The 63,976-nt window shown below is 40.4% G+C and overlaps 1 protein-coding gene across 1 annotated transcript; it reads left to right on the top strand.

Annotated features, from left to right (window-relative positions):
- Positions 1–29,671: 29,671 nt before the first annotated feature.
- COG2 (component of oligomeric golgi complex 2) lies at positions 29,672–63,684 on the top strand. Its single transcript, XM_086631555.1, has 18 exons — positions 29,672–29,758; positions 30,597–30,758; positions 31,535–31,600; positions 32,516–32,596; positions 34,604–34,707; positions 36,018–36,126; positions 38,365–38,544; positions 41,572–41,696; positions 42,995–43,121; positions 47,514–47,653; positions 50,592–50,653; positions 51,935–52,086; positions 53,455–53,655; positions 54,474–54,546; positions 55,823–55,965; positions 58,122–58,261; positions 61,460–61,640; positions 63,288–63,684. The coding sequence occupies exons 1-18, from the start codon at positions 29,687–29,689 to the stop codon at positions 63,387–63,389; spliced, it is 2,220 nt and encodes a 739-aa protein (XP_086487681.1). The 5' UTR covers positions 29,672–29,686; the 3' UTR covers positions 63,390–63,684.
- The last annotated feature ends 292 nt before the right edge of the window (positions 63,685–63,976 follow it).

Raw genomic sequence — 63,976 nt, 5'->3', positions numbered from 1 at the left:
GTCCGCCTTCTTGAAGTCTAGGGTACAGAGTTTGCTGAATGGTTTCCTTGCTGCCCCATGGATCTTGAACTCCACCGTGTCGTGGTCACTGCAGCCAAGGCTGTCCTTAAGTTTCACATCACCCACCAGTCCCTCCCTGTTGGTGAGCACAAGGTCGAGCATGGCACCCTTCCTTGTCGGCTCCTCTATCACCTGCAGGAGGAAGTTGTCATCCACGCATTCCAGGAACCTCCTGGACTGCCTGTGCCCTGCCGTATTGTCTCTCCAACAGATGTCAGGGTGGTTGAAGTCCCCCATGAGGACCAGGGCTTGTGACCGCGAGGCTGCTCCTATCTGGCTATAAAGCGCCTCATCTGCTCTGTCCTCCTGGCCAGGTGGCCTGTAACAGACCCCTACCGTAACATCCCCTATCTGTCCCCGTCCTCTAATCTTGACCCATAAGCTCTCTGTCAGCTCCTCCTCTGACCCCAGTTCTTCCATGGGCACTGCTCCTTCACTGACCAACCCCAGCAGAGGCATCCCCGGCTGACGGCAACCCCATGGCCATCACAAGGGGAACGACGGAGCTTCCTCCAGCCCGCTTTTCCCTGGTGCCGGGCCCTGGCTGGGCTGCGGTGGCTGCAGCCCCTGGGATGCCATTACTGGCCTGTCTGTCATGTTGCTATTAGTGTGACTGAGAGGAACGACTCTAGCCATTAAAAGGCATTAGCAGAGGTCATTAATGAAAGGTTCTGGGTATTCTTAGAAAATCGCACCATTAGTGGGATGACTTGAAATATTTATTAACGTGAGGAATTATGTCAGTTTGCAGATTTCTCTCACTACACTACTTTTTTTTTTTTTTCAGCTTGTTGCAAGGCTACCAAGTGGGCCGGTGAGGAATCCAGCAGCCGTCTCTTCAATCACAGAAAGTGCTTTTAGAAAACATTATGGTAATGCTCAGCACTAAATACTGTTTGTCCCCAAAAAAAGGAAAAATCACTGTGAAGAAAACAAGAAAGTGGCATAGAGGGAAGAGTGTTTGCTGCAGGAAAAGTGCTTCTTCACTCCATCTGCAAATGTGTTTCGAACACAAAATCAAGATGGCTTCAAGCAACAAAATTCAGATGGTGAACAGTCCCCAGGCCTGAATGCAGGTAATGGGCTAGTTGAACAAGAAGGCAAAATCATTGTTTTCATCAGTACATTTCCTTTTGCCTGCCAGGGATGTTTCAAAAGAAAGCATGCAAGCATGGTTAAGGAACTGATATTCTGGGCAGATTTTGAGCTAGTTCTAAAAATTAATACCTAATGTTAATTTGGAGGTCCTTTATAGGTGCTGATGAGTCTGGATACCACAAAATTTGAATTCTCTTTTTACAGCTAGTTTACTGACTTTCAAATGTCCTTCCCAACTACTTTCTTTTGCGTCATATGGAGTCATAACATCCTCTGGAGATGCTACTGATGCCTGCCTACATCCGTAGGCTGGAAAAGTAGAGAAAATGTATGTAATTAAGTTAGAGGAGGGGCTTTCAATCTATGTGCTCAAGGCCCATGTAGAATCTGACTCACGTAGAAGAACTGCTACCAGAAAAATCCCCTTTGAGACTTATACCCATTTGCATCTCCACCTAAGCACAAGCGCCTGCTCAAAGTGAGTCTCAGCACTGATGGGCAAGCATCCTCGTTTAAATTGTTGCAGTGATGGACAGGTTGTTAGAGTTACCTGATGAAAGGAAACATGGTGGTAGCCTTCAAGTTGGTGAGAAGAATTCAGATGATTGGCATAAATAGTCAAAAGAGCATTTGTCATTCATGTACAATGCCAGGCAGAAATTGCTGTGTGGGTGTATAGCTTTGCATAGGTTTGTTGTGGTTGACTTAGCTTAAGTCAATAATTCTGCTGAGATAAGTACCTGAAATGCCAGAGGCACATCAATGAAGGAAAAGACAGGTATCTAAACTTCTCCAGAACCGAAAAAAAACCCAGTGTAATTCCTCCACAGTTACAATCTAAAAAGAAATTGACAGTTAAGTTTTAACAAAATTTGACTTACACTGGAAAACTATCAAAAAGTAAGAATTTAATACATGATAAAAATAATCGAAGGATTTTGATGTTATTGTTGTTTTTAGCCATCAATGTAATGATTAATCATTCACCTTCCCTGAATCTAAAAAACCCAAGGGTAATAGTGAACAGAGATGTAATAGGTGTGAACTTTAGAAATCTTCCGTTAAACCTGCCACATCCCTTCTTCTTGTTAATGGGGGAACATCAAAGAAGGAAGTACGGTATGTAATGATAATAATAACAATAACAATAATAATATGAAAAATATAAGTGAAGGAACATAGAACCTATAAGCTATATTGACCATTTGAGTCATTAAGGGAACTCTGAGCGGCTCAAAGTCAGAGTGAAAACATAGACTCGGGATTATACCATGCAAATCTGATACTACATGGCAGTTTCTTGGTAATGCAAGGGAAAGCATTTCATTATTGATAAGCAGAGTGCATTCTATGTTAATAGCTGGAGTCAGCACAAGGGCTAAATTAACAGGCATGTTTACCATGCACACCCCAAAATTGGATCAAAAGCAACAGAAGGTGACTTTAAAATCTTCATTTCAGACATTGTTTACAAATCTGGGTATGTGACTTATAAATGTCTTGGTCAGCCATCCCCTTTGGTTGGAGAAGGGACAAAGACTGCATTGATAAGATTTCCAGATGTTCCACACTATTCTCTCATTCATTTAGGTAGGATTCCTCATGTGACCAAGTGCTCATTGCCAGCAATAAAGATTAATAAAGCCTGCCCCTGAAAGATCTTCATGCTATTGTCAGATGGATTTTATTCTTGCACAGTTTATTAAAAATATAAGATATCCAAAATGGGAGCATTCCTGCCTAGATTTATTTAGATATATATGTAACATGGCAAGCGCATGTTCCTGGACTGGAAGACTATCACTTTTGGAAGCAAACTTCTGGATAAATTATTCCTTTGTGTAAATGCAAAATGTATTTCTTCATTTTTGCCATCATTGTTATTGTTACTATTGTTGTTGTTGTTACTGAAAATGCTCTCCAGAAAGTCTTTTGCTGGAGTATTCATCCACAAGGAAACTACTACTCTTTTATCCAATTATTATTTGTTTTAATGAAACTTTTTGCTCTGTTGTCCCACCACAAATGGTAATGTTTTACAGTGTATGAGGAACTAAGTAGTTTTTTGATGCTTGACAAACTAGTCATAGAGTACCTTGTTTTCAGATTAAAAGTAGGGCTGAGAGACAAGCAGAGCGGCACATGCAGAGTAAAAGTAAAGCTCAACACTTCTTTCAGGGAGCTCTGGAAATGGCTATTATGCTCTGTGCAGCTAGAAACATGGGAGCTTTCTAATTTCTTTGGTTAAAACTTTACTTTTATTCCTTATGACAAAAAAATATTTCAGAACTGCTGTTCCTGTTGTCCTTCTGCATAATATCCTGTGGCCTTAGGAAGACCTGTCCTCTGAGTGACCTCCAGGAACAAGAGTACTCAAGTGTCTAAATGGAGTTCAATCAAAATTCATCTTAAAATGCCCATAACTTTCACTGAAAAATGATGCCTTCCCCAGAATTTTAAAATGCTACAGAAAGCACATCAACTCCTCTGAAAAATAGTGTCCTGGTTTTAGCTGGGACAGGGTTAGCTCTTCTTTTTAGCAGCTAGAAGAGCTCCGTGTTTTGGTTTTACTCAGAGGCTCGCTCTGAGAAGAATGCTGATAGCAAGTTGATGTTTGTGTTTGGACGTGAGACTCCAAGGACTTTTCAGTGTGCCGGAGTGCAGAAGCACGGCGGGATAAGGGGGGAGCATAGCTGGGACAAGGGGGCCACGATTCCCCTTGTGATTTGTGGTGGAACTTAAGATTGAGGGCCAAACTGGCCAGTTAGTATTCCATATCATGCAGCGTCATGCCCAGTATAAAAGTGAGGGACAGCCGGACAGAAGGGCTTTTGCGCTTTGGCTCTTTCGCCGCTTTGGCTCTTTTGCGCTTGCTGCGCTTTTGCTCTATTGCCTTCTTTCCTCTCTCTCCCAGTACTCCCACTCTCGGAGTACTCTCTCTCTCTCTCTGCCCCTCCCTATTTCAGGGCCTCGCGTTCGTCCGGGATTGCAGCTTCAGGACAAGACGGGCTTCGCATACGAGGGGGTGGTGAGCATCTACACTGTGTATTAAATCAGCTGTATTAAATTGTTCATATCTCAACCCACGGGTTTCCCATTTATCCTTTAATTCTCTCCCTCATTCCTGGGGGTGGGGGAGGGGGACTGACCGGCTGTGTGGGGGGGTTCGGTTGCTGGAGCGGCCTAACCCACGACAAATATTGTATTTCCACCTTAAAGCGCTAGACAGCAAGAATGAACAGTCCCCCAAATGAATAATTTCTGAAGCCCTGGCTCGCAGTAATGTCATTTGAGAACCTGTCAGCAGTTGCAAAGATGAAGTTGGACCCTGCTCAGTTTAGTTTTTATGCTGAGGAACATGCAGGGGTGCTGAAGAAGCTCTGTCTAAGGACAGCCACCGTCTGTCCTGCTTTCGATGGTCCCCGCAGCTTTCCATGTGCATCCAGTGAGATGCTGATGGCACAGCAGGTCATGGTTCCCGGAGCTCCGGTAAGAGAAAAGAGACTTACAGCTGTGCTCATGAAATGAAACTGCAGCCGAGACAAGAGGAAAAGTGCAGTGAAAAATGAAGACAAGTTGTAAGCCCTCAGAAACTAATTGGCACCACAGACAACTTCATTCTCTAACGCATGGGTATTAAACCGAATTGCTTTCTCATCATGAAAATACTGAGGGGCTTTTTAATACTTTTCTTCTAGGCTTTCATTCCTTTCATTACTTTCCCCTGCAGTTTTATTCTTTGGTTCTGTCTGAACACTGATTTTCCTTTCTCTCTTTTCTCTCTTAGTTCTAGCATTTTTTCTTTTCTCTGTCCTTTTTTTTTCAAACACTTACACTCATGTTTATTTTTTCCCCTTTAAATAGTCCTTTGATTACCCATTGTTTCAAATATCCTTTTTCTCTCCATCAGTTTGTTTTTCTCACCTTCCACCTACTCCACTAACTCACACACCCCCACCCACACCCACTCAAACACAAAGCTACTATTTTTCTCTTTTTGCCTGGAAAGTGTGAGTGAATGGGCAATGAGTGGGAGTGAAAGGATGTTTCCAGAATGGGTTTCTTCAACTTCAGCCATCTTGGATCCGAGTTCCCAATGAAAACTGATCAGCAAATATGTTGGAGTAAAGGCAGAGAAGATGGCACGAAGGTTTTCAAGGTCTTTTCACTAGACTGGAAAGTTTGGGACAAAGATGTCCTAGACAAAAGTATTGCCTGGAAATACAGCACCTTCAGCTGAAAGCATGTCTTATTATTGAAAATTTTTTTCATTGGAAATTCAGTTTTCAACCAGCCTGACTCCACATGGGAAGCAGATAAATGGGACCAGAGGACAACTAGTTCCCTGAACTTTGAGGATGATTTATTTGATCTTCAGTCAGTAAGCAGAGCAGTGCCCTGCGACAGTGAGGCATCCACAGGCTGCTCCTCCTGTCCATGCCACCAAGTCTTAGTTAGAAAGAGGTAATTTATCTTTAGAAAGTGCCTGATTGTGTCTGTTCTGCAGTACTGCTGACTGTGAACTGGGGTACCCAGCAACTGCCTGCATGAGCATCTAATTTGGGGTGACTGGAGCAGATCAGATGGGCTCCTCTGTCTACACTATACCTCAGTCAGAGGGTTTGCTTTGAACTACCAATACTGAATGGACTCTTGGACTGGATGGTCCCATTGTGTCTGAGGTTCAAAGCTGTCCCAAGGACCATTAACTGTTCCAGGCCTTTATGTTTCCCAGTAAGGATGGGTGGGCATTTGGTGCCCAGCTGGAGCAGAGCTTCCAGTTTGGTTTTATCTGAGGCAAATACAGTTTCTGTGCACAGATGCCGCTTGGTGAACCAAACCAACAGGGGATAAGTGGGGACAATCACGGATTTCTCTTAAAAAGCTCACTACTTGTCTGAATTGAAATGTTGATTTAGACACAGGCAGAGAAGACTGAGATCCATGGCTTTATGTGTCTAACTTTTCATGCTAGTAACCCTCTGGTAGTTCACAATAGCCTGAAGAGAGAGAGAGAGACACACACACACACTGTACTATCTTTGACATGGAAATTTTCTTTTTTCTTTGTTATCTGAAATTTAAATTAAAGTCATCCAGATTGAAAGAGGTTTTGGCTGTGTGCAAGGCAATAACAAAAGTCACCACTAGCACAGCACAGCAACATATGATAATGAACTCTGTCTTTTCATGCAGCAAAAGCATGTCTCCAGTGATGAACCAGGTGCATTTCTGTGATGAAACATGAGAAGACTCTACAAAGAAATGCTAGCTCTTTTCTCTGTAATTCTGTTGGTCACATAACAATACACATGGAAGGAATTTTCTGATATTTGTTAAAGCCCTGTCCCTGTGAACTAAAATATATTTTTTTTATAAACTCAAGTTCCCTGTCAGCTGTTACTTTGCTTCAAATAGATCATGTGGTATTTTTGTTTCTTTGCCTTTTTAAAGTATATATTAACACTGCAGAAGGAGCAGTTTCAGTGAATGGAAGTATGGGGAATTACAATACATTCGATTAAATACAACAATTTTATTACTGAGAAGGACAATTTGGTGGCAGCAGGCTCCATGTACCCTTACAAAGATGGATTGGACATGCAATACATCCAAAAAGCCTAGGCCAGGGAATGAAGAGGTAACTCCACATATTTTCCAAATCCAATTTTCGACCTCTCTCAAAATGATGTAATATTTATAAATCAACAAGGTCAGAGGTAAGCAGTGGCATAAAGAGAAAACAGAGTAGACTGAGTGACAGAGCTCACCAACCAAAAATTGTGTTCTTCAGTACAAGCCCATCAGAAACGGATTTGCTGGTGGGCTGGCAATGAGGTTTTTCCTCCTACCCAGTCAGTCTTTGGCTTCTCTGCTGGCACTTTTCATCACTAACAGGCTGCTGAGGAAATCAGCTTGGGGCTCTGACTCCTCAGTATTTATTGTGGGACAAACTAAGATACCCACCTCTACTACCTCTCTGAAGAGCTATTCTCCTCTCTGAATTAGTTGCCACCCAAAGAGGAACAGTTTCTAACATGGCATTTCAGGACAAAGTGTCATCCATACACACTAACAGGCTTGGTTGTGAGAAATGGCCCAGGGATGGAGCAGATATCCAGAGGAAATTCTGTGTTGTTCCATTTGAGTGTCTAGCACTCGCAAATAGGAGTTCATACTGCACTCAGATGGGCCACAAGACAGTAATTAAGTCTTAAGCAACACAGCCCTGATCTGGATTTAAACTGTCAGTCAAATAGGAACGAGACGTACAGCCTCTGTCTCAAGTCATCTAATCCTTTTTCTGTGACATGATTTTAATATAATTCTTTGCATTCACATAGCATGGCTTAATCTGAATTAGCTTTCTGAGTGAGACCTGATATGGGCTGATCTTTTAGCCTCTCCAACCTGTTTTCTCTCAGCCAGACCTAATTTTAGGTCTCCTTAACATTTTCTCCAGTTGTTTTGTCATGACCTTCAGCAGCTCTATCTCTCTCTGGCTGACCCAGATGCTTTGCTGCCGTAATCCGAATCCTCAGCTCTCAGAGGTCATCCTTGCTCCGCTGCTCCTCTCTATGCTTTCAGTAAGTTCTCACAGAAAGCTCTTAAAGGAATACAGTCATCATAACATGGAAAAGAAGTAGCTCATCATTAAAATCTGCTTATGACATAGGGGAAAGAGGATAGGAATAAATGGTCACTTTTCATAATGAAGGAAAATTACCACCAAGAATCCCAAAGGTTATGTGCTGGGACTTGTGAAACAGTTACAGGTGACAGGAAAAGAAGGTGCATGCCTAGATGACAAACTTTTTGTGATGATGAAAAATGATGTAGTAAAATCAGTTCTAAAGCTGGCTGCAAAAAGTAGCTGAGGGATTTCACAATGCTGAATAGCTGCAAGATAAAATCGCAGATGAACATAAGGTTAAGATCATAGCATTGCATGCAGGAAAAGCACTTCTAAGTATACATAAAAGTGAATAGGCTCTAAATTAGCTATTGACATTGGGAAAAAAAGAATGGGAATCACAAATAGAAACCATCATTAATGAGATAAATACGCTGTGTGCCCACATTTTTTCAGAGAAAATAATTTTTTTTTTTTTTTTCAGAAAAGAGATGGACAAAGGAAATAAGTCTGTTGAAAGCTATGGAAATAGCTTAGATCCTTTTAACTTGGAAAAGAGATGACTGAGGGAAAATATCATTAAGATTTGTGAAACGATAATGGTTTGGAAAAGGACAACAGATCATCACTGCTTCTCATAATGAAAGAACGAAAGAGCACACAAACAAAATACCAAGCAGCAAATATAAATAAAACAAAAAGAAGTGCTTTTTTGTACAGCAGGTAGTTAAACCATGGAACACTTTGCCACAGGTGTTGAGGAGACTAAAGCATCAATGGGTTAAAAAACCTGCTAGACATATTCATTAATGCAGAAGTCCACCAAGGGTTATTCAATATATGCTTCAGTTAAGTCTTCGAGGTGAAGAAAACTTCCTGGTCCTCAACAGCTGAGGCGCCAAGAAATAGAAGACATATTGCTTTATATTTGCCCTTTTTCTTACTTACTTCTTCTAAATATGTGCTATTGGCCAGTATCAGAGACACGATGCTGAGCTAGAGGAGTCTTTGTTCTGACTCCACATGGGCATCCTCCTGCAATTAAGGAAAAAAGGCTATAAAGACACTGTTGACCAAAAGCGCCTTTATACATTGAATGAAGAGAAGTAAACACTATATTCAAACACAAGTACTTCCAATATGTAATCAATACAGCCTCCAAAAAAATTACACAGATGGCAGGGATATTTGGAAGTGCAGAAAGCACATTTCCAATGCAGAATCATCCAAAGAAAATTCTGGCCAAGGAAGAGTCTTGTTCAGATCTTGCACTGCCCAGATCCTTGGACACACGGTTAACATTAGCACCTGTGTGAGCCATCCTACTCAGGGCAATTTTGTGAACCAGCTTCCACAATCAAAGACTCTGCTGCATGAGGGAAGAGCTGATGATAATTTCAAATGAGCTATAAATAAACTGAAGGACATTAAATAAACAAGTTACATGATGGATGTGATTGAGATTAGCTATTATGAGGAACAATAACAACTTATTGTGGAGGAAAAATAGAGCACACACAATGATAATTTTGCTAATAGGCCAGGCTTTGTGTCAAGTGTAGAAAGCAGACAGCAACAGAAGGAAATATGAGCTACACGTATTTGTTGCCATGGGCTTGCTCTGAACACAACAAGGCAAAACTTAAGAGATAGGCCAAAAGCTGTTTACATAACTATGAGGGGAAGATAAAGGAAGCAAGAAATGATCCAAACAGGACACTGCGTTTCAGGACATAAGGTGGGAAATGTTAGTCACAGCATCAGGCATGCATGTCTTTCATCCAACGAGAGGAACTGTCTGGGTGAAGGCATCGGCTCTACTTTCCAAAGCTATCTCGTACAGTGTGTGTTGAAAGGTTGCAGTGAAGGATTGTGAAATGAGGCTTTGAATGGTGGAGCGTGTCACATCAGATGGAAAAATTAATCTTCCCCTTTGCTTCTGAATCATGATGAACAAACTCTCTGAAGTACTGCAAAGTCTGGAAATTTCATCAACTACCCCCTTATGAAAACCACATTCAATTCACTTTCATCCACCCAAAGAGCTAGGGCCACAACTTTTTCTGGAAGTAATGCTACCAGAAGCTTGGAAATTGATGAAGTTTCTAAGTGCCTAATAATACCAAAAAAAAAAAATCTGAGAAGATGCGAAAGTAGGTGACACGTAAATTCAGATAATCAAAATAATAGATGAATGTTTTTAAGCCATCTATTTCAAAGATTTTATTTTCCAGAGTTCAGTATCAAATCAAGATTTGAAGGCAAGAGCTACAAAATTATTCAGAATCTGGCAACTCTTACCACTCCTATCGGTAATAGAAATTTAAGCTCAGGGTGTATTTATAGACCGGCATTCTGAATCCAGCTATGACGGACAGATTTTTCATCTTTACTTAGCTGATTTTGTAGAACTGGCAATGGCATGTATACAAGCAAAGTTTCACCACTCTGTGTCGTACTAAAAATGTGACTTTGACCAGGATATCAGAACTCGAAAAGGAAACGTTTTCTACATCATACGAGGACAAACCCGATGTTTTTTGACTTCCAACTGTTGCAGAAGAATTCCTTGAGAATGCAAAAAGAAAGAGAGAAAAGCTCAGCACCTCTTCAGCTTCAGAAGTCAAGCTTAGAAAAAGTAGTGCTTTAGTGAGTTCATTTGTGTCATGACTAATTTCCTCAGTTTTTAATAAAACTGAGACATGAGCGTCTCTTCCAAAGGCAGTGTGCCCTTTGTACACTTATATAACGCATAAATACTTCAGAGAAGTGAGAACCAGTCCCTAAGACCGCTGTGGCTTATCTCTGTGTCGCGTGCCTCAGACTGGTGCATCGGCCACTCTGTTCACTGGAAATGAGGTCCAGGTCAGTCATATGTTGCAGAGCTGAAGGTACATTGTCAGAGCAGGTCACGGATCACAGAGGCCTGAGGCAAGTATTGTTATTCTTTGCTTTCCACAGAGGGAGATGAAGCTGCAGGGTGCAGGCAGAGTTTACAGCAACAGGATGGATTCATCCTTCACAATGAACCACAAGCGGATATGGGTGAACTGAAGAATGAACACGAGCCTTATATGAATGTGAGCAACCATGGGGGTGATGGCTGAGGAAAGGGAAGGAGAAGCTAGGAGCAGAGTGACAGCCTTCTCACAATTCATCCTTCTATATAGGAGATCCGAGCCACTGACAGGTGAAATCAGAAAGCACTTTTGGAGCACTGGTCTCAAAGCACAAAGACACAGTCACCTTGTAAAGCAAGCGTGCAAAGACTGGCTGCCTCCTCAACCAAATATATGCTGCTGTGTTTGCAGCTCCCAACATTGACTACAACCGTCTCTTGCAAGGGTGAAAACGCGTATGGAGGTTTAGTCTCTCCTCTTCATTACTGGCAAAGCTGCTCACCTTTGCTCTCCTCAGTTTTAGAAAAATAGATCTGATGTACTGCCCTGCCTCGCAAAACAGAAGTTGTCACATCTTGTCATAGAAACAGTGGTCTCTTACCATGGGTAGGTCACTGAATGAGACTGAGGTTTCCAAGGTCAGGGCATTGCTGCTCAGGTTAAAGAAGCAGGCAGCTTTTCTATTTCCTTATGCCAATAGCCACATATATCATAATCCATTAAGGAGGCTTTTCTGGACAGTCCTAGTTCATAGGATGCCATTCTGGATTTTACTGTTCCAGACGGTGAATATCAGGGAGAGAAAGCTTCCCCAGGGTTTCTCTTCTGTCACTGAGTATTTAAACGGCATTAAAAAAAAAAAAAAAAAGAGAAAAAAAGAAATCTCTCTGTGGCAAACACCCAGCAAGGCAAGTTTCATCCTAAACAGCTAAAGAGTTATATAATCACAGTCAACAGAAAGCAGTCTTATCTGGGAAGTGTCAGGCAGCATTACTTACAGGCAGTGATAGGAACTCAGTCCCTGCCACAATATGCTCTTTTATGTTTCTTCTCCTTTTTATTGTTTCCTCTGTGTAACTTTGTGCCCTGATTTTATACTGGTTGTATTAGTCCAGTATTAATCTTCTGTAAAATCAATGGGGATGCTGAATTAAAAAAACACAGATTAAAAGGAACAAGTGAGGGTTTGCCAACATAATATTAATGACTTCTCAAGATAGCTAAGCTTGGCATATGAAGGTAGCTTTCTTTGGCTATCCAAAATAATTTCTACAGTAATTGGCTTCTTTCTCACATTTTTTGAAGGATGTATCCCCAGTACAGTACTACACAACTGATGATTTATGCTCCTCATCAGAGTAAGGAAACAGCAGGAAAAATAGTGCCTAAGCCACATTGGAAAAAAAAAGTCTGTAACATAGCTACTAGAACTTTCTTAAGGCACTTTATCAAAAATTAAGAAGTGAGGACACTGTAACGAATCTTTCAAATGAGTAAAGCCCAGGCTTCTCACAAACTGCAAAGTCATTGCAATAGTCAATGAATGAAGACATTATTTCCCTAGATTATTGTGAAATAACTTCTACAAAACAATCTGTAGCTATCACGGAGGAGGTATTTTTAGCAGCTGTATAGTCCTAAAGGGACACCAAAGAGCCGCAGCTCTGGATTTTGGCATGCCACCCTTTGGATTTGGGAGCTACGTGTGCATTGACTTGGAAGGTGGTGCCCTCTGCCTTTGAGAAGGAGCGGGAAATGGTGACAACCAGAACAGGGGTTCAGGTATTTCTTAAGCTTTTTTTTCCTCGTGGCTTTGTAATCAACTAGGCAGGGCAGAGCACGGCTGGTGGAAGCACCTGTGCAAGCGGGCTCTGTCCAGCCAGTTGTCGGTGTCATCTGCAACCTCTGCACATCTTCACTGCTGAGTCCTGTGTACGGAGCATCTGTTCAAGGCAGAACTGCCTGCACATGCAAAAGCAATACTCCTGTCCACCTCCCATGCAAGGAGAGGAGCCTTGCAGGTATTAGGAAACACAGGAACTATAAGGCAAACAATCATATGCCTTTCCTTCTCTGTGAAAAAAAACGAAGTCCAGACTATTTTCTAGTCTGGTGGTAAAGGATATCACCTGTAAGGACGGAGAGGTAATGCACAGAGTCTATATCGTAGATGAGACATGGCTTTTCCATCAGCAACACAGTTCATCACATAAAAGACAATAAAAAGTAGAAGAAACAGTACTGGGTAGTGACTTCTCATAGTAAAAAAATTATGCTAATACAATGAAAGATACAGGTGTAAGAAAGTGCTGTATTAGCAATGAATGGATGAATAATCCCCACAGCTGTGCTTTCAAAATCTCCCTATCCAGTTATTTCACAGAAGCCTTTACAAGAACATAGAAACCTGTGCTGGGTGATTTACTGATCCCAGGGTAGTATGACAGCTTACCACAGCCACAGCACCAAAAAGCACCAAAACAACAGGGCAGTCACACTTCCATTGTCGGTGATGTTCTTCTTGTGCCAACTCTGCTGTGGGCCAGCTCTGCTGAACATCGATCTGCATTCATGCCTCACTACTCTGCTCAGAGCTGCAAGTCCTTAAGCCTTAGCTGAAGGAGTGGAGAGAGGGAAAGACCAGAGGTGGACCATGGCCTTTATCGTCCACAGATGGACAGTGCTGCCAACGACAGGTCTGTGTTTCTGAGGACATGCGAAAGAAGAGATGGAGAAAGAAGAGAATAACACAATCAACCTCTCCAAAGAAAGCAACTCTTGCCTCATGTTCCCTCACGTATGGTGGGACTTCCATTCCCTTTCACTCCTGCAGAAGTCGCCATGACTTGTGTTGACAGCATAGAGCAGTACCCTCCAATGCTGTTGCTGGGAAAGTTCTTCAGAGGGATCTGAGTTCCTTCTAGCTTGTTGATTTGCTTCCCCATTGTGCTCTGTGCAGCTTAATCACATGCTGCCAGACACTAATGGGGATGCTAATGAACTAATTAACATTTATTGGTAGCTGAATTTGCTGGGAATATAATGGGAGCTGCTCTTCACATATGTCACTAGGACAGCCTCTGCTTCCAGCTTAATCAGGGATTTTCAGTTAGTGTTTTTTTCTCTTTGGCAAACCTTGATGGAAAAGAAGGATCATGCAAACCGAAGTTGGGAAGAGATATACTGCACAGTTCTTCTCTCATCCCAGATTCCAAGAATGTACATCCATCAATGGGACAGGCAGTGGCGGGGAAGAGAAACAGAGGATCAGCCACCTGAGCACAGCCATGCGTATCTCATAAATCATCTTAAGAAGCTGGGCTTGATCCCTGTGGTAGCAAGTTTTAGAGGAATGGTAAGTTCCTCTTGCCTACTGGCCACAGAAAGAATGAGGAATTAAATGTCTGATGCATGAGATACAATAGACAAATAATTAAGTGTAAAAAGATGTCTTCAAAAATTGATTCCAGGTTTTAGGCAAGACATAGCTTGTCCAAGAAAGCCAAAAACACAATGGATATTATCTTCAAGAGAACACTGCTGCAATAAGACATGTTTATGAGAGAGTCTGGATGTTAAAATTAAAAGAGCTCTGACTAATTCAGAAATGGGGAAACATGCACAAGGCCCACCAATGGAATGTATCTCTGCAAAGTTAAAAAACAACATATGGGGCAAAGCTGCCAAGTTCCAATGTGTGATCTGTGCTTTGGAAGAAGACACCAGATGCGCCAAAATCCAGTTCTTGTTATGCTATTTTTGTCTATAGCTGAAATGGAGAGATTTCCCTTGGTTAAAATGGATTTTAAATCTGGCTCACTATTGACAGGATCTGTTGGGATATCTGGGATATTCTTCTGGGTATGTTAAAGTGAAGAACTGGAATGGAAGAGTAGAGAGAAAAAGGAGGCAAAAACTGTTGGAAAACAGATAAGAGAGGGGTAAAAAGAGAGACCATTAGGGAATCTTAGAATACATATGTAGGCTAGAGATACGCTACATAAAAATAAGTGGGAAAGATAATATAATGAAAGAAGAGAACATTTCTATTCATCTCTCTCTGCTTTCTGATAGTGTCAGAGTGACAAGGCATTATCCCTAGTAAGACTGTCTTATGGTCGTGGAATGGAACTATGTTGGTGTACTTCAGTGAGGAGCCAAAGAACAACTATACATGTTTTGCGTGGCTTGAAGAACTGACAGTTTGATAAGAAACACTAGCGATGCTCATACAGATATGTACTAGCTTTCAGGGCAGAGGAGACAGATATAAAAGTGATGAGTTTTGGTGCAGTTGCCATTTCTTTTGCGTGTCATGCAGTTCTGATCCTAAGACAGGACTGCAATTTGTTAAAAATGTGCTGCTGTCGCCTATGTGGCAGTGTCCTATCAATCATCGCAGCAGTGTTAGGACTTGTGTGTGCAGGTACAACACTGCCTTGTCACAGAGTTGCCGTGTGACTTTGAGTAAAGGACAGTCCCAAAGCAGGGATGTTTTTAATGAGATTATACATAAACTTCAGTAATTGTTACCTTAAAATCAATCCTAGTTATCTGCAAAGAAGAGGGCTGAATAGAATGAAAATAGTAGATAATATTTTAAACAGTAGGTTTCAATATTATTAAATAAATTTTAATTTTTTCCCCTGTGATTGGATTTTTTTTCTGAATTATTTTGTTACTGGGATAAAATAGGAAGGTAGGGAACTGGTAAAGCTGCATGATATTAGTGATCGGTTCTTCACTCTACCACTTATTCTATGCACAGTCATAAACAGGTATCATAACAATTTCTGTGCCTTGGTTTCACTATGAGGTAAGGAATAGGTATTCTTATTAATAACATCATGATGACTTTACAGGAGTGAGAAGAGGCTTAAATAACATTAAGAGTTTTCAGATGCACTGACAGTAAATGCTAAAAAAATTTCAAGTGTTGTTATTACAGTAACTGGGTTTCCACAGAAGAAAATAAACAAGCTGAGAGTGATGATAACACTCCTGAACAATTAACCCGACTTCCCCAGCTACAATTCCTTGCAAATAAGTTGGGACTGTTTTTTCTGTTTCTCTGGTTTTTCTGTTATTATCACTTCTCATCTTTGCTGCTGCACATGTTATATCCAGACTGTGTTAGCTGCATAGCCAAAAGGGTGAGAGGAGTGGAGGGAGCTGCACTGCTTCATCTCATGTCACGCAAGCAAACGACAAGCCAGCTGATGCTATTTGGGCAGCTGATATCCCTTCATCTGCAATGGTAAATCTGTTTTCTCTCTCTGCATTAAAGCTGTGGAGAGGCAGAAATAACTGGGGCAAAGTTCTTAAGGGCAGGATTGTGTAGCTTTTGTTCCGTTGTTGCGTAAGACGTTATGTGAGTGCCTGAAACATCAAGTTAAGACTTATCTTGAATTTAATGGTGCGATTGCCCCCATTCCATAGCAAACTGCAGGAATCACTAATTACATCTCTTAGAGGCCAAGCTATTCAGCTTACATCAAAAGAGAGGCTGGAAAAAATAATTACTGTTAACAAATGAACTGAAACCATTATGCGGACTTCCTCAGTGTGCAGAAGCTGCAAGCCATAATCTGAATGAGATGGAGGGCAACAAACAGCAAATGTTGTTAGAGCACGTGGAATTTCCCGTGCCTTCTCTCAAAAAAAAAAAAAATTTGGGAGGTCGATGCAAAAAATACTAGCACAGACTTCTGCCCTAGGGTCATAAAGACAAATTGGGATGCTGATGAGACACTGCTTTCTGCAGAGCCTCTGAGTTGAAGGAACAAATTAAATTATTGCCATCAACCAGGCCAGTGAAGACCAGTTCAAAGTCTCCCTTCCCTTTTCCACTCTCTCTGCTTCCAGCTGGTCCTGTCAGCTCAGATGTTGTGAAGAAAATTCTCCACTTCTCTGGTGAGGAGTGAATGTGTGCTGTAAAGACTGGCTTGAAAGAAAACTGGGCCACCTGCCGAACTTGGATTCAGGGCTCTAAGTCGTTCTAAAATAAGCACGTTTACCTTCTCCCACATGGTGAGAGCCCATTCCATGACTGTCTTCATCCTTTCCACCTCTCCCATGTTCTCTCTGCTCACATCCAGTGCTTCACCCATCCCGCACGCTGCTTCCTGAGCCTCACCAGTGCTTTTACAGGGCAGCACAGGTCCTAACACCAGCTCAGTCTTCGCACAGGGCACTGCTGAAGAGATCTGGGAGCTGCAAACCCTCTGTCTCCCACAAGAACGCATCTGTTGCTCCAGCATCACTACTTTCTTGGACCACAGGGCACACGAAGCTGTCTTTCCTTCAAAGGGAAAGCAGCCTTCGATTACCCTGAATTAAAGCCTGCACATCAGCGGTTGCTGCAGAGGGGCGGCTTGACAGGATGCAGGACTGGGCAGGGTGGCACATGGCAAGGTCCTCAAAATCATGTGGTCATGGCAGTCTTTGGAGGATTTATGCCTGAAGCTGGTTCTAACTGTAAGCCTAAGCCTTGGTCTTTTGCTTCATTAATGGGAACATTGCAATTGCTCTTTGGGATAAGAAGAGATTTTTTTTGACATCTCAGGTCATTAATTTGCTTTGAGGCATCTAAGCCCTTTTGAGAATTAGCTAGGGAGAGATTTTAGTAGAGTATCTTTCAGGAATTCAATAAATATACTTGTTGATTTTAGACACCATCACAGACAGAATGTGAGGCCAGCTGAGCTGTCGGTCAGACTTTCTGTAGCAAATGCTCCCATCAAAAAAAAAAAAAAAAAGAAGAACCCAAAAAGTGAATTGGCAACATTTTTAATTTACAGAGGGGATGAGATAAAACCTTTTAGGAGAGAGATGTTGCAGATTGGGAGAGAGCTGGAACAGTAAAGCGGATCTGAAACCTCACCTGCCATGCTTCATGAGACAATGGGAGAAAATAGCAGTGAGTTATATTGGTAGCAAGGTGACCCAAAGTGCTTTCACGGTTGAACTCACAACTTGTACAAAATAGTCATGGTTTAGAGCCTGTGAGCCAGAAATAAATTTAAACCTTATAATTTTTACACTGCCAGCAGTACTCCTTTCTTTCTTTTGTATTCTCCTGTCCTTGCCAAGTGTGACACTTGGAGCCTGTGATCTGCGGGATTGTTAGAGAAGAGAAGCAGGTGTGACGATAGCTTTAGTCTATTTTTGTCTACTCAAAACATACCTCAACCTTGAAAATTCTCCCAGGCTCTGTTCTTTCTTCTTCAAACATTGTTGTTGTTGTGGATGGCAACATATCCAGTTGGGAATCACTTACTATAGCCATGTGAAATACAGCTTATGAAACTTCAGACGGATACAAAGCCAATCAGGCAACGGAGATAGATCTGGAGTTACCTGGTCAAGTGGAATCAAGCTGTGAACAGCAACAGAAATAGTCATTGCAGAGCAGCAGATGACTCAGCACTGCCAAGAATTTCAAAGGCGACAACTTAGAGGTGGGCTTCACAAAGGCTTAAGAATTATTTTCCTCATGAGCCTCTTCCATGATTCAACCAGGAGCTATCCCTTACGTTGAGTTGAATCCACTTTCTTCAGCGTCCCCAGATTTCTTGTAACTCTTCCGGGTTCATTTCCTGTGGTTTCTTTACTTCAAATGCTTCACACAGCACTCTTGGGCATCTTAGCAGCACCTCTGTATAGGTTTACTGGGTAAGTTCAGACCACACTGGCTCCTTCATTACCTTTCTTCCTCTATTTTTGCTCTCCTGCTCTCCTTAGCTGAGATGTAAATAAGCTAAAATGCAAAGCAGTGCTCAGTACCCTCCGAGGCTTCCTCAGTACCACAACCTTTTACAGAGAGTAACCCAGAGAGCACTCTCAAAAACACCTGTCAGGCCAACTCTGGGCTGCACCTCATACCTGGGAGGTGTGAAACTCTGACCTGAGGCTGAGAAGTGCTCCTAACTTCCTTAAGTGTCTGTCAAATGTCTATGCCTGGTCCCCTGTACGAGCCCCCAAGGATTCATCCAACTACTGAAAAACAGCCGTTGTCCATTCTGCCATTTGGCAACAGTGAAGAAAAGTGAAATAGGAACTCAAGGAAACGAGTGCTGTATTGTGAGACTTATAATAAAAGTTACCAGCAAGCAGCATGCGTGGGGGCCCTGTGAGCAGCTGACATAAATGCCTCCCCCACACTGGCAGCTCCCCCACAGTGGGGTGACTCAGGAGTAGTCAGCTCTGTTAGTTTAATGGATAGGGCCACTGCTAATGTGTGGCACTCCAGCACCCTGCCCTCCACCTTTACATTCAACATGGGTGTGGGGAAGCCCAGCAGAGTACATCATATATCCAATGCCACTCATGCAGGATAACAGAACAGGATGACACATATTTTTGCAAAAAGTGGAGGATGACAAATAACTGATCAGTAAGGGAGGAATGCGAGCTCTTCTTCAAAGGAAAAGACATTTAACACTCCTATTGCTAATCAGTCTCCATAGCACACTTTTCCCTATCTCACAGGAACCATATACTCAAAGACAGGAGAAAAGATGAAACTACAGTTTTTGCTTTTCAGAAACTGGGTCAGGCTGGGCATTGTCTTCTTGAAACAACAATCTTTTTTTATATCAAAAGCTGACCACTTCATCAAGGCAAGTAATTTTAATCTCTATAAAGAAGTCATATATTACCTTCTTCTCCATGAGAAATTTAAGCTTATTTGAGCTATTTGTATTCTTTATTGCACAGCAATTATCCTGCTGTGAAGGGATGGAGTTAATGACCAAACAGGTAATTTCTATTGCTAATTTCTTTGCTTATATCTCAGGAGGGTGCATGCTAAAAATTCTTTTTAATAAAAAGAGCTTTCTTAACCTAGCACACATAATTACACTACCGGTAAAGCACAGATACATTCTGCTTTATTAATAAATGACTCATGATTTCACCTGCCTTGCTTTTCAAATGCTGAATGTGATCCATCTTATAGGGAGATCTGATTCTTAAGAAGCCTCAAGCGTGGCTATTGAATATGTGGTCTCTTTGAAGTGTTACAAACTATCTAAACCCAAAGCACCATAAAACTAGTTGACTGAAAATTTCATTTGCAATTACAATATCTTTCTATACTGTAGCTGAGGTCAGGGGGAACTTTTCTAACAAAGGCACTTGGCTGCACAAGTGTCCTGACAAGGGCCATTCATTAAGTTTAGATGTCAGAGGACAAGCAGAAAATGGTGGAATCAACAGAAAATATGAGCTCATGTCTGATCATTTATTGCCATGTGTAAATTAACTGGTAGCCTAAGTGAGAATCTGACAAAGCTGGCCTAAGGACGGAATCAGAATTGCAAATCACAGACTTGTTTTTTTCCTAGCTCTAACTGTACAGCTTTAGACAACGACAGTGACTCACAGCCTGCATCTTATGTGTAGTTTGGGTTACCATATGTCTCAGATATGGTCTCTTTCAATTTTAAAATTTTGCCTGGGCAGAATGAGATGCTCTTTCACATTTGTCTATGATTTCTGGGCAGCTGGCATTGTTTCTCACTAGCTCCGACCAGGCTATTGTGTGTGTCTGGAAAGCTGGGATATTTCTTCAGAGCATCAATAGATCAGATGTACAGCGCTTGACCCACAGGATCAACACGTGAACATGTGAATGGTTTAGTGGATGTGCCCATAAATCCTACCCTTCTCAGGAGCATCAGCTGATCAGCACATGTGTACAAACCCAGTAGAGTGCGACATACCCTAGAAGTATTGCATACACTATATGGCGCACCGCAATTAGCTCAGTTTCAGAACTTATGGACCATCACATGCATTATTATAACAAATCCAATATAGAGCCAGTAAAATTTTCTGAGCAGATTAAAAAGGTTGGTTCCTGGTGACTAATCGTGCTAACGCTCACATACCGGTGCGTTAACTGGAAACCGTAGCATGACAAATATGAAAAAGGAATGACACATACAGTATTTCTATGAGGAGTTCTTGAAACTGTCAAGATGTGCAATTTTTTTCACAAATATTTGAATAAAGAGTAGAGATCTTTCCCCTGGCAGTGAGTCAAATTCAAGTTCCTTACCTACAAGTGCATTTTTGGTGATTTCAGGGCAAAAATAACATTTCCTTATATAGCTGCATCAGAAAGATGCTTTAAATGACTTCTGAAGACTGGAATTTCTGTCTTCTGAGAGTGCATATGAATCTGCGATCTGCAAAGCACTTGAATTAAGGGCTGCCTGAACCTGGTCAAGACCTCATGGTCATTACTGACAGAGAGTGCTGATCAGGCACCATATAAAAAAATGAAAAAAATAGACCATTCTCTTTTAAAATCACCTTGTCACGGTGCAGGAGAGAGACGTTTGCATGGAGAGATGCTATTCCAAGTTAATGACAATCGTCTGCTCAGACACCTGCTGTCCTGAACAATGTGACATGATGCAATCATCAAGCAGTCCCGGGATGGAGCAGGGGAGGAGATGGCCCATGGCTGGCTGGGGAGGCAAACGGCACCCACGGGGCAGCCATGGGAGAGGGGACGGGTCCTGCTGGGAGAGGGCAGGTAGCAAAACGGAGCATCTCGCTGGCCTCTTCCCCGTGAGCAATGCCAGCCACAGACAGCTTTAAATCATCTCTCAACTGGTACGTAGCCCTCCCTTGCTGATCCTCTTTACTTTTTGGGCTGGTTCCCAGTACCCAGCAGACGTGAGAGGTTGCCAGCATTTCGTGATGCTGCTCCCACTCCCCTGGGAGTAGCTGGAAGCAGGAGGAAGGGGGAGTGAGGAGCAGAACAATAAAATTGTGGGGTTGGCGAGGATGGCAGGGATTTCGCCAGGAGGGGAATAAGAAGGATTTTTCATTTCTCATTTTCATTCTGTTTCTGATCACTTGCTCTGTTACAGGCTGAAGTGCCAGCACGTACTTCAGCACAGAAAACAGGAGGCTGAGACGGAGCCCGATCTCACTCGTTGCTAAGAGAGTAACCTAATTTGCAGCAGATGGTGTTTATTGTTACCTCCCATCTGCATGAGGATTAAGAATTCTTCTCAGAAGAAAACGATGCAGCCTGACAGCATCCTGGTAGGAAGGGGCAAAATTAATTCCAATCAAATGTAGCTTTTCCCATAAAAGACAGGTTTTTCTGAACCTTTGGGTAAGCTTAACTTAAATAGAGTTTAGGATTTTTTTTTTTAAATAATATCACTAAGTTTCTAGCTGCGCAGAGTCATTTTTTTAAAATGCAGAGGAATGGAGTCAAGTAAAGGTTAAGCACATTGCCTCTGATCATAAAGGAACTTAATGTCAGAGCTGAGATTAAAATTTCAGTTCTCCAAGGTCTTAGACCAGGATGCAGTCCCACAAAGGAACCGAGAGCACATCTTGTAAGCATCTGTCCTTGGCCCAAACACTGATGAAAGACAGCTATGGGTATGCTGTTATGCTGTCAATGAACGATCAGTCCCTTAAAACCACAGATGTCTCTCTTAAATTCAGCTCCCACTGACTGATGTTGCATGTCTTTTTGTTCATATTAAGAAAGTAAATTTTTGTTTTATTGGTATAATCCATCCAAAGTCATATACGAGTTATACCAAGGTGATTAGTACATTGAGCCTCGTTATAGCCTGCCTGTTTTTTTTTTTTGTATCTCATACCATATGATTCACACCTTCCATATACCACTGCCACTATCACTTTCAGTTGTGCCTGGGCTTTAATGAGCACACAAACATTATCATGATTACAACTTAGTAACAGGGATGAAAACGGAAATGGAAGGAACTGACAGTGGACAGAGAAAAAATACTAGCATTCAAAACAGAGATAGCAAAAGAACAAAGAATGAAATGATAAGTTGATCAAATATGTGTTCATGTATAAGGGCGACTTGCCTTAACATGTGGGTCAGTCCCCAAACTGCAGTGGTTGTACCATATTTATAGTGTACCTTTACTTCTGCTTTCCGTATGCTTGCTTATAGATTCATTTTTTTGACCAGCATGCCCTCTTTTCCTTCCTGCAGTTTATGTCCTAGAAGAAAAAGCAGAGTTTGGCTACTTTTCTGGCAGTTCTAGAAATCAGGCAGCCCCTGGCAGATGGCTGGTGGTGCACAAGCAGATTGACTGGGTGCGTCAGGAAGTTCATGGCATTCTAGGCAAAGGGAATGCACCTGAGGCCAGTGGATGTGACCGAAACAGCTGCCTGGACTGCAGTAGACAGCAGTCCCTTACAGGGCAGCTGAAAGATCATCTGAAGCAGCTGAGGTATGTCTGATATCTGGCATATGTGCTGCATAAATAGAAATCTCTCTCTAGGATTTCTTGAACAGAAGTTTGGAAGTCCTACACTTCAGTCCTACATCTGTAGCAGGTATTCTAGTGGTTGCTAATTTAAAGCAAAAATCACGGCAGCATTAAGTTGTTTGGTATGTTGTCTTCTTGAGACTTGCAGTGCAGAAGACACAGCAGCAGTAGCACCTATATGGTGATGTTGACCAGAAGCTGCCCTGCCATTTTAAAGTGCATTTATTGAAATCCTCAGATGTGTATCTTTCCTCTTAACTGCTTTATACAATAATGGCACATCTGAGCACTTTTCATTATTTCTACTCAGGTGGACTCTGTGTGTGAGTGTACACTTATGTGCAATATCCATTATACATACACCACAACTCACACATTTTCCCATGCAGAGTTTCTCTTCCAGCTACGTTATGCTCATGCCTCTTAACTGAGCTGTGCAAGAAACCTTTGCAGGCTTTGTTCCCCAGAGTCTTATAACAGGGGATCTGTTTGTTACCTAAGAAGTCATCAAGTTCAACACAACTTGGCGATCTCAACCAGACCTATGCTTACTGCACGCTGATATAATTTGCTCCCATTTCACACAGAAATGCTTCTCCTCCAAATCTTGTGTTCTTTGTATTTTTTTTTTTTACTGCCTGGAAAAAAATGCTCAGATTTCTATGTTTCTGTGAACCATTAGTGACATCCAGTGGCTACCAGTGCAAATGCATAACCCCTATTGTCAAGGGACATCTAAATTTATTCCACTTCTTTCTCTAACAGATAGCTATCAGAAAAAGGAGAAAGATGAAAAATTTGGGTTTCCTGGCTCTTCTACAACACATTTTTGTCGTGGATTTGATTAAACCTCACTAAACTTGCAACATACAACTGTTATCTTTCCTTTGTGATAACTGTAAAAAACTATAGAGCTCCCTTAAGAAACCAAGTGGCTGAAACCAATGCCATCTCCAAACAAAACACAGATACAGATCACAATGCAAAATAGACAAACAAACATGTGAAACCACTGAGAGGTATAAACCAGGTACATATAAGGGTTTCACTAGGTAGTCTTCCAGGGAGGTATGTGCCTGACAGAGTGAGACAAGCTGAGGAAACAATACAGTATGAAAGAAGAGCAACAGCAGTGATCTTCTGGACAGCCATAGCATCATAGAAACACAGAACTAAAGGATGGTTTGGGTCGGAAAGAACCTTTAAAGATCATCTAGCCCAAACCCGCTGCCACAGACGGGGACATCTTTCACTAAATTAGGCTGCTCGAAACCTCATCCAAACTGGCCTTTAACACTTCCAGGGATGAGGCATCCACAACTTCTCTGAGCAACCTGTTCCTGTATCTCACCACTCTCATCACAAAAATTTTCTTCCTTGTATCGAATCTAAATCAACCCTCTCAGTTTAAAACCATTGCCCCTTGTTCTGTCACTACAGTAGTCTCTCTCTGTCTTTCTTATAAGCCCCTTTACATATTGAAAGGCTATAAGGTTTCCCCAGGGCCTTTTCTTCTCCAGGCTGATAAACCCCAACTCTCTTAGCCTTTCTTCATCAGAGAGGTGTTTGAGTCCTCTGACCATTTTCATGGCCCTCCTTAGAAATACTGTAATCCTGATGAAAGTTTAACAAGCACTTCTGGATCTCCAAACAAATAGAGTATGCTGCTGTTCTAATTCTTTTATCTTAAAGAAGGTAACCTTTTGTACTTTGTTGTAATAAGAACATCATCGGAGAAATAAACAACTCTACCATCTGTTTCCTCTCCTGATGACAGTATCTGATATAAGTTGATAGTCTCATATAAGTTGATAGTCTCTGAATTTTGGGCAAGAGTCTGCTGAATGAGACATAGGCAGTTATCTCAGTCTCAGTTTTGGTACTTTTGTGCTGCCTGGGATGTCAGTGAACTCCAACTAGCTAGCTAGCTGAAAAGTCAACAACTCAGAAGAAATTTTCAGAAGAACTCAAAATAATTAAGCCTCATTTTGAGACCTTTCCTTACTGTCATCGCAAGTATGTCAGGAGGAGCAGAAGTTGGAAACCCACAGCCTTTTTTTGGTTATTATTTGGGGCACTGAGGTAGGATGTCATAAGTTAAGCAGCTCCTTTATGCTATGATTTGTTTGCACATAGCAACTCATGCATGAGAGAGTTGAAGCTTCCTCCTTCTCTGCCTCCCCTCCTGCCTCTCTCCCACCTCATCTCTCTGTACTCAACATATTTTTCATGTAAACTATTAGTCTGTACTTAACATATCAGGGAAAGGGGATGATTCTGCAATATTTTAAGTGATGTATGTTCAAAACATGTTTTAAGCTGGTCCATTTTCATACTGCAGTTCTGTATTTTACATACATTCACCATAGATTTCATAGCATGTATCACAGAATCACAGAACAGCTCAGCTTGGAAGGGACCTCCAAAGATCATCTGGTCCAACCTTTCATGGGAAAGGGAGCCTAGATGAGATTATCTAGCACCTTTTCCAATCACATCTTGAAAACCTCCAGCAATGAGGACCTCACCATATCCCTGGGGCGCTTGTTCCAGTGTGATTGATTTTACCGTAAAAAATTTCTTTCTTATGTCAAGATGTATATTTGTTTATATCATACATATAAAATCATATTTTAATATAATCACAAAACAACGGCATTACTGCATTTTATAGTTGGCTTCCAAGACCCATCACTTGAGGAATTTGCAAACTATGTCTTTACTTTGTTCATTTACGACCAAGGCTTTTTTAAGCATGACTGCAGCCACACTAGCTTCAGTAGGATTCTTTACACCTTTGGAGTTAGACATGTGTTGTGGTGACTGACAGTTATCACAAAAATCAGCAGCCATTCACTCACTGACTTCTGTGTTCAGGACTGCAATCAGGGACATAAACTCTTGTACCTTTACTCATGTAAACAATTCCATTCCCGAAAGAAAACAAAATAAAGGCACTCAGTAAGATGTCAGTATTAGAAAAATACCCTTTTCTGCCATGAATTTCTATTTATTATTTAGTGTTAATTGTTTTTAACATCTACTGAAAGCAGCCAACACAGAACTTTTCTTCCACAATTTTGGCAGAGAGACAAGTGATATACTGATGGAGGTATCATTTTAGGACGGCAAGATATTAAAATAATTAATCAGCACTGGCACATTAGTTTGTCTAATAGTATCTACATTTCCTGAAGGTTCTTGGTACATGGAGTATCTACCACAAATTAATTGTGGTATCTCTGTCTCTGCATGCAGCACACTGTCACGCCTTTCTCCTTTATCATAAATTGTATGCAATGCCTCTGGCTTTTTAAAATAATAAAACCAAAGAGAAATCTTAAGAATGTGGTGGGAGGTAAACCTAGCTGCTTTCCTTCCCAATTTAACTCATATATACTGGAATGGAAGTATTTCCAAGATAGTGGATTAGTCACTGGCAGCCTTCAGGAAAATGATGATACAATTATACCAAACATCATTTGTCATATCATTACGCATCACTTGAAATGTTCTTTATTTGAGAATGAGAAGGGATGCTGGAATCTTTAAAATTTAGCACCCACACGAGAGCTAAAAGTAGCTCGTCTATTCTCTGGCACCTACATCATCCCTACTCAGGTAATAGCAATAATACTGAGATAGACTTTCAGATGCTCTCTCTTCATTCATCTAATGGGCCCATTAATTATATGTTACCCAAAACCTGCAGATTAAATAGTGATTAAAGTTTTCACAAGAAATTATTCAATGTCATGTCTTCGTGGTTGGGAGAGGATGATGGGAAAAAGAGTTTAAAACTGTGTTTCCTAATCTTGGAAATCTTGGAATGACAATCATGAGAGTCAGGAAAGGATGAAGGGGCTTGTAGTAGAAATTACCTAAGTAATCCTAGCACAAAAATAATGGCAGTAAAGAGAGCTTCGTATGACTCTTTGAAAAGGCTAATTCCCTCACTGCTTTGCCAGTCTGTTCCATCTTGGAGAAAGTTTACTTCGTGCATGTCGTGGGTTAGGTTGAACCGCCCCCCACACACAGCCGGTCACTCCCCCTCCCCCACCCCCAGGAATGAGGGAGAGAATTAAAGGATAAATGGGAAACACGTGGGTTGAGATAAGAACAATGTAATACAGATGATTTAATACAGTGCAGGTGCTCACCACCCCCTTGTTTGCGAAGCCCGTCTCGTCCTGAAGCTGCAATCCCGGACGAACGCGAGGCCCCGAAATAGAGAGGGGCAGAGAGGGGAAGAGAGAGAGAGAGAGAGAGAAGAGAAAGAAAAACAGCAGAGCAACAGCACAGCAAGCGCAAAAGAGCAAAAGTGCAAAAGAGCCAAAGCGCAAAGGCCCTTCTTCCCGGCTGACCGTCACTTTTATACTGGGCATGACGCTGCATGATACGGAATAGTAATCGGCCAGTTTAGCCCTCAATCTTAAGTTCCACCACAAATCACAAGGGGAATCGTGTCCCCCTTGTCCCACCATGTTCCTGCACTCCGGCACACTGAAAAGTCCTTGGAGTTTCACTTCCAACCACAAACATCAGCTTGCTATCAACATTCTTCTCAGAGTGAGCCTCTGAGTAAAACCAAAACATGGAGCTCTTCTGGCTGTTAAAAAACTCTGTCCCAGCTAAAACTAGCACAGTGCACCACTGGTCCAGATGAAGATGGCTGTTCAGGGACAGCACGTGGAAATAACTCAAGAGTCCCAATTCTGGTTTTACTATTAACTTACTGAAACTGTTATATTGCAGTTTCCATTGGCAAATTATCAAATTCCACAAACTTCACATTTAATTCACAATGACATCAATAAATATGAAGAGTGTAAAGAGCTCATCTAAAAAAATTCAAGTAGAAACATGCTTTTTATTTCCTCAAGGAACTTCATAATAAGATCTTTGTAAACAAAAACATAAATGGCAACAGTAGGCCTTTTTTAGAGCAGGATTTGTCTTAGCTAATACCAAGACCTTAAATAAGTATGTGTAACTCCTTTGTTAAGCAGTTAACATTAAAAACTGGTTAGAATTTTAATTTGAAGCATCCAGCTCATTAAATTAAAAAGATAGCTGCACAGCAATGTGGCTTTGTTTCTGTACCAGAATGTAGACATTTAAATATTACAACATAAGAAAACTTTTTTGATCTGATACATACAGTCATAGCTATCGCAAAAAAAGTGCCAGTGTGGATTTCTGTGGTGGGTATATCTTTTCTGCTCTCTGGCTGACAACACGTGACAGCTACAGACCACGTCTGCCAACATTTGAGATCTCTGAGAGGGTTGGACACCGTGAAATACGTCAGTCTTGAAGAGCTTTCTAAAGGGACAGGGTGAAAGCAAGCAGGGGCAATTAGCATGCAAGGAGCCGGCCAGAAGCTGCCCGTGCCCACCATGGTCATCACTGAACTGCTCAGCTCTTCATACTTTTGATAACTCAGGGAATTCCTAACAAACTCTCGTGCCAGCTATGAATACAGCCTACAAATACTTGAGAAAAGATGGTGGGGAGGTGGGGGAAGGGCTCTTTACATTAGTGTTGGGTGATAGAACAAGAGGAAATGGGTATAAGCTTAGTCAGGGGAGATTCAGGTTGGATGTTAGGAAGTATTTCTTCTCTGAAAGGGTTGTCAGCCACTGGAATAGGCTGCCCAGGGAGGTGGTTGAGTCCCCATCCCTGGATGTGTTTAAGAATAGGGTGGATGATCTACTTGAGGATATGGTTTAATGGGGATTAGGGATGGTTGGACTCGATGATCTCTAAGGTCTTTTCCAACCTAGAAATCTATGAATCTATGAATCACTGCTGGTTACAGGCCAGCCGGGCTCTACGGAGGAGCTGTGCCAGGGTCAGGCAAGTATGTACACCCTGGCCCTGCCAAAACTCTAGCTGTCCAGGAGGTCCGAGGGGCTCCAGCCCAGCGTACCACTGCAGCTCCACTGAAGCCACATCCATCGGGCTGGGGAGTCTTCTCCACCCTTGCCAGCAGAGCAACCGGCAGAGCTCCAGTGGATGCACCCTTACAACCGTGTGGTAAAGCTCTGGGCTCACTCCTCTTCTGAGCTCACTGAGACAAAATTAAACCCATAAAACGTACATGCGAGAAACGAGATCGTTTGCCGTCTTCCATCCCGAGGCAGCAAACAGAAATGCAAGTGACAGCAGGGAGGCTTCTGAGAGCTAAATTTGTTTTCACTAAGGCATAAGTGACCTTGAATAAAAGATTTTGAAGGGAACAAGACCCTAACAGAGGAGTCTGCTGAAAAGCAGGAGGATGGAGGGGGTGAATTATGCTCTGACTCGACTCCCACTACTCAGGACCACGTGGGCACAAACCGCAATAAATTTAAACATAAGGAAAAGGCCGGCGCCCCGCACGCCAGCACACAATGCGCCTCCGCTGCCGCCACGCCATGCCATTTTCATATCCCTCGCGTCTCCCCATCTCCATTCCCGCCCCTCCATTCCCGTTCCCGCCCCCCCATCCCCGTTCCCGCCCCCCCATCCCCTTCGCCGCCTGCAGCGCCGCTCGGAGCCCTCTAGGGGGCGCTGCCGCGGCGGCGGGCGGCCGCTGCGCCGCTCTTGGCGCACGCCCCGCCCCGCCGGTGCCGGCCGGTGCCGCGCTGGCGGAGGAGGCGTTGCTGTGGTAGCGGCGGGTCCTGCCGCCGCGTCGGGCCTGGCGGGCTGGGCCGGGGCTGGTCATGGAGGCGAAGAAGATGAACCTGCCGCGGGGCCCCGAGAACCTCTGCTTTGACAAGGACGAGTTCATGAAGGTGGGTGGAAGCTGCCGAGGTAGGCGGGCTGCGGAAGGGCGCCGTGGGCCCGGGGTGCCCCGGGGGCTTCCTGTGGCGGGGGGTGGCGGGTTCCTCGGGAGCCGAGAGGGGCCCAGGGCCTCGGTCGGGAACTTTTAGCTCCGCCACGGCTCTTTGCCCGAGCTGAGGCCCCCGGAGAAGCACGGAGCCTGTCCGCGGAAGGGGGATCCGGGCCGCTGGCAAAGCCAGGCGGCTGGCAGCTCTGCGCTTGTATCCAAGCGGGAATTGCGTCTGGGTCTGGCGAGACTGAAACGGCGTCTGAGCGGCGGAGCGGAGGGGGAGGCCTGCCCGAGCAGAGAGCCGGCGGGTTTGCAGCCGGGTGGTCCGAGTGTCCCAGGCCGGGGCCGGGTGCTGCGGCTCACCTGAGGGCAGACCCGAGTCCGACTCCCTCCAGATCGTACTCGGCGTGCTCTGAAGCCAAGCCGCAGATAGACTCATAACCAGCATTGAGGCCTCATTGCTTACAGAGCTTAAAGTAGTTCGTAATACCGTATTTCTACTTTGTTTGGAGTTTTTTGTTTGGTTGGTTGTTTTTTTTAAGTGTATGCAGGCAATATACAACCTTGTGTTTTGGAGAGCTAGTCTTTCAGTACTCTGACCCGCAACATTGTGTGCTTTTGGGATTAAAGAACAAGACTTTGGAACATGGGAAACTATTCTGTTAAGTGGCCTTTTTACCCTCCAGTGCTTCAGTTTGGTCAGCTCACTGGCATATGGAATACTTTATTTCAGAGGTGGGGTGTGTTCCTGGTTTGAAGTTTTTACTTACGTCCTTATCTCCTTCCTGTTTCATTTTCAGGTGAATTTCGATGTTGATCACTTCGTATCAGACTGCAGGAAACGTGTGCAGTTGGAAGAGCTCAGAGAAGATCTGGAACTCTATTACAAACTCCTTAAAACTGCCATGGTTGAACTCATAAATAAGGACTATGCAGATTTTGTTAATCTTTCAACAAATCTAGTAAGTCTTGTTAAATTGTACTACATAGTTCAGACTGGACATGTTGTAGTGTGGTTTTTATTTTTTTATCTGAAAAGTACGTGGCTTTTATTTTGACATTGTTAGGTTTAAGACATTTTAAGCTGTGACCCCTTGCACTGAGAGAAACTGAAAGACTGTTATTGTAGAATACAGCTACTGTACAGAATTGCTGTTGTCCCATAATAAATGTTTTAGATATATGCTTTTTGTCTTTAAAAAAATCAATTCATTAAGAAGTTAGACTCAAAGCAAACTTCTTTTTAAAACTGTTAGTAGTTGTGGAAGGAACTAAATCGTTAAAATTGAATAGCAAAGATACAAATAAGGCCATTCTGAGAGATTCTTTTAGGGATCTTTGAATTTACTATACAGTCAATATATCTTAAAAAACCCAACTCACTTGACTGAGAATTCTAATCATTTTCATATTAAAATGTCTCGTTTGCAGTGTATCCTGCTCTTTTACTCCAGTTCATCCAGGTGCCAATTATATAGGTTCAAAATGTGAGATTTAACATTTTTATTGGAAGAAAAACTTCCATAGGTCAAAGTTTTCTTTCATTTTTGGCTTTGTGTGACAAGCAGTCTGATATCTTTATCTCTGTATTTGATGTAACATATTTTTGCATTACACTTAAAACTGGAGACTATAAAGGGAGTTCTCTTTTAGTATCTGTAAAATGGTAGACTTTGTCAGTAATTCATATATGAACTTATAAAAAAAGTTATAAATGTTTTTATGGTAATTTCTTTAGGTTGGCATGGACAAGGCCCTTAATCAGCTTTCAGTACCCTTGGGACAGTTAAGGGAAGAAGTTATGGTATGCTCAAAACAATCATTATACACAACTTGGTAAAATTCAGCTACTTTCATATGATATATAGAATGTCTTTTATTCATGTTAATAATTATTATAATAAACTTCTCTGAAAATTGACTTAGAGCAGTAGTAGAGCTGTGTTTTCAAGCAGTTGTAGTAGCAGTAAATTTACATTTTCTGTGATGCCTTTTAATGAAGAGATAAAGGATTTATTAAGTGTGATAAATAAATGGACTCTTGCAAGACAAGTATGAGGTGAAATGTTGAACTATTTTAATATTTGAGTAACTTAAAGAAGATAGTAAATAAATCAGATGCAACACAGTCCCATTAAGGACTTTTTTGCTCAGTCCTGTTGTTTGACCATAAAAGATCACTCTCCTGAAACTTGGTCTTATTCTGAGTCTTCCACAATGACTTGGTATTTAGTGAAGGGCAATTTTTTGTCATCTTGGCAGCTGGTTCAAAGGGATGTTTGCTGCATAAATGTACCTTCAAAATATCTTAGCCTTGATGTCTAAAACAGGAAATATGTTCACAGTTAGCATAGAGAAATATTTATGATGTGAAAAATGCTATTTATTTCTGATTTTTAACTTCAGTTTCAAGACAAAGTCATGGGTTTTTGCTTACTTCCTGGTGAAAGGTGATTTGTTGTCTGTAAGGTACTAAAAGAACGCTTCTGTTTGAAATAATACTTGTGGTGGCAGTACTTTAGAAGCAGGTGATACTTTCAGTTATTTAGTCTTATTTCTGGTTTTGTTGGGTTTTTTTTACTTAGAGGGCAGTTGATGAACTGTAGCTTTTATTTGTCCTATATTCTTATTAATCTGTTTTAGGTTTAGATTTTTGAGTTAAGGTTTTTTAAACCTTAAATGGGAAGCCAGCTTTTCATACTGACTTTCTCTCTCACAGAGTCTTAAGTCATGTGTCAGTGAAGGAATTCAAGCAGTAGATGACCGAATGACTAAACAAGAAGATATCAGAAGAAAAAAGGTACAGCAGACAAATTTTTACCTTGGAAAGATCTTCATTAGGATTACCTTTATTTTTCCCATTAACTCGGAGAAAAAGAAATTTTAAACATTTTAGACTGTCTAGATGTGCACTGTGCAGGATTTTGCACTTGTGAAAATAATGGTCGAAGCTTTGGTTGACAGACTATTTTTACAGTGTCTAGTTGTTGATAAATCTTTTTTTTATTTTATTTGCCAAAACGTGTATGTGTAGTTGAGTTGGCTTTTTTTAATTACAAATACTCACGTTTCTGCTTGTAGTAGTACCTAAACTTGCTTATTATGAATGTAATTTAAATACAGCAGTTTAATTTCTATATGAGGGGCACGAACTTGTATTTGTCTTCGTGCTTAACTTGGTCAAAATTGTATAAGGACAGCTGTTCTACATCTGTGACAAACATTGTGGAATTCTATGGAGCTATGTGAGGAATGCTTCAACTGAGACATGACTAAGTATTAAGATGGAGGGAGAGAACTTAACACCAGCAAAAAAACCCAAACATTCAGAATATCTTCAGGGTTGTTAAGTAGAATCATAGAATCATAAAATGGTTTGGGTTGGAAGGGACCTCAAAGATCATCTAGTTCCAAGCCCCCTGCCATGGGCAGGGAAACCCTCCACTACACCAGGTTGCCCAAAGCCTCATCCAACCTGGCCTTGAACACTTCCAGGGATGGGGCAGCCACAGCTTCCCTGGGCAACCTGTTCCAGTGCCTCACCACCCTCAGAGGGAAGAATTTCTTCCTTATATCTAGGAATGTTGTCGTGGTTTTTGGACTGAGGGTCGAGACAAGAACCGAGAGGGAGCACCCACCAACCATGGTCCTGGGCAAAACATGACTCAGGCTTCCTTCATAAACCAAAACAATTTATTAACAGTTACTTAACAAAAGACAAAAGGGGACGAAACCGGTTACTTAAGAGGAGAAAAGAGAAAACAAGGCCCGATCTTAAAACAACACCTCCCCACCCCCTATTTTCCTTTCGTTCCTGGCTCTGCCTTCCCCCCAGCGGCGCAGGGAGACAGGGAACGGGGGAGTACAGGTCAGTTCATCCATGTTGTTCACTGCCGCTCCTTTCTTAAAGGAGGAGGAGTCTTTACACCATTTTTCCCTTGCTTCGGTGGATCCCCTACTCACAAAGAAAAAGTCCCCAAACTTTTCCAAAGTAAGTTCTGCCCGCAGGATTGCAATCCTTCCCCATGGATCGCACCAGTTCGGGCTTTACCAATCTCGGCCTCTTAGGGAGTTGCTGCCACTCGCGTCGGCGTGGGTCGTCCCACGGTCTCCAGATGCCTCCACGACCTCGTCGTGCATTCCATGCCCCATTATCAACAGTACCTGGTCGCGCATCCCCTGCTCCACGACCTCTTCTGGGCTCAGGCATCTCCTTCCCGACGTGGGTTTCTCCACGGGCCACGAGTGGGTCGCTGCTCCGCCGAGTACACCCTGGCTGCAGGGGGGCCGCCTGCCATCTCACACCGATTTGCAAGGGAAGCCTCAGCTCCAGTACACCTCCTCCTGCTCCATCTTTGCTGACCCGGTCGTTGTGGTTGTCTTCTCTTAGATATTAATCCTCTCTAGGGGAGCTCGGCCCGGCGGGCATCCCGGGAGTGGGGCGCTTACCGAGTCCGCCATGCGGCTCCCCGGCGCCATCTTGAGCACATGGCGCCAGCCCGGGCCCGGGCAGCCGCCCGGCCGGGAGCCGGGAGCGAGGGCCGCGCCCTCCTGCTCTCTCCTCGCTCCTGAGCAAAAAGCCCTTTCCCGCCCCTTTGTCCCAACTTAAATAGGGCAATTCGCAGAGGCGCCGACTTCGCTCAACCTCCCCCGGGGGGGATGGGACTCAGATCTGGTGGCACAGGGAGCAAATCCCCTCCCCTGCCACCAGAACACCCCCCCACACATCAAACTATCACAAATGTAAATTGGGATAAAGTAATGTAAATTGGGATTGGAGTCATACATGAATAATCTTTAATTACAGATGTGTGTGCTGAGACTTATTCACGTTATTCAGTCTGTTGAGAAAATTGAGAAGATTCTACATTCCCAAGGCACTAAAGAATTGTCCTCTTTAGAGGGAAACAGGTAAAAAATATGTACATATTTGGTTGCATTTGTAATCGATGGGACTAACTTAATTTAATGGTATTGGTATAGATGAATTTACAAACATTAGGATATATCTTTAGAAATGCAACTCTGATGGAGTAAGTGACTGTTATTTTAGTATTTTCCCAGGTTTAATCTTCTGCAAACTGGTCATTCACAGAACATGTAACTCGGCCTCCCAAGTTCTGAATTACTTGTAGTGTTTTCAGTAAACTTGTGCTTTTTGAAATTTGTGTGCAATAATAATATTTTTTTCTTGGAAGTCACTAATCCTGTTATATCTGAAATACTCTCTACAGTACAGTTTATTTCAATATTGTTAGGAAGTAAAATGGGAAATAGCTTTTCTTGTTTTCCTTGCGTATATATAACTGAAAGGACTGCTGCAAGAATAGTCTGAGGCAGGCAAGCCACACATGTAATACTTCTGGTAGAAGGAAAGTTTGTGGCAAATTCCAATCAGGCTCACAAGTTTTATTCTTTAACAACTTCTTGGAAAGTGTTCTCTCCCTTTGATGGAGGATGGAAGATGTCTTTCAGACAGTTTTGGAACTCATGTACCAGCTATGCACTTGAAATAATTGACTGGGATGCAAGTGCAGATTACGCTGGAGGAAAAAGAAAGTTTCACGAACCCGTTTGAACATGAGACTGTCTCTTCGGTTTAGCGCACAGGATCACATGTTAATGAGTTGGGGGAGGTAGACAAAAGAATAGGTTGATACCTAGAGGGACAAAGCATATGCAGATGTTTTCAGTCAGGGTGAGACACTTTTCGGAGTCATGTTTCAAAGCAAGATTGTATTCAGTGGCTGAAAATTTGGCTAATTTTTAGAATGACATAGACCTGAGAAGGGTAGGACTGTTTCTGTAGAGATAGCTGTCATTAGGTTTACCACATGACAGAAAAGGGGAATAAGAAACAAATCTGGATGGTAAAGAGCACTTACTGCAGCATGAGCTGTAGGACTGCCTTTTCAGGTGACAGTAGGCAGCACTACCATACAGAAAACAGTGCTTCATACTGTTGAGGCAGCTTCTTATGTTCCTCTCAGCTTCAGCTTCACCTGCTTCATATCTTAATAGCTCCAAAACAACTCTGATCATGTAGTCTGTTCCATATTATTATTGCATGATTGCAATAATTGTAGTGGTACCTATCAGAATTCCAAATATTTAGGTTAAACCACAAAAATTGAGCGAGAACATTATCTGTCTGCTGCAGATGAAAGAGAGTTGATTTGAAAGGATCTAACTGTGTACTCTCATTTTGTATTCTCTCCTAGTCCGCTTTTAACTGGACAGGTTTTAGAGAGAATTGCAACAGAATTTAATCAACTACAGTTTCATGCAGTACAAAGCAAAGGAATGCCCCTTTTGGACAAAGTGAGACCGGTAAGTATTGCACAATAGCCAGCTTAATGCTTGTAGGATCAAGAAAAAACAGTGTAATTGGAAGACAAATGCCTGTTTCCACAGAGTTTTCTTGTATCAATGTATGGGGGAAAACTTGTTTCAAGAGGTCATTTTTATCAGTTGACTAGAAGTATTGCTTCTTCTGAGAGTTTGTGCTTTGTTTGGTAACTTCTTTAGGATAAAGTATTTAGAATAAGAGTAGGAAATACAACAGGCATTTTTTTCAACCTAATGTATCTTGCAGTTTGTCTCCTTGCTGGTGTTGAGGCCTGGTTCTAGAGATTTATGTTGACTTTGTTAGCTGCAGTGTACAGATGAGAATATAAATGGAATGTGCCTACAGAGTGGCTGGCTTGAATATATTCAACTTTGTCTTTTGGTGATATTTGTTGCCTAACTGACTGTTCAGGCTGGTAGGCTAATCTCCTAATATCTCATTTATAGTAACTGTGTACTGCAAGAGATAAGTTGATGTGGTTTTTTGTTCTGTCTATTAATTGGAGAGAGCGAACAAATCAAGACTGATGCTTAAAGGTATATAGTATTAATAACGTGAGTATGGAGACAGGGTAATGCTTTAAGGTGATTAGCATGGACCTGACATTCTTGATGGCTTTCATAGAATCATAGAATGGTTAGGGTTGGAAGCAACCTCAAAGATCATCTAGTTCCAACCCCCCTGCCATGGGCAGGGACACCCTCCACTATACCATGTTGCTCAACGCTTCATCCAGCCTGGCCTTGAACACTTCCAGGGGTGGGGCACCGACAGCTTCTCTGGGCATCCTGTTCCAGTGCCTCACCTCCCTCAAAGTGAAAAATTTCTTCCTTAGATCAAATCTAAATCTGCCCTCTTTCAGCTTAAAGCCATTGCTCCTTGTCCTATCACTACATACCCTTGTAAAAAGTCCCTCTCCAGCTTTCCTGTAGGCACCCTTTAAGTACTGGAAGGCTGCAGTAAGATTGCCCCAGAGCCTTCTCTTTTGCGGGCTGAACAACCCCAACTCTCTGAGCCTGTTTTCATAGGAGAAGTGCTCCAGCCTTCGGATCATCTTTGTGGGCCTCCTCTGGACTTGCTCCAGCAGCTCCATGTCCTTCTTGTGTTGGGGACTCCAGAGCTGAATGCAGTATTCCAGATGGGATCTCACGAGAGCAGAGGAGCAGAATCGCCTCCCTCGACCTGCTGGCCACACTTCTTTTGATGCAGCCCAGGATACGGTTGGCTTTCTGGGCTGCCAGTGCACATTGCTGGCTCATGTTGAGCTTCTCATCCACCAGCACTCCTGAGTCCTTCTCCTCCGTGCTGCTCTCAATCCATTCTCCGCCCAGCCTGTACTTGTGCTTGGGATTGCCCTGACCCACGTGCAGGACCTTGCACTTGGCCTTGTTGAACTTCATGAGGTTCTCACAGGCCCATCTCTCCAGCCTGTCAAGGTCCCTCTGGATGGCATCCCTTCCCTCCAGCGTGTCCACAACACCAAACAACTTGGTGTCATCTGCAAACTTGCTGAGGGTGCACTCGATCCCACTGTCCATGTCACCGACAAAGATGTTAGATAGCACCGGTCCCAGTACTGACCCCTGAGGAACACCACTCGTCACTGGCCTCCACTTGGACATTGAACTGTTCACTGCAACTCTTTGAGTGTGACCATCCAGCCAATTCTGTATCCACCAAGTGGTCCGTTTATTATAATAAGGTTAAAAGCTAGTTTCGAGCTAGTGAGGTAGTTCATAGTTCCAATTTTTCACTATATAGGTATGTCTTGACAATAGTGCTGGGAATGCACTATTGTTTTAGTTTTTGACAGAGGGGTAAATGCCACAGTTGTTTCCCTGGTCACTTACTGTAAAGCTTTTGTGTGTTATCACACATAGTGATTCAGTTGAACAAGGAACAATTATTGACCTATTTCTTCAGGATAAAGGGAATCTTAGATAAGTTACTGGGTAACTTACAACCTATAGAGGGAAATAATTGTCTTTTAACCTTATTATAATAAATACTGTGCTAAATAGCATCAATGACCTATTAAGCTTGTGTTAATGTTCATTTAATGCTGACAGTTATCAAAATTTGTGCATCTTTGGAATGAAAATGGAAAACTGAATTCTAGAAATACCTACTTCTAGGTATTTCTAGAAGAGTTTACTTCAGCAATGATGGCAAGGCTTTGCTTTTGGTTTTTTATTACTATATTTTGTTTCTCTTCATAGCGGATAGCTGGAATAACAGCTATGTTGCAGCAGTCCCTGGAAGGGCTGCTCTTGGAAGGCCTTCAGACTTCAAATGTTGACATAATACGTCACTGTCTTCGCACTTATGCAACAATTGACAAAACACGAGATGCAGAGGCATTAGTTGGTCAAGTGCTTGTAAAACCTTACATAGATGAGGTAAGATAAAGTCAAGAATCTTAAAAAAATGAATTGATTTGCAAACATGCTTATTTTTTCTGTTAACCTCCAGCTTTCATGAGCAGCTTCAAAATGCCTTTGTGGAGAGAGCGGGAGAACTGAGGCCCAACACAATGTCAGTTTGTTTGTTGTTGCTATTTAAGAAAAAAGAGTGAAGGAATTCTGTATCTGCCTGTCACCAATTTCAGGTTATATACAGTTGGGATTCTTTTTCTAACCTACGTTTTTCTTGGGACAAGGAATCCAAAGGATGAACCTTAAACTAAGCATATGACTGGAGTAAAATACCATTTTTTTGTGAACTAGGGTGTATCTGTGGGAATTGGATCAGATCTGGGGTTTGCATTTCTCCATGGCTGGCTCAGTAGCAGGCAAATGCAGCAAAAATAGTTCTTAGTGCAATGTCCTTTTCTTCTCACTGTATGAAGAAGCAGTTTCTGCCATTCCCAGCTGTACTAGGACATCAGCAGGAGCAGGAACAGGTGCTTGTTTGGGAAGCATTTGCTGTTGTCTGGTGGGAAAAGTGTGTCAGATGGTGAGTTTCTCAATTCATGAGAAACTGGTTTTAGTAGGCCATCAGTTTACCATACCAGATTGGATCAATCACAAAGTACTGATTGAAACTTTGGAAATTAGGAGACTTTCTGTTAATTTTCTTGACTGTGCAACTTGTGCTGCTACCTGTAAAATGGCTCCTCACCTTCTTGTAGCACTATTTGCTCTTCTGGCCTGAACAGTTGGTGGCTAGTTTACACTACTTTTTTTGTTGTTGTTGTGGTTGATGATAATGTAATTACTCCAAAACCAGGTTCAGACAGTCCTCCCACAGTAGCGTAACAGTCAGCAAGTCAGTCAGTTGTGCTCAGTTTTTCTTGTATCATCAGCACATCTGCAGTTGCCACTGAAAACGTTTTTAAGGGCCTACAGTTATATTATGGTAACTCTAGTTTCAAGCTTCCAGTAAAAATCTGAAAATTCGTTTTAAGATATTTGATAGTCTGCTGTGTTTGAAATGACTTGATAAACCAGGTTTGTGCTGAAGTGAGGTTGCTGTAATATCAAGACTTCTTTCAACACCCTTTTCATCAGTGTGTTGGGAATTATGTCCAGGTCAGGTAACGATGCTGTATCATTTCAGAGCATATTTGTTCCCTACTGAGATCTGAATCAGTGCCCTTTTACAGTGTAATTACTAGTGCGAACTGGCTGCCCATTGCAGGAATTTCCCTGGCTTTCACTAAATTGTCAGAGTAGTTCATAAATGCATTGAATTCACTGTCCTTAAAGAACTTAAAACGGGACCAGCGCCAGGACTATAAAGTTAATGTTCTAAAACTAGCATTAGGAATCTTTCAGCAGTATTAATTTTCCTGCTCCTGTGGGGAGGAAGAACTGTAGAGTACAAGAGCTGCTTTGGTGATTGAAAATATACACTTGCTTGAATTTGTGCATATTAATAGAAGGCAGAATAGGTCTTCCCCTCTGTAATACATAGCACGTTTCAGTGGCTTAGAGTCCCAAGTTATACTATTGATGTATCTTTCCTTTTGCTGTCAAGATCTTCTTTTACTGTCATTACTCTTTAAATTGAGATATTAATAACATTCTCTTTGCTCAGTAAACTATGAGAGATGTGTTATTTTGTGAGGTACTCTTTTCTACTTTCAGGATGTTTAAAACAGTTTGTTCTCTACTGGCATTTTACAAAAAAAATGAGGCTGCTTATAGTATAGAGTTAACATTTTTATTAAGACCCATAAAAGCAATGTGAACGTTGTTTCTAAAAGTATTGAATATGTTTCTGTAGGCAATAATACAGTTGTTTTTTCTTACACTGGTATGCCTTTCTGAACATAAGTGCAGAAGTGACCTTAAGGTATTTGCTTCCTTTTTTCATTTAGTGGCCATTTGCCACGGTGTTCCCAACAGAGGCAAGTGAAGAGTTAATAACTTTTGCTGAAGTTTTTATTCAAAATCAAGACGGGGAAAAGAAATTACTTTTTTTTCACTTGGTAGTGTCAGCAGCCAAAAGATGGAATTGTTACTTTTCTTTTCCCTTCCCTGTGAAAGAATAGTATGTCTGCTGGTAACACCTGAGCTATATGTTGTTGTCAGTAGGATGTTTCTTTTCACTGCTGGAAAGGAAACATTTAAAATTATTCTGGTTTTACTATGTATGCATACAGATTTACAAACCAAAGCCAGCTCCTGGCTTTTGGATGGGAGAGGAAGTCAAACAGTGGTGACCTCTCCTCTTGAGGACAAACTTCCTTTGGGTGCTTGCTAATGCTGTAGAACCTGCCACAGTGGGGGACAGGTTGTCTTCCCTCTTGGTTTTCTCAGTGTATTCTTTCCCCACTTCTGTACCCTTCCACTTGTTTATGTAGCAGGAGGCAAAAATGTTCAGACAGGTGGAAGAATACCAAGAAACATAAGCTATTGTTCTTTTCCTGTATTGTCCAACTACTGTCTGCCTTCTCTTTATGACAGAGATTATCCTTTTTCACTGGATATGAGGTACTGTCCTGAGAAAGTGCTTTGTTAGCTGTGTTAAAGGCTTAGCATTGTTGCAGAAGATTCTTGGCTATTGGCTCACCTGCATTTGGGATTGGACCAGCAAGCTCTAAATTTAGAATAGATTTTTGACTCTATTCTGAGGTTTGATTAGCTTTTGCCAATCAACTGTTAAACTTCACAGACTGCTTCAGGGGACAGTAATGTGTGCAGTGAGTGGAGAGCCAGGCACCGTGGCTAACACTAAAAAGCAAGGAGCTCATTCCCATTCTTGTGGCCAGTCTTGCCAGTTAGAGTACTGCATTAAAGGAAGTAATAATTCAAGCTGGCAAGTTATACTTGGAAATTACAATATAAAAAAGTAATATACTGACTATCCCGAAATTTGGGGTTATAGGGTTAGGAGTTTTGAGTTAGTAGATTGTGAGTCTTCTGTTACAGTGTTTTTCATATTCACTTTTCTGATATTTAACACTGAACTCTTCCTGGCAGGTGATTGTGGAACAGTATGTTCAGTCTCATCCTAATGGCCTTCAGGCTATGTACAATAAACTGTTGGAGTTTGTTCCTCATCATTGCCGTCTCTTGCGTGAAGTAACAGGAGGAGCTATTTCAGGGTAACTATTTTGAGATTTCTTTTGGTTGCACTAAAGTTACAGCAAGTATCATATACTTCTGAAATGTGATGCATAGTTAGCTTCCATGTGCAGACGACTTATTTGGCCTTTTCTGAAGATTCATAGTCAAATTTGGTTTCTCCCTCATGTCTGTGTCTTTCAAAACAAAACAGTGAACAAACTTTCTTGGTGTTGCGGCCCAGACCTTCAGAGGAGGGAAGGAGAATCCTGTATTTCAGTAGTAGAATTGAGTACTGTTCATAATGTGACATGTCAGGTACCTTGGGTTTTTTTGAATCCGTGGAACATGATTGTACACTTCATCAAAGGAGAAGGGCATAATAAAGCTATTAAAAAATAAAAGTTCAAAAGTTATTGGGTTGTTAGTGTACATCAGAAAAGTGAGGATGTTCCCCAGAGGTTTGACTGATTTATTGTATGAACTGGAACTACAGTGTAGTGCCTCTGCTGTCTTCTCCAAAAGTACTTAATTCCTTATGCAATTAAATTGCCTGTTTTGGAGTTTAAATAATTCAGGTCTACTGAATTGCATCCATTTATTCATCTGTTCACAGGCTGGTTAATATAGTAGACTGCTGTAATTAGCAGAGCTATGGATGTAGGCCCTAGGGACTACAGAATTACTTTTCTAATTAGTCATCCATTGCTGAGCTTTTTATGACTCCTAAGTTTTACTAACATTTCAATTTTTTTTAATCCTTCAGCAAGTTTTAATCTTTCTTAATAATGGAATGTTTCTACTTTGTACTGTGGTGTACTGAACTGGAATTAAATGCTTGTATCTTTTCTGCTCTCAATTTATAGATTTTCATAATCAAGGTAGCTTTTAATCTTTTGCTTCGAAGCACAATATCATGTATAAATACAGCTTGGAACAATTGTGAAAAAGTTCTGCTTCTTTCCATTGGATTAGTCACATTACTCCTACTTGGTACCTCTCTGAAGTTTGGAGCTATTGAAACTTGAAATATACAAGTAAGAATAGGAGTTCTCAGATAAAATGTACTCATTTTCCAGAAGAAACTTGCAAAATACATAACTAATAAAATTTTAAAACACTTTAAGAGTTATAAAAAAATACCCTGCACTTGATGAGACTGTGGGATCAGATATGAAAACCAGAAGGAAGAATGGCTTAAGGGAATCAACATAGCTACGTAAAAAAACTTAATTGCATTTTGTCTAATGCGGTACCTGTCTTTTTAAAGTTATGCCTACCTCTGAGTAGAAGCCTGGTGGTAAAATATAACCCTGGAATAATTGCAATTTTATTTCAGTGAAAAAGCAGATATTGTTCCTGGATATGACTTCTTAGTGAATTCAGTGTGGCCAGAAATAGTACGCGGTTTAGAAGAGAAATTGCCATCACTGTTTAACCCTGGAAACCCAGATGTGTTTCATGAGGTAAATAATTTTAATTTTTTCCATTTGTGATTCCTTTGACATGCACAAGACTTGAATGAGTCATGTTCTCTAGCTTTTTCCCTGCTGTGTTTCTGTAAATTCATGTTGTTGCATGGCTCAGAAGAGGAGGTTATCTCAAATCACTTGGTTTAATTTTCATAGTAATTTTCCCCTCAGGTTTGTCAAGAAAGCTCATACAGAAGTTATTGGAAGCCATTTAATCATGTGAATTTGGGCTTAGTATTTGTTTTAGGAGTAAATGTTCTTGTAGAATCGCAACATAAATGAAGGCAGGAATGGGCGACTCCAGTGTTTACCCAAGACTGGGACTTCTGTACAGGAAGGACTGTAATGTTAGTTAAATACCTGGGTTACAACTTGCTGTGGAAAAGTTAAAAATAGTTCTATTACTATGGAAAGGTTTAGAAAATTCTTTGTTTCATTTGCTTGTTTCAGCTTTTGCTCTTTTTCAGTACTGCAGATTATGGTGTGATGAGAAACGCAAGTCAGCTAAAAGAGCGAAAAATACTTGGAGGCAGTGTGATAAGTTTTAGAACATAGAATTGTTTTCTCTGGTATCGCAAACAATTATGAAACAAGCTTACATTCATAGAATCATGGAATGGTTAGACATTATAAAATTAATTTGAAGTACTTATCACTCTTAGGTTTTCGTCATTGACAGTGTTGCTCTACCTCTAAAAGACCATCTTTTACTAATGTTGAAACAGATTTCTTGGTCTAGTATGAAGATTGGCTCTGGCAGTACTTTATTAGTATGTCACAAGTAGAAAATATGAGTTTTCTGCTTTTCTTCATGTCCTGTCTGCCTGTATTTAACCATGGTTGCTGAAGTATTTGAATGTTTTTTTTTTTCCCCTTTCAACTTGTCTTATGATTAGTGTGAAACCTTTTATTTTCAAGATGGAGATGGCAAGCAGTGATAAATTGTCTGAAGGAAGGCATAGTAGACAGATCAGGACGAATGACTTAGGGAAATGTTAGATTGCTGGTGGAGGTTTATAAGGCAAATGATTCTTCTTGTGTTCATGCAAAACTGCTTTTACTAAATACATTTTTCTTGGAATTTAAGATCTCTTTCATACAGATACATTGAATAATTGAAGGCAGGCGGGCATGATAGTGTTTGCAGGGCTGGCTCTGAATAAGAAGCAAATGAAATGGATGTTGAAGAAAGTTGTGGTAATGCCATGCAAATGACACTATAGGGTGTTTTCCCTCCCCTGTGAGAGTACTTCTCAGTTTCCCATAAATTTTCAGTTACTTTTCAAGCTTTCACCTAATGCCCTGCATACTGCAAATCGTGAGCCATGCTGGGCTTGTTGTCTGTGCTTCTTGGTTTATTTTTTCTTCATAAGAGCTGGGTTTGTTGTTTTAAATGAATTATTTTTAAAAGGCTATTATCTTATATTAGTCTGATATTGACCAACAGTACCCTTGTGTTTATTTAAAAAACCAAAACCATAAAAACCCAACATCCCCCCATGACTTTCAAGTAAATCATGTAGTAAGTCTAAAGTATTTTTCAGACTGCTTTTGCCTACTTAAGTGACTAAGAGTCTAAATCATTAAAATACTTTATCTAAAAATCAATAAGAAGTTGAAATGCCAAGTGTAAAAATGCTGTTATGTCTTTATAAAGACTGATAGGACTAGTTCTGAATAAAGGGGGGGGGGGGGGGGGGGGGCGGAACTTTAAAATTGTTTCTACACTGCTGATAATCCAAGTAATGCAACACAGATTTTAGATAGTAATCTTCTAGCTCTGTTTCCTAGGTTGTTAGAAATGCAGAAAAATCTTTTTCTCTCAGTTTGTTTGCATATGTATATATGTGTAGGGTTAATGTTGAAAAGTTGGAATATGCAGGAGGTTATTATCTGCTAGGAGGTTTTTAAATGTAGAGGGGGGAATGGAAAAATATTTTTTAAAAAGTCCTGTAAAAGTCAGACTGGCAGTGTAAAACATTTATGCTAAAATAACTATTTACTTGTGCAGAGTCTCTTTCAAAAATTGTTTCAGGTTATCGTGCTGTTATTTTCGAGTCAGATTTGTAGATTTACGGGCATTTGAAAGAATACTTTTATTCCTGAACATTCAGTTGAGACTGTGAAGTTTAGGTTCCTGTGTTTGAAAATTGCTCCATTTTGTTTCCCACTTCAGCTTCCCTTAAATAACTTTGTACAGTCAACAATCCAGTCCTAGAAGCTGAAATGGGAATGAATCTTGCAGTTAGTTCCCTATCTTGGGTTTAATGTTATTGATAACTAGATAAATGTTTCTTGAGTTGTCTTCTGTTTTGAAAGTGATTGGTCTTTTCAGAGTGTTTGGTTTGTATCTCTGACTAATACTTAAGGTAGCAGAGCATTAATGACTTAGAATCATAGAATCATTTGGGTTGTAAGGGACCTTTAAAGGTCATCTAGTCCAACTGCCCTGCAATAAGCGGGGACATCTTCAACTAGATTGCTCAGAGCCCGGTCCAGCCTCACCTTGAAAGTTTCCAGGAACGGGGCATCTACCACCTCTCTGGGCAACCTGTTCCAGTGTTTCAACACCCTCATGATAAAATTTTTTTTCCTTATATCTAGTCTAAATCCTGCCCTCTTTTAGTTTAAATCGATTACCCCTTGTCCTATCACAACAGGCCTTGCTAAAAAGCTTGTCACCATCTTTCTTATAAGCCCCCTTTAGGTACTGGAAGGCTGCTATAAGGTCTTCCTGGAGCCTTCTCTTCTCCAGGCTGAAGAACCTCAACTCTCTCAGCCTTTCTTCATAGGAGTGGTGCTCCAGCCCTCGGATCGTTTTTGTGGCCCTCCTCTGGACCCGCTCCGACAGGTCCGTGTCTTTCCTGTGCTGAGGGCTCCAGAGCTGTGCGCTGTACTGAGATTTGATTGCCTTTTAACAGTACTGGTTTATTATCTAAGAAAAAAGGCCTGAAAGAGCATTAATCTGTCATGCGTTCTTGATTTAACTCCCACAGCTCTTACAGTTCCATTGTGTTGTAGATACAGCCACGTTGGGAGAAAAGTAGTTACCTTAAAACTTTTGTGTGCAATTTCCAGAATACCATCTTGACACACTGAAACTGCCATGTCACGAGAGAAATATGCTGTAATTACACTTTTAACAGAAAGTTATGAACTTACTGAGATACACAACACAAAAGTATGCCCGTCAGTCTGTGTCCTGTGGTTGCAGGAGTTTCTGAGAGCAGAACCTGTGAGCAGCAACTCAGGAGCTTCTTGCTGAGAATGTTTTACTGCTTCATAAGAGGCAAAATCACATCAGTCACATAGTGCTCTGGTTTGTGGGAAAATCCTTGGTGCTGCAGCCCTGCTGCTGTTCCTCTTACTGCAGTGAAGTCAGAAGCACTGAGAGATTCAGTCCAACTTATTTCATTAATTCAGCAGCGGCTTAATAAACATGTATGATAGCTTTTATGTACGTTTTCTATTTTTTTTTAATAAAAGAAACTTGCACATAAGACAAACCGTTTTTCTTTGCAGAGGTAGATTTTGACTATAGCTGTATTTTGACTTTACATTGATTTACATAACCTTTGTGTTCTGTTAGCACAGTCTGGTTTGTGTGAAATAACATTTTTATGCACTATTTTGCTTCTGTTTTTCGCTACAAGTGTTTGTCATTCTGCTTTGTGTATGATTTAATTTATTACTTCATTTTTGGGGGGGGATGTTAATAAGTTACTGTTGAGAGTAAGCCCAAAGTGCATTTGAGGATTAATATAATTTTTCTTTGCTTGCAACTGACTTAATACTATTTGTAAACATCTTATTAGGGGTGTACAACTGGATAAAGTTAGTTTATCTGAAATTGTTAAAACTTATTCTGCAAATATTTAGTGTTTGCAAAATATGTTTTTAGGGAAACAGTTCTAGAAATCCATATAAGACAGATCCTATATAACAGAAAAAATATCATGCTTTCATTCTCATGTGTGTTTGATTATGTGTACTTCTGGGTTTTGTTCCTGATTATTTCTGTTTGTTGACTGACTCTGTTCTTAGTACTGTGTAGCACTGTTGTTCCACCCCGGTGATTCAGCGCAGAAATACCGATGCATCTCTCTGATCAGTTCTGCTTTTTCAGGTTACTTGGACAATTTTATGCTTTTTAGAAGCGTACTGCACTAGCTTTTCTTATCATAGGATAACACCAGTTAATTGGTTTTGGTTTCACTGCAATCCAGGATTTTAGCCTTGTATGATCAGGTGATGAGGGCATTGTCAAGCCATTCTGAACCTCAAGCTTGACTCAAGTGTGATACAAGAGCTCTGCTGCATGAGTAGTGGCCTGCCTTGTTTGCTGGGACCCTGTGCATGCTTAGAATGCTCATTCTCTTTCTGCAGAAATACACTACTAGTATGGATTTCGTACGGAAATTTGAACGACAGTGTGGCTCCCAGGCCAGCGTGAAACGGTTAAGATCTCATCCCTCCTACCACAGCTTTAACAACAAATGGAATTTGCCTGTATATTTTCAAATAAGGTTAGTATGCTTGGGGTTTTTTGTTCACTCTTTCAAAAGTAGAGTTCAGGCACAGCAATATGATCTGGCTTAAGGACAGATCTCATTGTTCGAAGTTTCACTTGCCAACAAATCGTAGTAGAAGTCAAACTAAGAATTTAATTACTAAGTCAAGTAACTGAAGATATGTACTTTCAACAATATAGCAAAATGGCAGCCAACTACTCTTGTAGTTGGTTATATATATAGTGTGTATATATATATAGGTGTATACATATATATATATATACACACTGTTGGTTTTACACTGAATTTGATGTACTACTTATAAGACTTTCAGTAACAGATCTAGATAGGTCTTGGAATCTTGTTTCAAATTCTTTTTCTCCAGTGTCCCTGGAACTAAACTGTATGTTGAAGGATGCTACTTGTGCAAATCCAGAGGAATACTTATTATGAGGGAAGAAGTCTTTCTTCTTAGAAACGTAGAATTAAAGGACTTGACAACTTTCATCTTTTCCAGATCTAGTCGTGTTTCTGACGTTCTTTTTGTCTCACAGGATGTTGGATCTTGTAGTGTTGTCTTCCCAAAGATTGCCTTACTGTTCCCTTTTTCTGAGGAACTAATTCATAAGTTTTAGCTTGCTTTTCCAGCAGGTGCTTGTGGTACTACCTTGTAAAGACCTTGCAGCTAGAAGAGAGCAGAGACACCCCAGAAAGTCCCATTTTAACTCTAGTAATGCTAGAACTGTAATGAAAGGAACAAAATAGAATGTAAAACCATATTTTTAGAAAGCGTGGTCTCTACGTCTGGTTTTAGGGCTGGATATCAAGCCTCCAGGCAAGAAAGAGAACCATTGAAGTCTGCTGTGACCTAGGTGTGCTGTGAGTCATCTCTCTTGGTCCAAAGCCTTCTGAGAGTTTCTGGATGCTTCATACGCTGTTACATGAGCGTATCTCAATGCCCTGCGGCAACACCAGTCAATTTCTCCAAAACACTTAACTGTACAAATATTGGTGCTGGCCCAAGGGAAAGGGCTGGAGTGCTCACTGCAGTAGCAGTGCTGAGTGCACAGACTGAAAATGCCCATGGAACTGTAGCCATTATAAACCTTTTAGCAGAGGTATATCGTTATTAACGATAAGTCTGTGACTCTGCCCTTTTTGTTTGAAAGTGCAAGTTTTCTAATAAGTGACCGCTTGATCGAACTTTGATACTCTTGCTCATAAAATTGAAATGATGCTTCAGCATATTCTTTCAGTTCAAAAATGTTCTTTCCCATTCCCATTTTGAGCTCTGACTGATTAAAAAAACTTGAAAAAAAAAAAAAAATCATTTTCATGTAATCTGAGATTGCTGTAACAAACAGTGCGCTACTTTGATAAATGGTTGGATAACAGCAGCTGATTCATCTTTCACCGTATTATTCCTATATATTGGAATAATCTGATAACATTTGGAAGTGCCCATGAATTCTTTAGTGCACAACTGTGAAAATACTGCAATATATTCATTATATATATCAGGGAAGCTTTTTCTTTGATGTATGTTAATATCCTTAAGGCATATAGGATTTTTATTGAGTATTATCTCACACTGTGGAATTTATAGTTAAAATTGCTGGGTTTTTTTCTTTTTTCAGTTACAGTAATTGCCCAGAACAACTGGCCCTTACTAAAGCCTTTACAAACCATCCTTTGAGAAACAGATGGATGTACAAGCATTTCTTCTGTAGTAGTGCTGGCACAAACAGCCCCAGTAATTCTTTCCCGTGCCGTTCCTTAAATTATTCCTGTACAGCTGATTGTGGCACTGTAGTGAACCCCACATTGGGGAAATTTTTTTCCTATTTAAGAAACATTCAGCAAAAATTACGTCACTGTTAAAAATCTGATTTCATTCTCTAATCGTTTTTACTGTAAGACTTAGATGCTGCTCTGTCATTAGAAGTGGTGCATAGGCAGGAATGAGAGCTTGAAACCATTCCACAAATATTTCTAAAACATGTTTAGTTGCTAAACGTGCATCTAGTCCATTAGGAGTTTAAACATGAAAAGCTAGGTGGGCCCCTGTTCTGATCTAGAAATAACAGTTAAGAGATGCCCTACAGGTTCGTAATTAGTAAGTTTGGTAGAAAGGCTCACGGAGTTACTGTGATGCACATAAAAGCAAGGAAGGGGAAACCAATGACAATAGAACTCTGTACAGGGGAGTTTACAATGATAGCTTTGTTTCAGCATTTAGAGGAAAAACCTGGTAAAAGAAGAATTTTCTGCAGCTCTGCTTGACAATTTTAGATGAATTGGGAAATGCTATGTTGTTTGTCTAATATATTTTAAATATGGAAAAGTATCAGAGGCTTTAATATTAACTTTGCTGTTATACCTAAAAAAAAAAAAGGGGGGGGGATTTTTTTTTTAATTTATTTTTTGAAGGATAAGTTTTTAAAAGACGAGGTCAGGGCATCCTGTGAGGAACTATTGATTTTTGAGGTACAGAATTGTTTGCAGAACCTTATGCCACTGTTCATTAACAAACATGTAAAAAGCTGAAGGCTCCAGTGTCACATGACATATCTGAAGGTCAACTCAAGCAAATATGTGACAATGTGTTCACTTTTAGTTTAAAAACAAAAGTTTTGTTTTTAGTAACAAAACAAAAAACTTCACTCCTCAGAAAAGCTGAGGACTTGACACTGAGCTATCATTTTGATAATGTTTGCAATGTGACTTTCCTAATTTCCTGCCTATAAAGCGTCAAAGGTTCTCTTTCACGTGTTTCAATGTTGGCCTGGTTTGTATCCCCCATTTATGTTGAGCAGAAATAACCCCATGTTTAAAATCTGTGTATGTGCATTGGTAGCACATGGAAATGCTATTGAAATGAAGATTGAAACAAAGTTTAGGCATCATTTAAGCAATTGTTGAATTGTAATATTCAAACTTTTCTGTCTCTCAGATTCAGAGAAATAGCAGGGGCCTTAGAAGAAGCACTTTCAGATGCACTGGAGGAAGCACCAGGTAAACTTTATTGCAAAAAATAATTTCTCTATTGTGAAGGAATCAGTGGTATAAGTAGCAGTGGATACTGTCTGTCTATTGAGTATTTAGTAACGTGCATCCCACAGATGGACGAGAGCTTTCTGTTTTCTGATGAAGCGTTTGAACAGTAGAATACATTTTTATAGAGAAGGCAATATGAGAGTACTGTTCAGTGGTCACTTTACTTACTAAAAACATCCCTTTTGGCAGCAGCTGTTAACATACCTGTGGAACCATCCCCTCAGTGTGAGAAGGAACTAAATTGACATTTGGCATCCTCTAAGTGACAACCGAAAGGCTATGCTGTGTTCTTGGCGCGTATTTTTCTTAATTGTTGTAGGGCTATGTAGAGGCAAAAATGGCTATCTGGTGGCAGCATTTAGGCTTGCTATGGTTTATAGTGTTGGTGTCTGCTCCAAAAACATACATTGATTTATGAGCAGATGAGGAGGTATGCACAGGAAGGATTAGAGTGGAAGGGAGAACCTGGTGTATTCATTAGAAGTATATTGTAATCAGAAAAACTTACTTCAGTTAATGGAGTAAACACTTAGGAAGAAGGCAACTAGGAGCAACATAAGTGTGTGTATACACATAACACACGCACACACATTCTCTCTGGCGAGAGCAAGGAGAAAAAAAATCTAAACTGAGACAAAATGCATAAATCCTACTGCTACAAGGTGTTTGCCTGGAACTTGCAGATGCATTCCTTACCTCTCAAATTGTATGCTATAAAATGCTAGTGTGTGATTTGCTTTAGAAGTATTTGGTTTAAATATGGATATTCCTACTGTGTTTTGAATTAATATTTCTAGCAGATATCTCAGATATAACTGTGACAGAAGCAATAGTTAGTGCTAAGGGAGTATTACTGTTATGGCTGGCAAGCAGGTCTAATATAACTTCTTCATAAGACAGCAAAATTATCCTGGAAATGTTATCTCCCGGAGTGGATCATTTGACCAAGCTGTTCCTGCCTTTGTTGCAGGCAAAATCTCATCTGTTGCTTTTGCCTGCGCAGCTACAGCAAGTCTTAGTGGGATTTGAAATCTAAAGCAATGAGGAACTAGTGCATTAAAAGTTTGTTTCAGACAATGCTTTATAAATCCTCTTTGCCATCTTTGTGATTGCGTCTCCTTGGATGACTTTTTTTTTCTCGCTTTTCTCTTTTTTTAAATCTAATGTAACACAATTACACTGATGTTACATCTTTTGAAAATGTGCTTACAAACTTGACATTTGTCTGATTGGTTTTAGCTGGCAGCTCATACTGTCTTTTGGCCACTCACATGGTCTGGATGAGTCTTCTGAAGTGCTGGTCAGATCAAATGTTTTTACCCTTATTAGCACACCGTCTGTGGAAACTTAGTCTGCAAATTTTGGCACGCTACTCTGTGTTCATTGGTGAGGTAAGAGAACAGCATGCTTATGGTTTTGGTGATTGGGTACGTCCATCAATCAGAGACCTTTTGAAACAAAGTATGTGACCTCTTTTTAAGCGATTTTTTTTGCAACTTAACATTCTTTAACAAGAACACTTTCAACCAGTTCATGAGTTTGTTTTATAAAAAGCGTCACTGCAAAATATGTCATTAAACACAAATATCAGTGCTGCTGTAGTATTATTGTCTGATGGTTGCCAAGGCTGTACTTCCATGAATGTTTAAAGCTGCGTCTGCTGCTGAAAGAAGTAGCCACAAACTTTTGGTTTTGTTCTGTTTGTGTAAGTGTTTGTTGGTTGATGAAGTGCATGAGGTTATGAAACTGAGCCAGGTGAAAACAAACCCTGGGGAAAAAAAAAAAAGGGAGGAAATTTGAGACTATAAAACTGGAATTTTCATAGGCAGCTGACTCAACATCAATGATTCCTTGTTTCTGAGCAGGAGAGGTGGTGCTTTGCTCTTCTTCTTTCTCCAAGTCATACAAGTTTCCTCATGTTTTATGTGTCATAGAAAGACAGCATGATAGAATAATTGGGATTTAAAGGGAGTTCTGGTCAAAATCCCTGCTCCAAACAGGGCCAGCTTACATAAGGTTGTGCAGAGCCTTTTCAAGTTGATTTTTGAGTGTATTTAAGGATGGCAATTTCATGCCGCTCTGGGAACCTGGAACTAACCATTTTCTCCTCATATTTGATTGGAATTTCCCTTGCTACAGTCTGTGTCCATTGCCTGTTAACTCTGTCACTGTATCTCAAGGAAAAGCCTGGTTCCATCTTCTCTGTACATGCCCCTTAGGTAGTTGAAGACAGTAGTAAGATCTTCCCTTTATCCTTCTCTTAAGACTGAATGACTCAGTTCTCTCAGCTAAATAGCTCAAGAAAAGTACTGATCAGTACCACAGTAGTTGAGCGAAGCACATACCTGACAACAGAGGGTGTTTGAGCAGATGAGGGAAGGGGTTGTTTGACAGCAGTGAGTGGTTACGATTTTTGTATTCCAGCATATGAAACTGTATTTCTGCGAGGCAGAAAACAATCAAATTTTTGGTCTTGCATGTTCCTTCAGGGCAGTAGTTCATTTGAACGCCACACAGGTGAAAATTGCTGTGGGACTGGACTGCCCTCCACTATAGTGACAAATTTGCTCCAACTCCTTAGTGCATCAAAAACTGTTTTAGAAATATCTTTTTCAATGTAATTTAATAATGCTGATATTCGTTGTACGTGTGGCATTCTAAAACTGAAAACTTACAAATCCTTTATATACTGTCTCTATTTGACCAACTTTAACTGCCTTCACTATTACTAGGGCTCACATCTCAATTTGATGTTTCAGGTTTCTGTAAGGCCCATTTCCTGTGAGAATACGAAGGAAAGCAAAAAAACTGTGCCAGTTGGTAGAAAAGAATCTTCTGTAAGCCTCAGCCCTGGTGAGGATCAGGGGAACGGGTCTTCTCCAGAAAGTCAGCCATTGCCTTCCATATCTAGTACTCAATTGGTATATGTTGCTGCAGATCTGGACAAACTCCGGGATCAGGTTTGTGCCTGTGACTTTACTTAAAAAAGAGTCTTCCTTGATTTATGTGCCAATATTGTTTGGCATCTTGTTAAGGATGTTAAATTGTTTAAAACAATGCACCATAAAGCTCTTTTTTTGTCTTAAATGCAAAAACTGGAGTAGTCTGATATAGAAAATATCACCTGAAATGAGTAGTCTACTCTATGCTTATTTGGAATGGCAGGTTACAGAAAAACCGCTTCAGATATTTAAACTCTTTTTATCAGTAGCTGCTGGATTTAAACCCCTAAAATACTAATGACCCCTTCTGGTCATTTTTGGTGCAAAGCGTCACTGTCCCAGGGTCTTACCTTTTGCTAGTAAAAGCTCTGTTGCAGCTCAGAGTGTGGTGCAATACTCAGCTTTAATATTATGTTCTCTTTTAAATGTTTGATAGTTTTAGTCTTTGAGATTGAAAAAGGTTTTATCATTATTATACTTTACTAATGATCCAGAATCTTGAAAAGAGATGTATAGCATTAATTTTCTTCAAGTGGGGATGACTTCTGTGTATTTTCAGTCAATAAGGCTAAAATTTCTGTAATTCGTTGTAAGTTGCATCTGGGTTGATGATATTTTGTAAATTTTAAATTATTTCTTCTGAGGACGATAGTAAGGTAGGGCATAGGCCTTAATTCCTGTGAATGTTTCATTCTTCTAGTACTGATTTCCCATAAGTGCAGTAAAAAAGGGAAAAGATTGGTGTCTTTTGATGCACTAGAAACTTACAGAATGTAGGAAAAGTAATTGAAATATGTTTATAACATGACTGTATCTCTTTTGGTTTTTTTGTTCAGATTCCTGACATCTTAGAAATGATTAAACCAAAACTTGAAATGATTGGCTTCAAGAATGTATCTTGTATTGCAGGTAAAGCTGAGAGAATGAAGTCAGTCCCTTTCTCCTAAATCCCCTCTGCCAACCAAACAAAATCAGCTTTTACACAGTTCCGTTATTTACAATGAAAATTTTGAAAATACTGATGTTTTTATTACTTAATAAGGCTGGTTTAGGTTTAAATTGTTAAATAGAAACTATCTTGAACAGACATGTTGAATGAGAAAAACATTTGATTAAAACTGAATGAGTCTGAGGTGCTTTGGGTTTTTTGCAGGTAGGTTTTCCAGGAAGTGACGGACCTTAGGCTAGAAGATTCATGTCATATCTTTAAGCGCCTGCTTGAAAAGCAAGTGGGAAAGAAATAAAGAGAGTCTTTCTGTTATCCAATTGAAACTAGAATATTTTTCTAAAAAGATATTTCTCTCTCTGGCCTGATGAATGTTGTCAAAGTTTCATAGTTAAACACCTTAACTTCAGAGGACAGAAGCAATTAAGTATTTTAGCTTCTTGTCCTGGTTTCTCTAGCTAACAGAGTTAGCTCTTCTCTTTTTCTTTTTCTCCTTTAATTCCCTTCTTCATCCCAGGGGTGGGGGAGGGTGAGTGAGGGGCTGTGAGGAGTTTAGTTGCTGGAGCAGCCTAAACCACAACACCTCTTTTTTTCTATTTTTGTGGGTTTTTTTAATCTGATCATTCTTGATGTGAAACATGGAGTCTGATTTTAATTAAATAGTTAATACCAGGCATTTAGTAGCTGGGTGAATGAACTAGTCCCTGTCTTCAAGTATAGCCAGAAGTTCTGCGCTGTGAATTCCACTTAAATCTCTAAATCAGGATTATTGGTGGATATTCGAGTCCATATGAGAAGTAGTAGCGTGTGCACATCCTCCACACAGTAGATGGTCTGTTGTCAATGGCAACTTTGAGTTGAGCATGTTCCAGTCACTCCATAGGGAATTCAGATACTGCGAGAAAGACTTTCACAACCACGGTTTCCTTGGTAGATCAGAGCCTTTTGATTCAAGCCCCTTGCTACATTGGTAATACTGGAAAAACTCTGAACCTGGAGAATGTTACTTTACACCTTTTTTTCTTTCCTCCATCTGTTTTTCTGACTGAGGAATTGTTGACCTTACTGAAGGTGTTTTCTAAGTGGTTGGTGCATGTGTGTTTAGTAAGCATCCTGTATTTGACACCAGCAGCCATCTAGGATAGTGAGTGAGATTGGGATGATGGGGAGGTTCACATAATTTATGTTGTGATTGGGCAGGGTAGCTCAGTTTAAACTTTAGCATTTTTACTTCAATAGGAGCCTTGGAAGACTCAAAGACTTCTTTATCAGCCTGTGTGCCTACCTTGAATAACAGGATTATCCAGGATCTCAGTGAGTCCTCCTTTGCTTACTTGAAGAGTGCACTGGAAGTTCCAAGATTATATAGAAGAACCAATAAGGTCAGTGCTGGTTGTAGATAAAAAAGTAAATCTCAGAAAGGCCTATGCTAAGAATGTTAACCGGGCAGTACCTTTATGAGTTCTTCAGGACTGTCCATATCTGCTTGGCAGTCAAGAGCCCTATTAAATACCTTGAGATAATTTAGTGATTTACTGTTTAACTCATTGAAAAGGAAAAAAAAAACTAAATTGTATTTTCAAAATTTTAGGTAGGATAACTGTTATGAGGGCATAGGCCTGAGATAGCAGTAAGGGCAAGGAGTAGCACTGTTGATGTGCAAAAGGAAGAGGGTTAATGGGAATAAATGTCTCTTTCATGTCATAGCATATACCATAAGATGCAGTTCTGCTGAGTGGCAGGTTTCTTTTGAGGCGAATGACACTTCTGCCTTCTGTGTCAAGAAACTTCTCTCTGTGAGCTAGCTGCTTGGATTTGATTAAAGAAGTATCTTGCACAGAAGAAACAAGATGAAAACAGCTAAAAAGAGTAATTTGTTGAGAAACTAATAAAAAGTAAGGGTGAAATATGGTACCAGAAACAATTGTCTGGTCTTGAATTGTTCTACTACCGTGACTTGCCTTTGCCAGTCTGCACAGTCATGTTGGTGATTAGCTTGGTACCATTCAGGCAATAGAAAAAAGACTTGGGGAGTAATGAGGACCACAGATTACTACATCCTTACCTAATTTGAATATGGAAGGCAGGCTGAAAATGGGCAAGGCCCATTGTTTGTGGGATGTTTTTAGTTGGCGGTGCGAGAAGGATTTTCTTGACTCACCAAAATCAAAAACACTTTCCTGGCTATCACAAAGAAACTACATTGCCACCATCAGTGCTGTACTTTTTCAATGGCTAAATGCAAAGTTTAGAGATACCACATCTACTTCTTTCAAGATTATGAATTTTTCTTTGGGTGGTAAACGTTTAGGGTAATCTGAAAGAGAAATTGTTCCTAAGGGAGTAGTTTATTACTTCGGTTTATTATTAGACTTTTAAGGATGTATTTAATCAGAAATTGTATTTAAAAAAAAAAAGAAACAACCTCAAGGCTAATAAATTCATCTTTGTAGTGACTAGATTGTTCTGTCTTTAACACAGAATATTTTTACTTAAAGGAAGGAGTAGAGCAAAGTATGTCAGCCCAAGGAGGGTGAAAAACCCAAGAGCTTTACACTACTTAGCTCAGTTGTCTGAAAACAAACTTTGCATAGTGCTTTAGTGGACTGCCATCCTCTCTTGGTTGTCCGTGGGATGTTTAAGCAGATGGATGGGTTAACTGTGCCACAACAAAGACTAGGACCTATCCACCTTCAGTTCATTCGAGCTGCTAGCTTGAGCTCTGTTCTCCATGAGTCTGTCTGTGCTACTTGTCTTGGCCACAGTCTAACTAGCTGTATGTTCTGGCAATTTTATTTTTACTGCTCTAATACTTCGATTTTTTCAGCAGAGTGCAAAATTTGGCCTGAGGATAGTCTTTGCAGGAACTGGATGTGCAAAGACTTTTGCTTGGCCAATTTCTAAGATTTTGAACTCTAAGAGGTTAATGAGGTATTTCAGGTGTCAGGGATTTTGTGTTCCTTGGATATGTTCTGTTACTTTGCAATGGATGAGGTTCACCCAAGCTATGTCTGGATCATCTCTGGAGAGATGAAACATTCTGCAGCCTGCTGAGAAGAAAATAGTGAGGGGATATTAGTTATCCCGAAAGCATTCTTCTGGAAAATATACTGAGGGAGTAGGATGGTACAAGAACAGAAGGAACAATGTCTTCAATTTAGTGAAGTATAGTACAAAATAGTAGGTATTTTAACAAAGATATAATGGACTGCTGTGGACACTGAGTCTGCTCAGCTTTCTCTGAAATCAGCGAGAGCAGAAAGTGCATTCAGGATCATGCCCTGATAATAGGAATGGCATCTCTCAAAAAACTTCAGTCATTTTGAACCTTGTTGTATATTATATCACAGTGTATAACACTACTGAACGATTTTGTGATTGTGTCTTTCCTATGTATGATGACCTCTTCATTAGTATGTATCTGTTTGCTTGAGTACAGGCTTAGCATTTTGTATATGTGCTATAATTTGGTGTAGATGCTTGCAGTAAGTAAATTACTGGTTCTTCTTCCCCACCCTGTTTCTCTGTCATCTACCAGGAGGTGCCAACTAAAGCTTCATCTTATGTTGACAGTGCTCTTAAGCCCTTCTACCGACTGCAGAATGAATACAAAGATATATTGAAGCAGCCCATGATTCATCAATGGATGGAAGGTGCCCTGTCTGAAAGCACACAGAAGTAAGAGAACCATGCAGAACATTATTTGCATTAATTAAAAATTCCAGTGTCCATTGAATGGGCACAGGAAAAAAACCAAAACACTCTGAATGAACACAACTGTAAAGAAAACAAGAATATACCCCTCTTTTGGCAAAGTAGATTTCTTCAGATTTACTCTGGTGTTGTGTGTTCAGCAGATGAAAATCAGGACAGGGAATCCAGAGACCTGACTTCTGCTGAGATCTTTGCAAACTGTGGCATTGTGGATAGGACATTTGAAAAATTCTTGAGCTTTAATAGTGCAACAGTGAACTAAAAGCTTGAGTTTTGTCTCAGAATTGACATAAGACCTTAACCTCATGTTATTTATCAGTGAACAATGGTCCAGTTTTCAAGAAACTTGAGTTCTATTTTCCTTTGACTTTTTAATGTATGTAATGATTATCCGACTTTTTATTGGTTTTAAAAAAAACTCACTTTGGATTTTTTTTTAGCTCTCGAACAACTAACTGTTCACAGTTTAATAAGGCAGTCATAAAGCAACGCTTTCTTTAATAGATCTTCTGTTTCCTAGTTAGCATCTTGAGGACTTCTTGAGCATGAATATCCATCTGCATTGAGTTCTTTAACGGATTTTGTTTCCGTCTGTTTGTCTAGCTGTATTTGCGTTCTGTGAGTTCGACTAGTTAAACTGTGTAACATGAGAAAGCAATACTTGCTTTTGTTTGGAAGTTCTGCCAGGTAATTTCACTGGATGCCCCATGCTTCTTGCATTATGGACAGTTTATTCATTTTGTCATCTGTAATTTTATATATCTCTCGATTCTTGCTTTAGACTAGAGAATCCCCTTAGCCTGTTTTAATGTTTCCTCTTCTCATCTTCATAGCTGTCTGCTCTTTTTTCTTTTACCTTTTTGGTCATAGGTGGTATATGATCAGAAGAGTCCATGCGTGTTAAAGTGTAATGCTGGTGATTTCTGTTTGTCCTCACATGGTTTTCCTAATAATTCTTAGCATATTGTCTTGTTTGTTGACTGATGCTGAGCATTGGATTGATTGTTTTCTGAGGATTAGCCACATAATAGAGGCTTTCAATTGTAGTCAGAACGTGAGTTCTTTCCTGCCCTTTGCCTCCTTATCACTCCCTCCTGCTCCACTTCTAGCACCTCTCAGGTGCCCAGTGCATCTGCAGCACTTTGCAGTCACTTTTTTGGCTATTCATAATAAACTTAAAATTATAAGATGGTTTTGACACTCAAATATTCACTAACTGTCCTTAAAATTATTCTTAAGTGTTTTGGACAAGGCTAAGCATAGATCAGTCTGGTTTCCACTGGTCACTTCCATTTTGCACAAAAACTGCTTATTTGGACTTGGTGTCTCTTCTTTTAACCAGTTATTACTCCTTGCTCTTAACCCATAGCAGTTATGTTTGTTTAAGTAATGCTACTGAAGTACTCCAAAGGTTTCTGGAATGTCAAGACGTATCCTTGTAGAGCTAAAATATCTGAGAGGGAATTCTTGTCTCTCTGTCTGCCTGCCTCTCTGTAGGCCTTGCTTTTAAAGCTTCAGTAAATCTAGTGACATCACATAAAGTAAGTAGCTGTTCTGTAGTTCCTTGGATCCATCCAGAGCTTTTTTTTCCCCTAAAAAAGCAGTTTCTCATTTTCTGTGTCAGTGTTACCAAAATCAACTTAAGTGCTAGATTAAACACAGTAGTAGCGGTTCAACACGAGGGTAAGTTTGGCAGGTTCATTTGTTAATTCCTCAGACCTTTCTGCTGAATTCTGTTTTCGTGATCTGTTGTAGCTGTTTTTATCAGTGTGTTTTAAAATGTCGTGTCCTCACTGAACACAAGAAGAGACAAAGAAACTGAATTTCTTAAACGGAGTAAACTTGTTGTTTCTTCATTGAGAATGCAGAGACAAATAATTAATTTAATTTCCTGCTGTGACAGTATCTTCTTGCGTCCAAATGAGAAAAACAGAAAAGAGCATAAACTCTTTTTAAAAGTCACTGAGGACTAAACTTGCTCAATGACAGATGAACTTCTGAAGACTTCCTACTTCTGCTGTACTTAGAAGTGAGTGAGACTGGGAAATACCAAGATATGAAAAGAGAGCACGGTTGACTTTTATTGGTATACTTTTACTTTTTGTGGAATGCTATCTTGAAACAGCTTCCATGGCACTGCAAGCACTTCTTTTCTTTAGCCATTCCTATCTAACTATCTCTTAAAAAAGCTTGCCTCCTTTCTGTTGCCTCCCTGTTTAAAAGTAGACATCAAAAAGATCTTCCGATTTTCTTGATTCTTACAGTAATAGTTTGATCACTGTCATAGAGAGGGTCTTTGAAAGTTACAGATTTTAGCAAATTACAGAACGTAACTCAATCTGGTCACTTCTCTTATGGAGAATTTCTCATTGTTGCTCTATTTTCTCCTCTTAGCTATTCATAAAAACTCACTGTCCTGGGCATCTGTTAGTTAATTTCTATGACTTTACGTCCTTCCTATTTAGGCATGGGATTTCAGTCCATAAGGCTTTTTGAAATACTGTTGATTAGTTGGTTTGCTTACCTTGTTTGATCTATTCTTCCTTTAGTACGGATCTCAGTATGTGGGAAGCAAAGTTTTATTCCATCTGTACCATTTCTAACTTGGCATTAGTGTTCTTCTGGCTTTTCCTGCCAACTTCCCAAGAGTCCTGTTTAGATCAGATTCTGTGTTTCAGCAATAGGCGTTCCTGACTGGTGAGCGCTTGCATGTTCTCAGATACAGGTGCACTTCTAGAACTTGTCTAAAACGATGTATTTTTTGGTCTGTCAAACTATTATTCTTGTTCTGTTTGTAAAGGAAGTTTTACTTAACACTCTATTGGTTGTAAATAGAGACTGATTCAGACTGTTTGAAATTGAGCAGTTGCATTCCTTGGTCTCTGTTGAGTTCAGACATCTTGAACAGGTCAAAAATGTTGTGAGGAGGAGGAGGAGGCTTCAACAGTGAATGGCAATCTTCAGATTGACCTCTAGAACTAAGGTGGAAATACTGATTAATCAGTAACAATGGAAACATAAGTAGCTTTCTTTGCAAGGAAAACCATTCCTCTCAACATTGTTCAGCATTTTTCTCAGAGCCCATGATGTATTGGTATGTATGAAGTAGTTTCCTGCAAAAGTGTAATTTTTTTTCTTTCTCATTAATCTTCCTTAATTTAGGTATTATGAAACTGTATCTGATGTGCTAAGTTCTGTTAAGAAAATGGAAGAGAGCCTAAAAAGGTTAAAGCAAGCCAGAAGAACTGTAACTTCAAACCCTGTTGGTACAAATGGAGGCATGAGTGATGATAACAAAATCCGACTGCAGCTGGCCCTAGACGTTGAGTATTTTGGAGAACAAGTAAGTTATGAGAAACAAGTTTGTTTACTATTATTACTGGTTTTGGAAGGGAGTGAGATAGAAGATGAAAGGAAAGCCTGACTTTTTTTTTTTTTGGTCTCGAAAGCTTTGTCAGTGTGCTTTTGGTTTTTGGGGGTTTTGCTTTGTTTTTTCACAACTGTATAATGGAGGTGACTTGAGACCTTGGTTATTGTAGGTACCACTTGAGCAACACATGCCTTCCTGTCCGTTCTAATACAAATGCAAAACTAATATTTCTTACTATTTAAAATTCAAGTACTGCTTAGTGCTTAGAAGCACAAAGAAGCAGCACTGTGTGGACAGGTCAGGAGGCAGTCACCTTCCTTAGTTCTGAGGGAAACATATTTATGGCCCTGCTTTTGTTTGCCTTCTCTCTGGATATTTCCAGCCTTGGCTTACTGCATAGTCAAGGATCTATTCCCAAGAGCTTTGAAAGTGTTAGCCAAATTTGTTGTGCTGCGTAATGGAAGTTCCTTTCAGTGCCAAATATGAAACCTTAGATATTTAACGCAACAAATAAAAGAAAATATTCTAGGAAATGTGTGCAATAGCTACATCACATTGTATAAGCATACTGTTTTGTACTCATTTATTTCTGAAAATTACATATAGAAACAAACAAACTTCCAAGTGCAAGTCCACATCTTTACTTGCCAAGCGGTCGTCATCAGTCTTGTTTATGAGCAGATGCCGTTGATGCATTATAACAGGTAGATAAAGACTGCCTGTGTGTAAGCAGATGCTTTTCTCATATCTGAGACTTATCACAAAGGAAGAAGATTTGGATCGAAGTATGGAAATCTTACTAACAAGAGCTATTAATTTGGCAGTTTTTGACTGAGGTTGGGCTTCTGTTCTTTCATTGCTGTTACGTGCACTAACATCACTGCAATGTGAATTTAAGCTGAACTAGGATGGATTATTCATAATCACTTAGGAGCTGTTTTGGTACATGTGAACATTATGAAGAGTTCCAGCAGCAAACACCTTTCTAGAATCATTTTATTATGGTTTTATTTAGATCCAGATTTTTCTTTTTCAATGCACTCTTAGTTTTCTCATGGCCGTATTTTTCTAATTGTCAGAGCAATAGATTTCCAGGGTAAGAAATGACTCATAGCAACCACTGTATTTGTAGAGTTGTTTTCATCCCCCAGGAAGTTCGAGGCTGGAACCTTAGGCTCTTGCAGCTTATTGAAATGCTTTCATCATCATGATGTTAGCTGTTCTTGGATGTATTCATGTTTATCTTTAAAGTTTTACCCAGAAAGCTCATTTGGGGTTTGAAAAAATTTCAGTTCAAATCAATGCATTAAAAACAAACTTACAGCCAAGTTTCTCTTTTTGAGTGTTTCACTGGAAAACTTCCCACTGGCTTTAGTTACAAGTTGCCTAGAAGACGGTTAAATATTTTCCTGCAAGACACTACATTAACTGGAAAGACTTAACTGAGCAAAGTTGAATACAAATTTTTTTTTATAGTGTGCACTTTATGCAGTTTTGGGTTTTTTGCCTCACATCAGTGCAGGGCAAAACATATGCTTTGCTAAATGTTTTAAGTAGAATAATTAATGAGCTTTTGATGTTTTAAAGAAAATTGATGTTTCTTCTTCTGTGTCTTTTTAGATTCGGAAGATGGGACTGGAAACAAGCAGCATAAAGAGCTTTTCAGCCCTTACAGAGCTGGTTCTAACTGCCAAGGATCAGGCTACAGCAGAACAATCCTAGATATTTTTGAAAGCATGTGATTTGAAGATAAAACAATGTCCCTAAAAGAAAGAGAGAGAATTTAACTCTTCTGTGTTTTACCAAATAAGCAGCAATGAAGTGCTTCCTAATGTACTCTGAGCAACCAATCAGTGCATCTTCTGTCGAGACAGGCTTGTTTCACCAAAAGACTGAGAATTTACCATTGTTTTCCATTATATGGAAAGCAGTCAACAGTTCTAAACTTTCTACTATAGAATAGAAGTGAAAGAAAATGTGGGGGGTTTTATTTTTGTTGTACATCTTAAAATGTAGAAGAATGAACTTATATGATGAAAATCATATGTAATAAATTGTCTTCCTAACTTTTGATGTCCCGTATATTTTTGAATCAAATGTATTCATTGATGATTGTCAAAAGCTTTCAAAGGGACTTTATTCCAGCTCTTCTGGAATAAAGAAAGTGCTCACAGGAGTAGGAATCTGCTGTTTCTTGTTACTGCTTTGCACTCACCTGTTTTCCCTCATCATTGGGTGTGGTTATGTCTTGTTTGGGTTTTGAATGTTTTCGTTTTACTGATTTGTTTTTTTTCATGGACTTTGGTGAG

The sequence above is a fragment of the Tauraco erythrolophus genome, chromosome 2 (genome assembly GCF_009769465.1).
Source record: "Tauraco erythrolophus isolate bTauEry1 chromosome 2, bTauEry1.pri, whole genome shotgun sequence".
Lineage (NCBI taxonomy): Eukaryota > Metazoa > Chordata > Aves > Musophagiformes > Musophagidae > Tauraco > Tauraco erythrolophus.
The sequence above is the reverse complement of the archived record's forward strand: the minus strand, read 5'-3'. Positions and strand labels throughout refer to the sequence as shown.

What these genes read in the sequence shown, in the direction of transcription:
- COG2 (XM_086631555.1), top strand. Translation starts at nt 29,687, where the DNA reads ATGGAGGCGAAGAAGATGAACCTGCCGCGGGGCCCCGAGAACCTCTGC. An exon ending in ACAAGGACGAGTTCATGAAG is followed by an intron (nt 29,759 to 30,596) that starts GTGGGTGGAAGC and finishes TTTCATTTTCAG; the next exon opens with GTGAATTTCGATGTTGATCA. An exon ending in TGCACTGGAGGAAGCACCAG is followed by an intron (nt 50,654 to 51,934) that starts GTAAACTTTATT and finishes GATTGGTTTTAG; the next exon opens with CTGGCAGCTCATACTGTCTT.